Consider the following 72,089-nt stretch of genomic DNA (forward strand, 5'->3'; position numbering starts at 1 on the left):
ATCAACAAAGTGAACAAAAACGACTTGATACTTGTAAAACCACTATCCCTGACCACATGTTACTACTTAGCAAAAGCCAAACAATAACATCTATCATGCTCATATAACATTCAACTTATCAATCATGTACTACCCGCATGTTTTAACATTATAACTTTTCGTAAAACAAAGCATACTCATACATTACAAATCCTATTTCCATGTTCCTAATATAACAATATTACAAATCCACTTCGTCACCTAAACATATTCATAATCACGACATTCATATTCTCATGCAATTGCCACCCATCCTTTTCAATCAATTCATCCGTGTCAACCACGTTCTTCATCTAACAAGTGCATATGATACAACAATAGACAAGTATATGAACTTATTATATAACTTTACGCAAACAAAATATACGTATACGACATAACATTCCTATTCACATGTTCCTTATTTGCCAGATTATAAATCATCCATCATGCCATTCATATATCCATCTAACAACATATATAATCATATCGTCATCTTCCTTCACTACACATCTCCTATCCTTCACATACATGCATCCACCGATTGATACAACTCATTACTATATTAATACATAGCACACAAGGTAAACACATAGCGATCCCGACTCACATCCCATGGTGACCGGTTAAAAATTGTAGGGCGAATTCGCGACTTTAGGACGTCTCCCAAGTCTTTGCAGTAGCTCCTACAATTCCTACCCGGGTTCATTTTAGTTTGAGTCCCTATGTTCATTAGGTTCATTGGTTATAGGTTTCAAGATTGTCGCTCTAATACCACTTTGTGACACCCCCATACTCCAAGTGCCTTACCAGGACCACTTAAGGTATGAGAACGTCACCATCTCGGTTACCCGAGGCAATGATAATCAAATGATAAAAACGAAACGTACTTAATAAGAATAAATTTTAAGTGATACAAGTCAAAGTCCAAAATTGATAAAAGGAAATACAAGGTTCTCAAAACTGTCAACTACTAAACAACTACAAAATGTTCGAGACAACGGAAGACTTCTAAAACTGCAAAGTGATGACTCATCCCAGCTATCCCATGCGCATCGTCTCATACCTGTTCAATAACTGCTCACCACCCCGGAATGGATCACAACAGTTTTTAAAACATTTAAACGGGGTCAGTACTGATTACACTAAACAAAAACCATAAAGGAACAATAACACAAACACCTCAAACAGCTCAAACAAATCTCCAGTCTCCATCTCCAATCTCCACACAATTGACTACACACTAAAGTGTTTAGCCCTGCCAGAGTACCCATCGCAACAAGTACTCCACACCGCCAGTGGGGGACCGTAGCCGTACCCACCAAATCCCCGCTCATCACCACAGAGCGATAAACCAAAGTTTCCTTAATGTGCACATCCCCTCCTGTGGCGGGTTCCACAGAGGGCGAACCAAGGGCGTGAAGCCATTCCCGCAAGTGACTAAACTCAGCCAGGGACACGCCCCGAAGATCACAGACAGATACAAACCAATCAACAACATGAAAATAACAACCGTCTAATAACTCAACAATACAATCAATCTTTAATCATAACAACCATCACCACATATTATGTAACTAATACTGAGTAGGGAAACCCTACCTAGAAAGCAAACACCACAGACGGTCTTAGCAGCTAATCAGAATCTTTCCTCAACGAAACCTCCTTCTATGACATACATGCATACAATTACTAACATAATCACATTTACCACCAAAACCCCAAATTACCCAATTAGGGTTTTAAAGGAACTCAACGAATCCCAACATAAAAGGTATAAGGAACTTACCTTCGATACAATGATCACAACAGCGTAAAGAACACGATGATCCGACTCTCCTAGCCTTGGGAATTTGCTAATGATGCGATGAATCAACTTACGTAACTTGCTTCTCTCAATTTAGGTTTTTAGAATGATAAAAAGGTTTAAGAAAAGTAACAGAGGTCTTTTTATACCAATATCGCATCATTAAAAAAACCCGTCAAAACTCAGCCCGTAAACTCACTTACTCGATCGAGTAAGTGACATACTCGATCGAGTGCCACACGTACTCGATCGAGTACCCATCAGGCAGACTATTGTTTTGCGTAAAAACATACTTACTCGATAGAGTAAGTCCCACTCGATAGAGTACCCATAGACATAGAAAACCGTAGTATTACATAGTAAAAGAGAAAAAATATTACACATGATAACTTTTAGTGACCTATTTGAGACATATTGTAAATACATTTTAGTTCCCTAATATGTGAGTTCAATAGCTTAACATAACTTTATAATTGATCTTACATAAGTTGTTACTTTTAGTAACAATGACATAAGGAGAATCGAACTCATAGCTTATGGACATATAATGATTCAATCATTATAATTATCTATTTGATCAATTTAAGTCGGCAATCTTAGAACAAACGATATGATAAAGTGAGTGACTTGGGTCGTAAACCAAGTCACCAATATCTAAAATACAACCATTGTTTTAAGGAAACAACCAAATTTCCAAGTCGAACGAGGAAATCAAAATAGTTCTAAAATTTCAAAATACAACATGACAATAAAGACAAAGCAAAATAAAGCCAAGCTTCCATCGATCTAGTACCATGGGCGGCTACATCTAGCTTCCCTCAAGATCTTCTAGGCTTGTTTTTCATTGCCCTTGTCCTTGCTTGGATGCCCTAAGTACAATAAAAAGGGTAAAATCACAACTTGTATCAAAATACCAAAGTTGAGATTGAAACATAAAAGATAGGGATAGTTATTTACCTACTGGAATAACTTTTCCAGCTTTGATATCGCCAAGGTACTTTGGACAATTCCTCTTCCAATGCCCAACACCATTACAATAGTGGCATTTGTCCCCAGACGGGGTACCCTTCTTGGGCTTAGAGGAGCTAGCTTCGCAAGCCTTTCCTTTGTTCTTGTAGGGAGTTTGCTTTTTTCCCTCATTGCCACCTTTCTTAAAATTCCCTTTGCTCTTATGATTAATGTTGAGCACATCCTTGGTAGTGCTAACACTTAGTCCCATGTCCCTCTCGGCTTGCACAAGCATTTTGTGCAATTCATCGAGAGAAACTTTCAAGTTTTGCATATTAAAATTCACCCTGAATTGAACATATGCCTTAACCTTGTTTAAGGAATGAAGAATTCGGTCAATGACGAGTTCCACGGGAATCTCTACCTTTTGCAATTTTAGAGTCTCAACATGCTCCATCAACTTGAGCACATGAGGGCTAACCTTTTGGCCCTCCTTGATGTTGAGATCGAAGAATGCGGATGCCGCTTCATATTGAATGATCCTCGGAGCTTGTGAAAACATGGTCACAAGTTTCGTATAGATCTCATATGCGGTGCTAATCTTTATAGCACTCCTTTGGAGTTCGGCCTCCATAGAGAAGATCAACACATTTTTGATCGCGGCCGACTCTTTTTGATAAGTCTCGTAGGCTTGCCTAGCGGCGGGGGTAGACCTTGCGTTAGGTGCGGCGGGAGAGGCCTCGGTAAGGTAACGAAGCTTGTCGCCACCCTCTGCGGCCAAGCGAAGTTGTGCGTCCCAATCGGTGAAATTGGACACATTCTTTTCTAATTTACAACGATCCATGAAGGATTGGAGCCAAGAGACATTGGTGAGAGTGTTTGAGCTAGTGGTTGCGGATGAATTCAGAGTTGTCATTGCGATTGAGAAACAATATATTTGACTACAAAAAATAGGAAGTGAATGAATTAATAAACATCTATCGTATTAATAATACTTGTAAACATTTTAAACAAGTTTTAAGCATTTATATAGTGACCTCTACCCAACTATTATAAATGATCCCGAGATACAAATTAATAATAACTCAGGCACGGTGAGCCGATTCATCCCTAATCAATATAATTCGGTGGATTAACTCTTTAATCGATTCTACTTCTAGAACTCTCGGCCGATAAAATTACGTTAATATTTATCTTTAGCCCGGAACACATGCGACTACGGTCACGAATACTTCCGTTGAGCTCAATCCAAATTTTGATGTAATAACAATTTACTACCCACTTACCCAACGTATCAAGTTTAGCACCCCGGTGAGCCGAGCCTACTTTCTTATGAAATTGGGTTTCATGGTTCTACTATTTGGTAAGGCTAATTTTCAATTATTATTTAGTGAGAGGTCTTGTCAATTTATTATCTATCTCGTTTTAAGTGAACTAAAGCGGTGAACTAGCGATAATTATAATTGACACGGTCGATGACTCGATAAAAAAATATGCATGTGTAGTTATGGCGATTTGGCCACTACAACGAAAACGCGGGATACCGACGGAAATAATCAAGCCATACTGACGGCTTTTCCGTCGGTATTTGCATTTCCTGACGAAAATTCCGTCACTAACCTGGGTCAGCTTATTTCGTCACTAAAAAACCTATCCTGACGGAATTTCCGTCAGTAAATTCAAAAACTGACGGATCACTGGCGGGAAAACCGTCCTTATTTGTAGCTGGAAAGTGACGGAAATTCCGTCAGGAAATGGTAATACTGACGGAATTTCCGTCACAGAAAGACACGTGGCAGTTTTTTGGCACGCAGTTGAAACACACAAAAAAGTTGGAAGTGACGGAAATTCCGTCAGTTTTTTGGAACTACTGACGGAATTTCCGTCAGTTTTGTGGACACGTGGCATGTTCTGGTTATTTCTGCAAAATATAGGGAGGGAAAGTCGTGACGGAAATTCCGTCGGTATTTTAGAATTACTGACGGCATTTTCGTCAGTTCTATTAAAAATCAGGCCTGGAAACAGCAGCCTGCTGCCCAGCCACAACGCGTTTTTTGCATCGTTTCAAATACAGCCACGATGCCTATTTGCATCATTTCAAATACAACCAAAACCTGCAAAACACATAAAATCGTCGACCGCCAAGCGGGAATCCATTTTCACGTCGACCGCTATTGCGGGAATCAAGAGACAACAAAAGAGAATTGAACGCAAATTTTTTACATAAAAAGTCGGTCAAATTCATACATTGTCTTACTAATTAAACACAAATCACCAATGTTTTTTCATAGTCCATACTAGACGACAACACTAACGTAACCTAAAGGCTCTAACCTAAAGGCTATAACCTAAAGGCTCTAACGTAGAGGCTCAATAAAACTACCATCTCCAAACCCGTGTCCACCATCCGCAAAGTCATCCCGCCTATGTGGAGTAAATTGTGAACACGTGTTTGCGGGTTGAGATGCTTTCATACAGCCCAAGCCTTTTGCATTGCCGCCATTTTTTCAGCCTGTTCAAGAACGGTTTTTTCAAGAGCAATTCGAGCGGCTCGCTCATCATTCATTTGGGTGGAAAGCTGTGAAATCATGCTAGGAGCATAAGAGAAAGACCGTCGACCAGCTTTGTTAGTAGGAGGATCATACCATATTTCGGCCCCTTTATCTCCGGTCCCAAATATCCGGTTCTTCTCGTCAAAGCCTCCTACAGCCTTGTAGTACGCCCAGATCTCGTCCGGAGACTGTCCAGGTGGCAATGGTTGACTCATCTACTCATGGTAGTCATGCTGAAAAAAGAGACAAAATCGTCAGAAATGATATATATATATATATATATATATATATATATATATATATATATATATATATATATATATATATATATATATATATATATATATATATATATATATATATATATATATATATATATATATATATATATATACCTATCTTTATAAGAAAGATATTATCGTTCTTTGTAATAAAAATAAATATTAAATTAAGTACAAAAACTTACGTCAATCTCAGCCGCTCGAGGATTAACCCACTCGCCCTTCTTATTTTTCTTCGTCTTCGTGAACAACTTGTAGGGAGTGGCCTCTTGACCCTGAAATTAGTATGAAACAAGTAAAATCAAGTATATATTTGTCAATCATATATATTAACCACTTTTTAAAAGCAATATAAATAATACTTACCAATTCCTTGAAAGCATCAGAGCAACTCTTCCGACCAAGAGTGTGGGTGCCCAATGCTTTCCCATCTTTACCACCCGACTTCCTATTTGCCGTGTTGATTTTCGAATGTTTGGCAAAAGTAGGATCTTGTGGCCTAGTCTTAAGGTTCTCCCACCAAGTTTCAGGCACCTACTTTGGCTTTTTCTTATTATATTTTAGTCCATTAATAAGAGTGGTAATCCGCCTCGTTAACCTCGACTGCCACTCAGGCGTAGCATCAATGCCACGATCGATGGATCTTACATGAGTCTATTTCAAAAACAAGTGTGATATTAGTTATATAAAACTTAAGAAAATTATTATAAACTTAAGAAAGATATTATAAACTTAAGAAAATTATTATTGAAAAACATAATTACCGCAAAGTTATTCCACATCTTCTGGCGCTGTGCGTGACTCGCTTCACCTCACCTAGTGAAGTACTCATCTCCTGTGTTACGGGTGAACGACCAAGTAACATATTTCTTGATCGGTTCGTCATCCCACCTGACAAATACATAAATATTTGAAATTAAAACTGTAAATGTTATATAAATATATATACACACACACACACACACACACACACACACATATATATATATATATATATATATATATATATATATATATATATATATATATATATATATATATATATAGAGAGAGAGAGAGAGAGAGAGAGAGAGAGAGAGAGAGTCGGGATCCGGTGAGAACTCCTAAATATTTGAGGATTGAGGATTAGTGAATACAATATCACAGGTTCTTCAATACAATATCACGAGAAATTTGACCTTTGTCAAAATTTTTTTTTTTAAAAAAAAAAAAATTATAATTTTTTTTTTTTCTCGTACAAGTGTTTTTTTTTTGTGATATTTTATCGAATAACCTGTGATATTGTATTGAACAACCTATGATATTGTAACGAAATCCTCAATCCTCAAAAAGATAGTGTATCCTCACATGATCCCATATATATATATATATATATATGTATGTATATATATATATATATATATATATATATATATATATATATATATATATATATATATATATATATATATATAAGTTTTAAAAATAAAAAAATTAACATAAACTTACCAAAAATGATTTGGCCGAGCACGAGCTGATGAGAGAGTCACCGGCATGCCCTCTTGTCTTCGTGATGGAGGTTCAGGATCGACCTCATCCTCAACCTCCTCGTCCTCCCGATCATGTTGAGATGCATTACTATTGCTCCCAAAAACACGGCGAAAAATGTTCGGCATAATCACTGATTGAAAACAATTCAAATTGTTAGTTCAAAGAAAAAATCGTTAGTTCAAATCAACCATTTCTGCAGGGTATATATAAACAATTGAAACAAACACTAACTATGGAAAATAGGGTATATGTCGTTTTAACTTGATTCACACAAATTAAGATTTGCAACTATACTACTTTTTATCATTATTGTTTTATTTGGTGTTCATGTGTCCTATGGAAAACTGTGAACTATTTACCACTTGCCTCTTCTTTAATGCATTTTATTGGCTGAATTGAGAGGTTTCTTATAACCAAACGTTGGAAATTGAAACACACTATTGATGTTAAGCTAAAACGACATGTATAAAACAAAAAACCAAATAGGCTAGAACGCCAAGTAATAAAAACCAGAGGGAGTATAATTTTAAACAATGCAAATTTTATTGAATGTTTAAAATTTAAACTTTTTTACAAATGTATTAATAATTGTACAATTACAACTAGTCCTCCTCACTATCACGGTCACTACAAATCAAAAGAGGTTCATCATCTGAAAAAAGCACTCCTACTTCTTCCTCTGATTCCTCATTTTCGTATCGAATAAGTTCTTCAACTTCATCTTCATCCCCTTCTTCTCCGACGTCTCTCCCATATTCCCCTTGACCTCTTTCCACTGCCACTTCGTATACATCTTCATCCTCTATATCTTCCAAAAAAATCGGTGAAATTGAGTGATCATTCACAACCACAACTTCTTGAAAGACACTTTCTTCAATAGGAGCATCAACTTATGATCTTGCCTTGGTTTTAAAAACCGCGGACTACTGAATACCTTGATTACCTTTCTTAATGGTTGGATAAGGAGCATAACAAACTTGATCGACTTGAAAAGCTGCCACAAATGGGTTATGTCCACGAAGTTTCTTTTTCTCGTTTACATCTACAAGTCCATAAACCTTATGGATACTAAGTCCTTGTGGGGAATTATCAAACCAATCACATTTAAACAATATAACCCTATAAACCCTTTGCTCGGCATAATAAGAAAGCTCAATTACTTCATTTAAGGTTCCATAGTAGTCCAACCCTTCAGTTGAATTTACAGAAACCCCATTGCTTAACGTAGACTTTGAAACATCAACTCCCTCCTTAAAAGCTCGAAACTTATAGCCATTGATGGAATACCATCTCTAAGACTTCACCATGTTACTAGGACCCAATGCTAAAGCTATTATTAGATGATCCTTCAATCTATGAACCTATGAATAAAAAAAATGCTAATTAAGTTGTTATATTTTTTTCAATATCTAATAAGAAATCTAAATGTGTAGTTCAATTTCAAAGAAAATGTATCATCACTTACTTGATTTCGGAACCATTTCGGAAAACTTTTGTCATGTTTTGCCCAAACATCATCAGAAGATGTGACATCAGGAAAATTGATTTTAATATGTGTATCAATTTCCCTATAAGTAGGGAAAGCATGTTTAGTTATGTATTACCTATCAATTCGATCTAATTTGATAATTAAAAAACAATTGAGTAATGATGGAGTATTAACTTACTTTTTATAAGTCTCTAAAAAATCTCCACAGTTCCTTAGCACATAAAAATGAGCTTCTTCATACTCTTTCTTAGTTAAGTACCCCTGTATACATTTCTCGGTTGTAGTTCCCATGTCATCATTGAATAACTCAGGCAACTTAGATTTCAACTGGTCATCGGAATTTACACCAACATCTAAGTCTTTTGCTTTTGTGTCAATGTGATCTTCGAAATAAAAAGAACAGAAATTTGAAATTTCCTCTAACAAAAAAGCGTTGCATATTGAACCCTCCACCCGAGCTTTGTTGCCAATATTTCTTTTTTTAAATGATTAAGAAATCTCTCAAATGGATATATCCATCGATATTGAACAGGTCCTCCAACTTTCGCTTCATAAGGTAGGTGAAGAGGCAAATGCTCCATGGAACTGAAAAAAGACGGGGGAAATATCTTCTCTAACTTGCATATTATCTCCGCAATGTTTGACTCCAGACGTTCCATAGAATCAACTCTAATCGTAGAAGTACACATGTCTCTAAAAAATTGGCTTATCTCAGTTATTGCATTCCAAGGACGTGTCGGGAGCAACTCTTTCAAGGCAACAGGGAGTAGTCGTTCCATAAAGACATGACAATCATGACTTTTCATGGAATGTAACACCATCTTTTTATGGTCAACACACTGACTCAAATCTGAAGCATAACCATCCGGGAATTTTAAATTAGCAACCCAGTCACATAGAGCCTTTTTCTCCGCGGTTGATAAAACAAACCTAGATGATATAAGCCGTTTATAGCAAAGTTCATTAAAGTCTTCTTTACCCTTAGGGCCAAATTTAGTTTTACCTGTTACATCCATCATGGTGTTGATAAGTTGTTCAAAATTTTTTTTCTCAATGTGCATAACGTCCAAGTTGTGTCGAATCAGCAACGTTTTCCAGTAGGGAAGTTCCCAGAATATGCTTTGTTTCCACCAACCTTCATTCTGATCTTTCAATCTTTTAAATTCTTTATCAGAAGCATCAACTATTTTTGGCAAATCTTTTACGGAATCCCACACTTCATACCCCGTTAGTTTCGATGCGGCTATGCGATTCTCAGTTCTTCTGTTTCTAAGAAAATGCATACAATTGTCGCGGAAAGGATGGTCAGATCTTAAGAACTCACGGTGACAATCAAACCAACAAACCTTTTTGCTATTTCTAAGCCAAAAAGATCTATGATCATTTTCTGGACAATAAGGGCAGGCACGATATCCACTTGTGGACCAACCAGAAAGCATGCCATATGCCGGGAAATCGTTGATTGTCCACATTAATGCAGCCTTTAATTGAAAATTTTGTTTCTTAGAGACATCGTAGGTGTGCACGCCGGTTTCCCAAAGTTGTTTCAACTCTTTGATCAATGGTTGGAGGAAAACATCTAAATTTGACTTAGGGTTCTTAGGACCGGGAACTAGCACAGATAAGAAAAGAAATTGTCTCCTCATGCATAACTAAGGAGGTAAGTTGTACGGAGTCACAATCACGGGCCAACAAGAGTATTTCGTCCCGAACTGCCCAAAAGGTTGAAATCCATCCGTACACAAACCTAGCCTAACATTCCGGGGTTCACTTCCAAAATCTGGATGCTCTCTATCGAAATGCTTCCACGCTTCTCCATCACTTGGATGTGCCATCACTACTACAATTATACTCAAAGAGGACGCCCCTTAGAGTACGGTTGGACACGAAACCGTCTTATATCAGTCAAAAAATTTGGCGCCATTAGTGAATACATACTTAGGACGGTTAATAGAGACAACCGTCCTCGTTGTAAAAGTAACAAGGACGGTTGGTCAATAAAACCGTCTTCTTATTAAAATACAAGACGGTTATAATACACGACCGTCTTCTTGTATTTTAATACATATCCAAAATCCCAATCCTATACCTCTGCATATTCAAACACTACGCATATACACGAAACCCTTCCTTATACCCTAAAGCACATAAACCACCCTTCCTTATCAACCAATTCTACACAACCAAGGTCTAAGCCTTTAGACCCAACATCAGCCTATTTTCTTGGCGTAAAAGTTAGTCCCGAGTTCAGGCAAAAATGGAGAACCATGTCGTTAAAGAAGTTAATGATTGAGGCTCGTGTGTTAAAGACAAGTGCAACGATGATCAACGTGGATATAGAAGAGCATATACTACACCAAGAACAGAAATGCATGCTTACCTATGAAGACCTTATTCATTGGTGTGACGAAGAAGAGATAAGTGCCTCTCACATTGTTGTATTCATCAGGTTTGATTTTTAATCTTCGAAAATGTTTTATACAATTTTCTTATTTTTTTTTTAAAAAATTAGTTAGTACGCTTTAATAGTTACATAGAGTACACAACTAAGCTCTATATATTACGAGAGGCCCATAGCCAAAGCATCCCAGCCAGCCGGTCATCCCACAAGCGCAACAATCATTCTGTCCTAGTCCTTCCGTAAATATGCTTGTATCCACTAGTATATAAAACTGTGTGCATAAGTGTGTAAAGCAGATAGTTTTCTAGCAAATATCGCTTCTATGCTGCATTTTTAAACCATATAACCATTAATATACGCTGAATCGACCAATTACCTTTTTTTGGTGGTAGGTATTTAACTGAACTGGTACAGAGTATGCAATGTACAAATTCATATGGATTCTTGTGCCCCACATTATTGTCCAAGTTCGCTAGTTTTGAAAATGAAGATAATCGGTCAGACTATATTGTTAAGGCCATGACATGTACGGGTTGTGAAAGTGGTCGAAAGCTTGTTTTTGCTCCGTATTTTGAAGGGTATGTACTTTTTCTTCATACTACTGTTAATTATATTATTCAATGCTATTTATTAAGGATTAATTGACGGGAATAATTGACCAATTACTTTTTCTTGGGTTAATTTCATTAAAGTTTGCTCTGTATATGGGAATTTACTTTCTTTGGTGAATTTGTTTATGTAGCAAACAAACTACATCCTCCATCCATACTATAACTTCCTACCCCATTGGCTGCAAATACTAACAAGTTCAATAGTATGTGGTATTGTGGTGGAAAATGTAAGCCCAGGAGAAATCATAATGGTCACAAATAATAGGAAGCTTGAAGACACACGGCCGAAAGTTTTAATCTGGTACATGGGGGTGAATGGAAAAGATATAATGGAATGATTGATTTGCTTGGGAAGAGGAGAGTCAAGTCTCGGACATAGGAACTTGGTCTAACAGGAGAGAATGAGAGAGTGGGAGTGTGACTTGTAAGTTGTAACAGACTAATAGAAAGACAAATAAAGAGAAAAATGAATGATTAGTGACTTGGGCAACCAGTTCAACCGGTGACCTGTCTTTGGGTGCATTTAAAGAAGACAGTGCTAAAAGGTCGGATTATTATGAGATTAATGAAAGCTTGGATTATTCCCGTCAATTAATCCATTTATTAATACGCGATGCTGATTGTTTTATTTTATAAATGGTAGTAATCATTGGATGTTGGCTGCCATTAATCCGAAGGATAGTGTAGTATATTGGTGTGATCCAAATTTGAACTCTAGAGCCTCGTAAATTTTTGAAGGATACAATTAATATGTAAGCTCAAAGATGTATACGATTTAAGAAATTGCAATTATTTCATAAATCTACATTTGTTTTAGTAGAATAAATATAATTAAGCTAAGTCTATTACGTATATTTAACACAGGGCAATTACGAAGCTAAACTCTATGGATCCACTTTCCGGGTGTCACCAAGAAAAACAACTTGAATGGAAAATAATAAAGGTACCTTCAACTAATAGTGCTTTTATCTCTTTTTTGACTGTTTTATTTTTTTGTATGTAAGACGAGGTCAATATTCTCATTAATAAGAGAAAAAGAAAGTTCTTTTGTTCATTTGTTGGTCCAATCAAGAATCTACCATGTGTTCATTTGTTGGTCCAACTGAATTGTCTTGTTCTTGTACCATTGTTAGTTTTCTTTGGTAACTTGTGATCATCTAGATTTCTGCCAAAAAAATTTAAGTCAGGTATGATAGTAGTGTATAAGTCCTTTTGCCGTATTATTTACTACAATTTTCAGCCCACACAAGCCGGTCTATGTGATAGTAGTGTGTGACTCATTGGTTTTTACTATAATTAAGCCTAAATAAGCTAAAACCAATGTATGAAGTATGATTTCATTACGTTGTAGTTGACATGATTATATAGTTTATGTTTTAATGCTTTGGGGATTATTCTATATACGTTGTGGAGTTGACGTGATTTTGATTTTAGTGTCCTACACAGCCTTTTGGGACCGTCTTATGTGGATATTATGTCTGCCGATATATGTTGGAGATTATCAGAGGACGATATATTAATATTATTCCAAATGTACGTCTTTTCATTTGTTTATTTTGTTTTAATATTTACTTCATTTTACATAAACTAAACATGTTGGTATGTAAATAATTGTAATTGTGTTATTTTGGTTACTTTGTATGCAGTTCATGATTAGAGCTCCGAAGACATACTCGGTTGAGCAAACTGATGAGGTGCGGGAAATTTGGGCTAAATATGCATTGAATTTTAAGGCGGAAGTATTTGATGGCAACGTCTAAAGTAATTAGGCTGATCGGATAGTTTATGTGATGGTTTGTGGATGGAGAAACTTGTGTTAGTGCTTGTGTTCAAAATTGTCAATAACTTGTTATTTGGAGCTTCAAACTTTTTGGGTTTTGATTGGTTGGGTTTTAGAGTATAATTGTAAGAATATTTGCTGGATTTTTGGAAATGTAGCCAGATATAATATTTAAGCTATACGACTATTGTCGTATACGGTATGAATAATAAAATAATTTTCTTTTCAAAAATTTGGTTGTGTGAAAGCGAATGGATGTGTGCCAATATTGTGCAGGGTATATTCGTAAATTGGCGTAAAATTGATTTGAAAAATTTGCGTGAATTTGATTTGAAAAATTGGCGCGAATATGATTTCAAAAATTGGCGCAAAAATAAATTGGCGCAAAAATGTGTAGAAGACGGTTCCTTGATAAAGCGTCATAAAGTTGGCACAAAAATTGTGCGAGCCATATATCAAAAACAAGACGGTTCAGATTAGCAACCGTCCTCTTAGAAAATACAAAGAAGACGGTTCAGATAAACAACCGTCCTGCTTTTAACCACCAAACAAGACGGTTTGACTTAGAGTTAACCGTCCTCTTAGGCAACGAGGACGGGTGAATTTAGGACGGTTGGATTAACAGTTAAGGACGGTTTTGAACCGTCCTCGTTGAGAATAATTGTAGTAGTGCATTGTCCCCCTTTCTCTTAATCGAGAGTTTTTGTAGTGCCAACTCATCTCACCTGTTATGTGCTTGGTTGCATATAGTCGTTGTAACCTTGGCGCAAGCGGGAAATAAGATACTGGTTTACATGGAATTCGCCTCCCACTTGAATTCTTTTTACCTTTATACCGAGATGCACGACAATTTGTACATTCTTCAAGATTAGAATTTTTCTCCCAGAAAAGCATGCATCCATTGAGACATGCATCAATCTTTTCATGGGGTAGTTGGAGTCCCTTCAGAACTTTTTTAATCTCATTAAAATTGCGCGCCATTTGATTTTCCTTTGGAATTATGTCACCAACGAACGACACAAAACCATTAGCGCATCTAAGAGATATGTTGTTCTCACATTTGAGTGATAACAACCTAGCAAATTGCAAACAAACTCATATCACTTCCCTCAAACACCGGCTGTTCGGCTTGCTCTAACATTTTAAAGAACGAAGAAACATGGGGGTTCGGGGTTTCATAACGCACTTCTTCATCGTTAAGGTCATCATGATTAAGTCGATCCTCCAAAATTTGGTCAACAGTATCACGCAATGCATTTTTCACGAACTCACGGTAAGGATTCTCACTAGCATTTGTACTAGGTAGTTTCTCACCGTGATATGTCCATACATAATAATTATTGGCGAAACCATTCGACCAAAGATGAATTTGAACATCTGCTTTCCTTTTAAAACCTAGGTTTTTGCATTTCTTACACGGACACCTCATTTCACCTAAATTCTTGTACTCACTACTTTCTTCCGCGAATTTAATAAACTCTTTCACCCCCTCTGCAAATGCTTTCTTGTGTTTCTTTTTTTCGTCTAATCTTTCATACATCCACTGCCGTTCTAATCTTTTCATGTTATTATGTATCTACACATTTATATATGTCATTAAAAAAGATAATAACCTAACAACAATCAAAATCAAGAAAATTACACAATAATTTAATATTTTAACCAATATTAATATTGTATTTCTTTGAATTGGGTCCTTATCACTCCAACCTAAACCCATCAATGTACGTTTCAACACACTAGCAAACATGTACTTGTGATTAATTAATGAGGAAAAAAATTCGGCAGCAATTCCCATCCGTTCTCCAAATACACAATGTAGAATAAATAATTACTCTACATATGCATTTAGAGAACATTAAAGGAATTGTCACCAAACTCTTTCCTCATTAACAAATCACAAGCACATGTTTACTACCTAAGTGCCTTAAAACGTACAAAGACAGTCCCAAAACGGGGACTATTCAAAAATTACTCCCAGTGAGTAATTTTTGAACGGGTACTAGGTCAATATGAACAATAATTTTAACAATATTAAAAAAAACATACAACAATGACCACTTTTATTTTCAATTAACAAAAACTAACATGAATAATTTTTCATTTTACATATCTAGTCTAATTATCATTTTAAAAACATTAACATTTCACAAAATTTAACAATAATCTAATTAACAAAAATTCCAATTTAAAAAAATATTATTAACAATAATTCTAATTTTTAACAATAAAATTAGATGCATACATTAAAATATAACAACATACATTTAAACAAAATTGGCTTCTATCCTAAGTCAATATGCATCAACATCACCAATAATTCAACAATAATTAAAACAATAACTAATATTCTAAATCAATTAAGATAATTAAACAAAAAAAATTAAAAGGAGAAATACCTAATTAGCTCCACAAAGAAAAAAAATGAAAAGGAAGGATGAGAAATAAGAAAGGTGACGGCACGAGGAGGCGGGGTGGCTATGAAAAAAAATAAATTAAAAACAAGAAAAGGAAAAAGGAAAAAGAGAAAGGAGAAAAGAAGAAAAACAAGTAAAATTACCTTATAGTGATGGCGACGGCGTGGTGATGTTGGTGGTGATGGTGGTGGCGCCGGAAGTAGAGGAGGGTGGTGGTGGTGTCGGGTTTTAAGGTGGTGGTGTTAGGGTTTGACGATTTTTAATTTGGGGGAAAATTGGTTAAGTGTTGAAGGGATTGATCCCGTGTTTGAGATAAAAGGAACGTCTGACGGAAATCCCGTCAGTTAAATAGGATTCCTGACGGAAATTCCGTCAGTATTTCCAAAAAACTGACGGAAATTCCGTCATAGGCCTACTTTATCAGACCAATAATGCATAAATTTTACACGTCACATAATTTGGACTACTGATGGAATTTCCGTCAGTTTTTTCAAAATCCTGACGGAATTTCCAACACTGGGTCAATTATTGTGACAGGTTTTCACACACCTGTTTTCAAAAAAATAACACATGTGACGGAAATTCCGTCAGTTTTTATGATTTACTGACGGAATATCCGTCAGATATGCCAAATGCCTCACAGCTGTCATGCACTGTTGGGTGTGAAAGCCAATGACGGAAATTCCGTCAGTTTTTTGGAAATACTGACGGATATCCGTCACATGTTTTTTAGCGCCATTGACTTTGTCAACGCGCCAATTACTCCTGACGGGAAATCCGTCAGGAATTTGTACCGACGGAAATTCCGTCAAATATTCGTCAGTATCCGAGTTTTCTGACGGCTTGTTTTTTCCGTCGGTATGCCCGTCACTATGCCGCGTTTTCGTTGTAGTGGGCTATGCATGCAAACATATAAAACAAATGCAAAGCAAAAGAATAAAATCCTAGTATGGCCTTCCTAAAATAGTAAATCCAATAAACTATTTACAAATTCGGAAACCAACTCCATTGGTCCCTTGAACTTCATATGGCACGCACTCCAAGGCAACACCGTCTTTGTCGGAACGCCTTTCCGAATGGCACCGTCTTCAAGGATCTCCGAGATAAAAAAAATAACATAGCTTTTCTACTTTATACATTATAAATAGAAAAACAAAATAAAATAAAAGTGAGACGAGATCACATAAATTACAAACGAATCGATATCCTCATTCATTTCGGGAAATATCAATTAAAAAATTAAGGCCATACTAAGTACAAATTACATAATTCAAAATTATATATAAATTAAAATATGACAATCATAATAAAAATGCAGCATTAATATATGTATGAAACATGCCATGTGACGTGCCAAATCGCCCTTTTTAAGCTAATATCGTATATTCGGTCCGGTTTTATGGATAATTGTGACTATTAACTTATTAAAATCACACAATATTACATAAATCAAATCTATGTCCAAGTTAATTACCCCAACCTTCTTAGGACTCAAAAATTTAGTCTTCACTAAATATTTGACAATAATTCAACTTGATATTATTCTATTGCTCTTTAAACACCTTTTATTCATAATAATAAAGAAATAATTCTTAATAAGTCATTAAAATTCGAAAAATTCAAAATCATAATTTTTTATATTCTGGAAAATTCCCAACATTCCAAAATTTTAATAAAACTTGCTTATAGAATATTTTAATTTATTTCACAAATAAATCGCGTAATACATAATTTTAACTCTTTAATTCTAAATTAAACATAAAATTATGCAATAAATCAAAATTAAAATTTTGAATATTCTAAATAGGATTCTATAACCTGAAAAAGACAAATTTTTAGGTCTAAAAATCGAATTTACAATTATGACTATTTAAAGTTGCTATTTATCAATTTTACAATATAAAAATCAATAAACATCCAAATCAAACGAAATTTGACATGCAACTTTAGATCTGATGTTCATATCATATATAAAACTTTGGAAAAAAATTTCGTGCCATAAAATTCATTTTAGCTATTTTTGCTAAAATAGTCACTATTTATGTGATTTTTACATCTAAAAATCATAAATTATGCAAATGAAACCACATTATCTCAAAATTTACATACAGTGTTTAAATATTGCATGTGACAACATACTAAAATTTCATGGGCATAAACGAAGTCTAACCATTTTTAACCAAAATACCTCTATTTAATCAATTTTTATCATGTAAAAATCATAAATAATGCAATATAAAACTATTTTATACGAAATTTTACATACAATGTGTAAAATATACATGCGAGGTCGTGTAAAAATTTCAAGGTCAGAATCATAGTCTAACTAATTTTAGTATTTTAGGTGTCATTTTATTCAATAAAATGTAATGAAAATATTAAAAACATATTAAAGAGCAATAAAATACCATAAATCTTCAAAAATGACCTAAAATCAATTTAGGACCATAATGTTTATCATGCAAAAATTTCATGGCCTTTATCATCATAAATCACAAATTTCTAGTTTTATATGTTAACTTATTAACTCGGAAAAACAATGACCGATTATGCATGCAACAACCATTTGCTCTAATACCAATTGAAAGATTCATTAACCTCTTATTAGATACTTCTAATAACTATATATATATATTAGTTTATGTTGGGAAATGTGTCCTCAACAATAGTGCGATTACATGATTTAAATATCATTATTAAATCTCATTTTAAAGAATGCAATTGGGAAGTATTTATACTGTCAACTGGTCAACATATATCGGTAATGATTGGCTGACTAGAGTTTGACATTACTTGTCGTGTGACGGTGGTGATCGATTGACCCCTAGGTCATACCTATAGGGCAACACTCTTAATTGATCATTTAATTAATCGTATAATGTTACGAGATAATTAAATTACTTGAAAAATTGACGGACGATTTTGGAAGTAAAATTTACGTATCAAATTGAAATGTGATTAAATGAGATACGGTCTGAGTAATCAAATTGTATCATTACTCGGATGAAATTATTGTTTAAAGAAACAATTGGATTTGAATGAATTATTATAAATATGATTTATAAATTGGTAAAATATTTTGGCACAAGTAATTGTGAATTACTAAGTCGATTTTGTTTATGACGTATTTTTATTAATACGTTAATTTTTAATATGTTAAAAATACATAACAAATTTATGTTACATATGACATGTGACATATTTACATTTGACAAAAATAAAATGGATTCCATTTTATCTTCAAATGGACCGAAATATGGGTGTGAGTAACAAATTGTATTGTGTTAATTAAGATTAGTGGAATTCATTATTATTACTCTAATTTTAGGCATGCATACCTAGTGTCTTTTGTGTAAGAGCACAAAGACCATGCATTGGCCATTCCCCTCCACCCTACCCGGTTTTCCCTTGGAAAGAACAAGGGTTCTTTTGCTTATTTTATTTTATCATTCACCATATGAATGGGTAAAAAAAAAGATTATTATTCATTCACTTCATATAATTATTTTTAGAGAGACAAAAATAATTCTTCTTCCTCTCCTCTTCTCCTACCCGGTTTTAGGAGCCAAAACCAAACATTTTTGGTTCAATTTTTCACAAGATTAATATTGTACTAGCTCATATAATATTAATTAGATTAAGAGTTAGCTTTGAGTATTATTCCTAAGGAGAGATCCTATACTTGGATCTTGTTTCTTCCATTAAAGGAAAGCTCAAGAACAAAAGAAAAGGAGATTTCTTTTGTGCCCATAAAACCGAAATACCCATTGTAAGAATAATGTTCCTTTCTCATTTCTTTTATTAGTTTGCATGCATAAGTTCCACCTTTAATTTTATGACAAATTAATTTAAACATATATGAGTATGTTAGTATGTATAAAGATCTACATATCCTTCAGTTTAGTCATAAACTAATCTAGATCTTATGCATGCATAACAAAATGATACGAAGTAAGAAGAAATCGATTAATCTTACATTGAGGGTTGAAATGGTTTATCTAATTGGTCTCCTACCAAATTAGTCTTCTTTAAGAAAAATCCAAGTGCCCAAGAAAACCCTAGATCCAATGATGGGATCTACTCCTTAAGGATTGTACCAAGGAAATCACTCTTAAATCCTATACTAATTTTTGTACTAGAATTAGTATAAGAATCCTATAAAAATAACTTAATATTATTTGGTTACTACTTCTAGTAATGATATAATAATATTTGAGATTTTGTGAGTTTTCTTCTTAAGTTTTTCAACAACCATGAGAGAGTAGTGATTATCAATGTGATAATTTTATATAAGAATGAATGATGGAATAAGAAGAGAAAAACTCCCTTATTCTCTATGGGTGGCCGGGTAGCATAAGGGAAGAGTGCCCAATACTTTTTCAAGTTTGTTCTTCTCAAGATGTAGGCATGCAAGCCTATGATTAGTAGGGCATGATTGTGTCTTCCACTAATTAAATGAATAAAGCACAACCAACCCTTACACCCTCCATTTACACGGCACAATGGATTTAATATGGTCCATTTTAAGTTTTTCAATTTTCAATTTTGTATAGTGTGACATATTGGACATGTTACTAGACATGTTGTTTTAATAATGCATTTTTAACTTATTAAAAATTATTATATATAAAAAATAAATCACATACAAAAATTACTTAGTAATTCACAATTACAATTACTTAAAATGGCTCATAGAATTATAAATCACAACTACTTGTATTTATAATAAACCATTCATTCTTATTTTAATTGTTTCATAAACAATAATAAATCAAAAGTAATAAAACAATTTAATTACTTAGTACGAACCTTATTTAATCGAATTACAATAAGATACGAATTCTCTCTCACAAAATCATTTTGTCAATTTTTAAGGAATTAATTAACTTGTATCAGCATACAATTAATTCATTAATCAATTAAGAATGTTTCCCTAGAGGTATGACCTTAAGGGATCAACTGATCACCACCGTTATACGACAGTAATGTCAAACTCTAGTCAGCCAATCATTACCGATTAATATGGATCAGTTGACAATAAAATATTATTTTCCCTCATGTATTCTTACTATGAGATTTAAACATGTGATCGCATTATTGTCGAGGACACATACTCCAACACAATCTACTCCCGTATTTCGATCCACCTCCGTAACGCGATCCTGCAGAATAAGATCTAGTTTGAGTGTAGTTAGCCTTCTTAACACCCGTGTGACCACCACCCTCACTCTCGGCCTTTCTCTCTTCAACCACTTTCTCTTTCATTTCCTTGGCCATGCTCACCAATATCTCAGCAGGTCTAGCTCTAGTATATACTTTCTTCAGATCTGTTAACACTCCAGCCATCAGCTTCTCTAGGATTGCCAATGTCAACCCTTTCTCGAATAGCACAGCCAAGATAGGTTGACTCAGTTGTAACTCCCCTACGTAGGTCGACAACTAATTAAACCTAGCAAAGTACTCCTCCACCGTCATCTCATCAATCATCTTAAAAGTGTCAAACTCCGCCCTTAATTTACTTCTCATATGCTCCGTAATAAACTCATCTCTCAACTCCTCTTTGAAACCGATCTATGGAATCAAAGGTTCGCATACCTTCTTATAGTATTCCCTCGTCTGAGCCCGCTCCTTATACCACCAGAATCTTGCCTTACCCTCGAGGTAGAAGAACGCTTGTGCAATACTCCGTACTTTGCAGGGCAGCACTCAGTCGAGTATGAGGGTGTACTCCACCAAGTTGATGGTAATCGGGCGAGTAGGTTTAACCGAATATGTTGAAGCGGAGACCTGGTTCTGACCTGTGCTGACTTGACCGAGTACGATGGATACTCGGCAGAGTAGTGGCCATCCGGTCGAGTGAGTCTCTTGTACTTGATGAGACGGTTTTAGTATGAATTAAGAGGGTCGAATTGGTGAAGTTCAAGTATCAAAAGTGGTACTTTGTAACTTATATCATGTAACTACCGTTTACACTTGTTCTTTAGTTATTTGATAGAGTTTGTAATGGGATTTGAGAAACCTATGCCTAGTTGAATTAATAATGGCGGAACGTGGATCCCAAAATTGAAGATGACGCTTGGAAACGATGAAGAAGAGCTTGTGGGTCGGTTTTGTGTGTCAAAGACGGAGTCCAAGTCCGAGGATAGGTAGGACGGGAAACCTATGAAGTTACATTGATTTGCGCGCTTAACTCAAGTATATGTCGCACTATTTATGAGCGCATACGAAAGAGAAGAGGAGCTTGGAAGCAGCGAAATTCGCGACTGACATTCGACTGAGGCGCGACCGAGACGCGACCGAAGCGCGACACTAGGGCGACCTGCATTTGACACCTATTTGTGCTTTGGTCGCGTAATTCAACATCATTAGACTCGTGCTTGTTTCTTTATTTTACTCGGTTTGTGCCGAAGGTTATTGTTATTAGTAGTACTTTATTTCCTAATCTAGTTATTTTACCTAATGACTATATAACTTATTATTTCAGGTTTAGAAAATACTTACGCAGCTTTGAGAGAAGAACCCTATTATTGTTATTTTTAGACGATGTGCAACTAATCTTTCTTCTTGAATTCAAGCAATTGAAGCACTCTAATTTCGATTGTGAGTTTGAATGTTTTGATTCCTCTTCTTGATTATTGTGTGCAACGTTCTTAATTGTATGAATGTTGATTGATTATTGCTAGGTGTACAACTAGTAAACGATTTCTTCATTCTATAGTTAGTATGGTTAATTGAATAGGTTTTATTAATTAACTTTAGATCTGTAACATCATGTAAGAATTCGTATTGAAAGGGATACGTTGATATTAGTAGTTAGAAGTGATATATTCACATACTATCTAAAGTGCAACTGAATTGTATGCATTATTTATTCTCTATCGAGTTCTCTATTTTATATTGCTGCTGTTGAATTAAATCCTAAACTGGATTGTTATGGTTGTTTAACAGTTAGGGTTTATTAAGAACGAGATTCGTCTTAATTAACTATTCGTAAGGAGAATAGGAATTCGTCATTCACGATAGAGTAATCAAGATTAATAATTGAAACCGTCTTACAGTGATCAATTATTACTGAGTATGGATATATGCTTGGCTCTAAGACCCTTTCAATTTATTTGACACACCGAAAGTCATTATCTTTATTACTTAATTTGCATTAGCTTTTCATTTTAGTTCGTTAGATAATCAAATCAAAACCTCCCGTTGTTACTACGAACTCTAATTACATTAGAGACGGGCTTTTCGTACATTATTTTTTACATAAATTGTTAATCTGATTCCTTTGGGTTCGATCCTTATTTCCGCTTTACTACTGTTTAGTATTTGGATTTAAGTGATATAAATTTTTAATTTGAGGCATATGACTTTAGTCTGTCAGTACTCGAGCGAGTAGACCGTCTTGAGTATATCCGACGGTTCATTTATTCGTGTTTAAAAAGAGGGTTATTATATATGATGTGACTCATATTTGAGCACATTTAGTCCCCGAATTAACCTCGTTCCTATGCTTTATAGCACATAATTGGGTCATTTACTATCTTTAGTTTCCCATTTTGCATATTCTTTGAGGTTTTGTCCCCTTTGGTAGGAAAGGAGTGCTAACCTTGCATCTATGAGGCGGAATGGAGCTAAATTGATCGCATCTAATGACCAAGCATCAAAGAGAAGACAATACTAGAAGGCCTAAGTAAATAATAAAGTGAAATGGGTAATGATGAAAGTATCCTTGCATCCCCGAAATGATCCTTGCGGATTGTGAAGGAGGAAAAGAAGAGTAGCTGACTGCCCAGGGATCCGAGCGGATCAGACACGATCCGAGCGTCTCCCATCATCAGCATTCGGGCGTCTTGTGCCCAAGACGAGCGTCCCGCAGCGCAAAGATCCGAGCGTCTTCCAGGCAATCCGCTCGGATCGCAAGTCAGAGAGCCCTCGCCTTACTTCAAGACGCACGGATCGTGGCAGGACTAGCACGAGGATATGCTCATTTCCTTCGAGAGGAGCATTTCCTCAACTTTTCTTAGGGACTTAATAGTCATTTAAGCCCTTAGTAACCCTAATCCTTGTACCTAATCTCTAGTATAAATACCCCTTTGTACTACCTAGATTAGCATCAAGTTGTAATCAGCCTTTAACGTTCTCTTAATCCATCCTTAATTAAGTAGTAATCTTATAATCAACTCTTAATCAAGTTATAATACAATTCTCAATCTTAATATTTCCTTAATTTCTCTATTGTTCGTCATTTATTTTGGGTAATTAGAAGATTATTTGGGTTTATTTGGAGGATTGACAACCTTCCATCAATCATCAAGTACTTTTATTATTCTTTGCTCTATTATTTGGAATCATCTTCATAGGTATAATTCTCTCTTAACCTTGTTTAATTATTGTTAATCACTTTCATTTATTCATCATGTTTTGCCTTGTTAGTATGGTTGACAACCTTATTAACATGTTAAACTTGATAATGAGTGAGTAGTTTCCTTAACTAGGGTTAATGGGGAATTAGGGGAAACCAACATGGGGATTGATTCATGCTTAATCTAATATGTTTTCATAATTAATTTGCTTGCTTGTTGTGATTTCAACTTATGCATATGTTATGTTTGATGAAATGCGAGCCTATGAATCCTTGCATTTTTTACCCATCACCTATATTTTCAATGAGACTTGTAAGCTTATACACCAACTCGAGTCTCATTAGACCATGCATATAGTTGAATAGCAAGGACTAAGTCGACTTGTAGGTGTTGTACAATCTAATCGATTCGGCTCTGGGACCCAAACCTTCTTAGGGATTATAAGCTTATACACCAACTCGATCCCATCACAACAATAAGTGCTTGCATCTAGTAGAGAGCATGTTTGTATGATCAAATCCCATGAATCCCCTATGAACCCCATGACACCCTAGTGCTTTTAATCAATTTTTTACATCTCCTTTTAATTCATCTTTTGCTTGTTTTTATCACTTTACTTTTATATTGTTGATTAGTTTAGTTGATCTCCAATCTCAACCCAAATTATGACACCCTAAGACACAACCATTTGCAATTAAAAATCCTACATCAATACCTGTCCCGTGGTTCCGAGCTTTACTTTCCCACAAGTTATAAATATTGTTTTGGTTGGTAGGTTTTGACGACAAGTTAAATCCGAGCCAAAAATGGTGCCGTTGCCGGGGACGGTGTTAACTTGATTTGATTTTCATTAATTATTTTTAGTTGTGTCTTTCTTTACCTTGGGGAAGTCAATCTCCTTAAGGTTGTTCTAATTGTTTTCGAGTTGTTTGATATTTTGCATTTCTAGGAGATCACAAGGTAACTTGTTACCCATTGATCTTGAAATTGAAAGAACCTTAACCAACAATAGAAGACTCGCTAGAGGTACTTTAAGAGGTATTGGAGAGATTGTGGACATTCAACCAAATAACATTGAGTTTACCAACCCTTTTGCAAGAGAAGGAGAGGACAACCCAATACAAAACCCACCACAAAATCAACCCACAATGCTTAAATTCTCATCACATTCCGTACCAACCAAGGAGAACCTACCAAATGGTACTCCTACACCACCACATTTAACCGGTAATTTCATTGCGAAATCCGCATTCATACAACTAGTTGAGAGAAGTCAATTTGGAGGGATGCCTAGTGAAGACCCTCACTTACATATGAAGACTTTTTGTGATTATTGTGATGCGATTTCTCAAACCGGAGTTACTCAAGACAAAATCCGATGGGTCTTATTTCCTTTTTCTTTGATTGGTACCGCAAAGCAATAGTTGAAAAGTCTAGACAAGACTACTCTTGGTATTGACTCATGGAAGAACTTGGCACTTGCTTTCTATAAGAAATTCTATCCTCCGGAGAAGACTAACATGTTGAGAGCCCAAATCACCGGGTTCAAACAAAGGGATGAGGAATCATTGTATGAAGCATGAGAGATATTTAAGGACACTTGTCATTCTTGTCCACACCATGGACTTAGCGAGTGGTTCATTGTGCAACAATTTAGGAATGGTCTATATGAAGACTCCCGCAACATTCTCAATATGGGATCCAATGGTATGTTTACCGAAGTTGATGACAATCAAACATGGGCCAAAATTGAAGGGATGGCGGTTCATAATTCACAATATAGTTGGCCTCAGAAGGCTACTAGAGGAGGAAAGCATGAGGTAGATTCCATCACTCAATTGGGTGCTCAACTAAGTGCTCATATTGACACCATCAATTTGAAGTTTGAGAAGGCCATGGATAAGCTAGATGAAGCTTCCAAATCACCCAAACAATATGTTAATGCTATGGTGGCATCATCCTCAATTCCATGTGGAGTATGTGAGAGTTGTGGAACTTTGGGACATGACCAAAGTGAATGTAGGGGAACAAGTGAACAAGTGAATGCTTTCCAAGCATACAAGAGTGGCACCCCTTATTCCAACTATTACAATGAGAATACCAAATTCCATCCCAATCTTTCATACAAAAGCCAAAATGTTCAAAACCCTCAACCAACATATACCCCACCTCGAATGAGAAATCAAGCTCAAAGACCCTTTTACACCCAAAGCCAAAGTTATCAAAATCAACCTTCATACATGAAGGAAAAGATGATTCATATACATTTTAACATACTCATATATGTCTAAAATAATTTGTCATAAAATTAAAACGGATCTTATGCATGCAAACAATAATATAAAAGAAGAAGAATAATGTCCTTACATTCAATATTTCGGCTATATTGGGCACAAGAGAGATCACCTTTCTCTCTTGTTCTTGAGCTTATCCTTATGGAAGAACAAAGATCTAAGTATAAGATCTCTCCCCAAGCTTTATACCCAAGGCTCCTCTTAATAAAATTAATATTACAAATACTAGTATAATATTAATTCTTAGTAGAAAATTGAACCAAAATAAATTGGTATTTTGGCTCCTAAAACCGGGTAGAGGAGAAGAGATTTTGGAGTGAATAATCTCTCTAATTTATCATAAAAGTAGAGAGGTAATTATCTTTCTAACACTAGAAATTTACAAATGTGATTGAATGAATAATATTAGAGAAGAAAACTCTCTAAATGCACCTAGGAAAACCGGTTGGGAGAGCCTTTTAGGGGAGCCAATGCATGCCCAAATTTGTCTTCACAAGGAGAGTAGGCATGCATGGCTACTTTGGCTTTTCATCATTATGTTTTCTATATTAAAATATAAACACAATTTTCCCTAATACTCTTCTAAAATTTCGGCCCTTTTAATTAATATGGAGTCCATATTATTTTTGTCAATTGTCAATATGTCACATGTCACATGTCACATAAATTTGTTATGTATTTTTAACATATTAAAAATCAACGTATTAATAAAAATACGTCACATACAAAAATCGACTTAGTAATTTCATAATTACTTGTGCCAAAAAGTTTTACCATTTATAAATCACAACAGATTGTATTTATAACAATTCATTCAAATTTAATTGTTACATTAAACAATTTATTTCATCCGAGTAATTATACAGTTTGATTACTCAGACCGTATCTCATTTAATCACATTTCAATTCGATACGTAAATTTTACTTCCAAAATCGTCCGTCAATTTTCAAGTAATTTAATTAACTCGCAACGTTATACGATTAATTAAATAATCAATTAAGAGTATTGCCCTTTAGGTATGACCTAGGGGTCAACGATCACCACCGTCACACGGCGATAATGTCAAACTCTAGTCGACCAATCATTACCGATATATGTTGACCATTGATAACAAAATTACTTCCCAATTGTATTCTTAAAATGAGATTTAATAATGATATTTAAATCATGTGATCGCACTATTGTTGAGGACACATTTCCCAACAATCTCCCACTTGTCCTCGACAAGTGTGCGTCACCAATTCTCTTGTCCTATTACTATCTCCCACTCAATGCAAGGTGTCTTTCAGGTCGTACTTGCAAGTGATCATATCAAGAATGGTTTCCTCGATCTGGAGAATAACTGATTGACCGGATTTATCCACTCTGGATACCTTCCGAGCGTGGCCACGCATTTCCAGTTCATTACTCCTCGAGTGGCCCTGAGATATTGTTATAACCCTGACAAGGGGGTGGACAATTCCTATCGCACTTATTCCCTTCGACTAGCCACAGCCATCATAACCCAAAATATGCCCATTTGACCCCATTTACGAAGGTCGTAGTAACACAAATCAAAGTTAATCTGAAACTGTGCCATCTTCGGTGAATAGTCTTTAGTCAAAAGAATCGACTCATTAGAATACTATAGTAGCTCTCGCCACGACCAGGCTATATAAATTTGCCAGAACTCTATAAGCGGTCATAAGGCCCGACAAAGTGTTCCTAACAGTCTGCCTATGTGATCGACTAGTCATCTCACATGACTGTATGGCACTTGAACTTGCCATCAATCGCATCACACTCTAGTCACTTCGAGACGTCACCTCATACAAGTGACTATGGGCGAATACTATGCTAATCCGTGTTCACTTTAACGGGGTTCAATTGTCTCTACAACCCGTTTGGATGTAACAAAGTATAATAAAAGAGTTTTAAAATAAAACTCGAACGACAAATGTGATTATCACATATGAATAGTCAATGCCTGATTACTATTCATGTTCTATAATCTAATTTGATCTTGTACGTAGTTGTTCATTTCAATTCAATTGAAATGACATGACTCATCATGTTTAGCGTTTGAGAGGGCTTTGGTTAGTAGGTTTTACCAACTTCTTGTACCTTACTCAACCTTACTACATATTCGTTTTCCTTTGTAATGTATACATTTGCATCACAAAACTTTCTGAGTACGTGTCGAGATCTAATCAAGACATAGGCTCTCTTAGCCTAAGAATTGCTCCCACTGGTTTCACAGTGTGCCGGACTCATCCTCTTGCACATCTCATGATTTCAAGTGTACTCAATTTCCGTTATAAATATCTCTCATTGTTCTTTATTGCCTAGAACGATTCTAGAAAATCTACTTCTTAATTATTATAGCCACAATGGTATCTTAACCATTCCTAATGTGTTTTGATTATGGTTTTGTCGGAAACCATGTGCAACCTCAATTGTCAATTGTCACTTGTGTAACACCCTTACACAAAATTGCATCATAAACACTTTGCTTTACTTCCCTAATGCTTCTACATGCACTTAAGGGTACTCTTTATGGCTTACTTGACAAAGATTACTTAAATTCGATTTTGAAAACAATTCATCACACTCAAAGCATATGAAGTGTTATACATCATTACTCATTTAATTGATCCGGCAGCGGAAGCAAATGGAATCAATCAAATACGTTCAATTTAATTGAACTAGTCATGAATCTTATCAACATAAGACTTCTTACTGATGCTAATATCATGTGGATTTATCTTCATAAATCCGGATATTCCAGATGTATTATAATACTGCAAAAGTCTTAAATCATTCTCAATGATCAATATGTCATCCACATATCGGACTAATTAAAATTTCCGTAACTCCCACTAAACTCCATGTATAAACACAACTTCTTGACTTATCGAGAAATGTTTTATCACATGATCCAAAATGTTGATTCCAACTCATTGATGTCCAACTTAAGACCCTCTCTTAAGTTTCACATTATCTTAGGATTGCAAGAATCTACTAAACTCAAGACATGTATTGAATACATTCCTTCTATTGAAGAAGTGAGTTTTAGATTCACTCGCTATGTATTTCATAACCTCATAATGAAACACAATCCCTAAGAAAATCCAAATAGACTTAAGCATTTCAATTAGTGCAAGACCCTTTGTCACTAATCAACCAATCTTGCTTTGAAATATCTCTTTATTAGTGCAAAATCCTTTGTCACTAATCAAGCCTTTCATTTCGGATTTTCATGGCTCTAAGCCTTGTATTGAGTTGTGACTTTAAACACTCTTATGTAAGTCATATGTTCATTACTTTCTAGAAGTAATCAACTTGAATCAAACAATTTCTTTTGTAAGTTATAAGCTCTTTACTTTCTTAAAAGTAGCATGAATTCATCATTTTTAACAAGTGACGAATTTAACCTCCTAGGTTTTGAAGAAACAACGTCTTACACAAAACGTCTCATGTAGCCAAGAAAGACCAGTTTCTTGCGACATAATATTCTTTGTGGCATTCTTTGTGGCTCTTGAAAAATTTCTCCCACTCTGTCTTCTAGAAATAAACTTGTATTTTAGAAAGACAGCTTCATGAGCCGCAAACCCGTCGTGCTCGTGATAATTGAAAAGGGGAAAAATGAGCATTTGTTTCTTGTGAAAACTTACAACCATGGTACCCTTACCATTTCATATCTCATATGATTCGATTTAGTGGAAAAATAATTTAGACAAAAATGATAAAATCCCCAAAAGGATCAAGTAACTCAAAGTAACTTGATTGAAGTTCAAACCATATCGAATATCGTTTGATTTCTTATCCAATCACACATTATTCAATGATGCGTGCTAAGAGAGATTAACTTGTGATACTATATCACATTTCCTTTGGCTTATATCAAAGTCTTCACTTTGATAATCCCATCACGACTAAATCGTGATTCCTTGAACTCTTTGAAATTCTTCAAAGATTTCTCTATTTACCTTATTAAGTGAACATATTAGTGTCAACTTAAATCGTTGGTAAAAGAAAATGATCAACCTATTTTGGATCAATGATTTACAATCTCGATCTCCTTTTCAACCAAAAGGCACGAGACATCTTGCTTTGAATACAAGATACGCATATACCATTAACAATCTAATGGTTTCAAGAGTACTCGATAACTCCTTGCGTTCATCATTCCAAAATTTAAGGTTTAATCTTGGGTTACCAATTTGAGTCTTACATCATCTTCATGATATATCATTCTAGTTTGGTTTAGAATATAATCACCTTGATGATGGGCTAGCCATACATCAAATCATGGTGTAAAGGGTCACAAAGGTGAAAACCTCTTTTGTATCTTAACAAGTTCATATTCTTATTTAGAGTTTATGCACTTAATAGTCATAATTAAGTACAACTTTAAATCCAAAAACTAGATTGAGTACACAATTACTCTATCTCTCGACATTATTGTTGCTAGTCGTCATATTCTAATCATCCTATGTATCAAGTACAATGATGAAAACCTCCACTTGTTTCTAATATTGACGAAGTGGTACTAGCAAAATTTTATGTTTAATCAAATAAACATTTAAAGAAGAGGGTCCCATTAGATGTCCCACAACTAACTTGTTGATTCTTCAATAATTTGGGGCGGTTTCCTTTCTTGTGTCCAACATTTAAGACAATGGAAACTTTATTGGTCGGGATTGATAGGTTTAGTATCGTCATTCCTCAATGACTTTACTTTCAACATTACCTTGTATCAATTCCATTATTATCTTTACTTCTTGAACCTCGTCCTCATCTTAACGGTTTAAGAGAATGCTCCCACTCATTTTAATGAGTCTTTACTTTGAGAAGCAAAATTGAATTCATGAAGATTACTCTTCATTTGTTTGTTTTAGTCTTAAAAACTTTCATTGAAGTGGTTGCGTTATTTTGGTCAATTACGAATTCTTGACAAAACTAATTACCAAAATAATTTATCATTTCAAGGTACTTAATTCAATTAAGTATATGAAACATAACAATCCATTGTAAGTAGATGTGTTAGTCAAGAATCAAAAACCTGTTTGATAATGAATAACCTTTATCTATACTCTTTACAAGAGATCCTTAGCAATGGTTCATTTGAGGTTTTAGAAGCAAACTCATATTTGTCTTTAGTTACGATATTTTAATGGAGATTTGAATCAAAAACGAAATGATATCGTATATGAATTGTGGTTAAGAAATAGAACAATATAATAACGGAATAGTGAAAACAAAACATTTATCGTTATATTAATACTTGTAAATAACAAGTAAAACATTTACATAGTGACCTCTACCCAACTATGATAAATGATTCCAAGACCCAAATTCATATCGACTTAGGCACGGGGTAGCCGATTCAACCTTTATCAATATAACTCGGTGGATTAACCTTTTAATCGATTCTACTTTTAGAACTCTTGGTCGATAAAATTACTCTAATGTTTATCTATAGCCCAAAACACATCAACAAGGGCACGGGGTAGCCGATACATCCCTTATCAATAACTTTTGTTGAGTTCAATCCAAATTTCGAATAAATGTGTCCATTATCCAAACCCACATCAACTTGGGCACGGGGTAGCCGATACATCCCTTATCAACATGAATTCGGTGGATTAACATTCATCACCCACTTCCCCTACGTAACAAGGTTTGTACCCCGGGGTAGCCGAGCGCACTCCCTCGCGAAATAGGTTTTCATGGTTTCTACTATTTGGTAAGGCTATGTCTCAATTAATTGTTTAGCGAGAGGTCATGCCAATTTATTATCTATCACGTTTTAAGTGAACTAAAGCGGTGAACTACGATAATTATAATTGACACGGTCGATAAACTCGATAAAATAACAATGCATGTTTAGTTATGGCGATTTAGCGATGCATGTGACATAAAATAAAATGCAAGCATAAAGATAAATAAATCCTAGTATGGCCTTTCCTAAAAAAATAGAAAAACTATTAATCTATTACATATTCGGAAACCAACTCCATTGGTCCCTTGAACTTCGGTTGTGGCACGCATCTCGAGGTAACACCGTCTTTATGTATCGCCATTCTTGAAGAAATCCGTCTTTAGGAACTCCTAATGAATAAAATTACATAATAAATTACATAATTTCCTATTATACATTTGTAACTAAAATAAGATAAATCTATTAAATATTACAAAACGGTGATACGAGATCACAATAAATATTACAACCGAATCGATATTCCCATACATTTCGGGAAATACCAATTAAAATCTAAGGCCATACTAAGTAAAATTACATAATTCAAAATTACATAAATTAAAATTATGACAATCATAAAGAAAATGCAGCATTATAATATGTATGAACATGCTCAATTTTTATGCTAAATCGCCTTTAATTAGCCAATATCGTATATTACTCGGTTTTTACGGATTTGCGTGATTTCAACATTTTATAATCACAAAAATACATAAACTCATATTTATGCATAAGTTAATTACCCTAACCTCTTAGGACTCAAAATATAGTCTTTACTAATAATTTGACCATAATTAACTTTTATTTACAAAATTGTTCATAAATGGGCCAAAAAATACAAAATTAAGCTATTAAACTTCAAATAAATCCAAAAATTCCAAATAAATTCAAAATTCAAAATTTAAATTCATGAACATTCTGGAAAAATTCCATGACACTCATAATGTTCAAAATCTTAGGTTAAAAATTTCGAAAATTTTCCGGAAAAACAATGTTGCGGTTTATCGATATTTAATAAAATAATCATAAAAACATGGAAAAATTATTTTCATTAACTTTTCAATTTTAGATCTGAAAAATATAATAAAATGCAACATTAGACGTTTTTCCTAAGTCATAGATTATGTTTTTATTAATTTTCACTAATAATGTCACTATTTATGCCATTTTTCTTCAAAAATTCATAAATCATGCTAAAAGACTTCTTTATAGCCAATTATTTTACACACATCTTGTAAAATTGCATGTGACAACATATAAATTTTCTATGACCAGATTCGAAATTTAACTCATATTAACCTATTTTTCTCTTAAATCCGAATTTAATAATGAAAAATTCATTTTTCGAGCATAACAAGTTCAAAAATTATGAAAATTTACAGGTTATCTCAAAATAATATATGTAACAACATATCCAAAAACCAAGTGAAAATTCGAAGTATAGCTAATTTTCGACCAAAAATGACATTTTTACTCATAAAATCACATTTAAATGCCATTATTGTTAAATATGAACAATAAAAATCCGAAAAATTAACCCAAATATCCTAAAACACTTTAGGACCAGAAATATTAACATGCATGTAATAATTTCGTGATATATCATAATAACACAAATTTTACAAGTTTTATTTTGTTATTCATATAACTCGGAAAAACTTTTAACCGATTTGCATGCAAACAACCGTGGCTCTTGATACCGATTGAAGGAAAAGATGATTCATATACATTTTAACATACTCATATATGTCTAAAATAATTTGTCATAAAATTAAAACGGATCTTATGCATGCAAACAATAATATAAAAGAAGAAGAATAATGTCCTTACATTCAATATTTCGGCTATATTGGGCACAAGAGAGATCACCTTTCTCTCTTGTTCTTGAGCTTATCCTTATGGAAGAACAAAGATCTAAGTATAAGATCTCTCCCCAAGCTTTATACCCAAGGCTCCTCTTAATAAAATTAATATTACAAATACTAGTATAATATTAATTCTTAGTAGAAAATTGAACCAAAATAAATTGGTATTTTGGCTCCTAAAACCGGGTAGAGGAGAAGAGATTTTGGAGTGAATAATCTCTCTAATTTATCATAAAAGTAGAGAGGTAATTATCTTTCTAACACTAGAAATTTACAAATGTGATTGAATGAATAATATTAGAGAAGAAAACTCTCTAAATGCACCTAGGAAAACCGGTTGGGAGAGCCTTTTAGGGGAGCCAATGCATGCCCAAATTTGTCTTCACAAGGAGAGTAGGCATGCATGGCTACTTTGGCTTTTCATCATTATGTTTTCTATATTAAAATATAAACACAATTTTCCCTAATACTCTTCTAAAATTTCGGCCCTTTTAATTAATATGGAGTCCATATTATTTTTGTCAATTGTCAATATGTCACATGTCACATGTCACATAAATTTGTTATGTATTTTTAACATATTAAAAATCAACGTATTAATAAAAATACGTCACATACAAAAATCGACTTAGTAATTTCATAATTACTTGTGCCAAAAAGTTTTACCATTTATAAATCACAACAGATTGTATTTATAACAATTCATTCAAATTTAATTGTTACATTAAACAATTTATTTCATCCGAGTAATTATACGGTTTGATTACTCGGACCGTATCTCATTTAATCACATTTCAATTTGATACGTAAATTTTACTTCAAAATCGTCCGTCAATTTTCAAGTAATTTAATTAACTCGCAACGTTATACGATTAATTAAATAATCAATTAAGAGTATTGCCCTTTAGGTATGACCTAGGGGTCAACTGATCACCACCGTCACACGACGAGAATGTCAAACTCTAGTCAGCCAATCATTACCGATATATGTTGACCAGTTGACAGTAACAAAATTACTTCCCAATTGTATTCTTAAAATGAGATTTAATAATGATATTTAAATCATGTGATCGCACTATTGTTGAGGACACATTTCCCAACAATACAATCAACCAAATGACCAAGGCTTTGATGTTTAAAAAGCGGTCCTCCAAATGCAAAATAACCAACAAGAATTTTTCACCCAAATGCAAAAATATAGCAAAGCCAAAGACAACACCATCAACAACATACTAGCCCACACCAAAATGTTAGAAACCCAAATGTCTCAATTAGCATCTTCTAGCTCTCAAAGACAAAAGGGGCAATTACCACCTCAAAGTAATCCCCCAAGACATAAGTCGGATAGTGCCATCCATTTGAGGAGTGGTACAAGGTATGAAGGGCCAAAGAAGCCAATTGATGAAGACATTGTGGATGCTAGTGATAAGAAACGAGTTGTGGAGAACTCTAAAGAAGAAGAACCCATTACCCAAGAGGTTTCAAACACGAAGAATGAAGAAAATGCTAAAGAAAAAGAGCCTATTGTGATTAGACTTCCATTCCCAAGCCATCAAGCTAACCCTAAGTTTGATGAACAACTTGGAAAGTTCATGGAGATTATGAAGAACTTAGAAGTCTCAATCCCATTCACGGAATTGATCAATCATGTTCCGGCCTATGCAAAGTACATGAAATATATTCTTACCAAGAAGAAATCCATCCGTAAATTAGAGACTATTGCATTCACTAAAGTGAGTAGTGCTATTCTTCAAGGAAGTTCGCCTCCAAAACTCAAAGATCCGGGAAGCTTCTCTATTCCATGCACCATTGGCGACACCACAATCAACAAATCTTTATGTGACCTTGGCAAGTGTAAGTGTCATGCCATACTCGGTATGCAAGAGGCTAGGAATGGGAAAGCTCAAGTGCACTAACATTACTCTTCAAATGGCGGATCGATTAACAAAGATACCTTTAGGGGTATGGGAGGATGTGCCCGTAAGAATTGGCAAGTTCTTCACCCCGGTGGACTTTGTTATCATTGACATGGAGGAGGATTCCAACATTCCTATCATTTTAGGAAGATCATTCTTGCATACCGCAGGAGCGGTGATTGATGTGAAGCATGGAGAACTCATACTTGAAGTGGGGGATGAAACAATCACTTTTAATATTGACAAGACAATGAGAGCTCCCCGACTACATGAGCCATGTTTCAAGATCGATCATTATAGCCGAGAAAGTGATAAGAATAAGTTGGCATCTCAATGCAAAAATCAAGCTATGGGTAAAGAATCACCACCCATATGGAAGAAGAAAGTGGATAATCCTCAAGATGTTCTATCCGGAGAGCAAGGAAATTTCAACAAGAATGAGAGCTTGAATAGCTCACCACCAATCATGACAAGTAATGAAGAAGGCCTCATTGACCATGACAACAAGAAAGAGGAGTTGTTTTCATCAACTCATGATACAATTGGGAAGAAAGCTAGTGAAGTATGTGGTCCATGGGATGACGAATTTGACGGATTAGTCAATCCTTACTGATGTGACCATTATTTGAGCACATTTGGTCCCCTAATTGAGCCTATTTTGCATACTATTATAACATTCTATGGCCATTTTATCCGTCAAAACCTTCCTATTTGCTTTTCTATCACATTTCATATGATTTGTAGGAAAGAAGATAATAAGGCGGAAATTCCCGTCTTTCGCGCGTATTCGGAAGCTATTTGACGATATTTGATGGACTAGTATGAAGAGGAGGCTAGAACTAAAGATCAATCCTACAAGAATAAAAAGGAAGTGAAGAAATAGGATTCTGTCACAGAAGAGGAGCGACTTACCCACAAGACGCCCGTCCTGCAGTGACAACCCGTGCGTCCCAGCAACAAAAACGCCCGGATTCCTCCAAAGAATCCGAGCGGATTCCCACGAAGACGCCCGTGCACCACCACAACAATCCGCCCGTCTTCCTCCTTGGACGCCCGGATTCTCTTACACCAACTTTCGTCTTCTTCTTTCTCCGTGAAAGATGCCCATCCTCCCAGAAAGACTAGCGTTTCCCTGCTCTAAACTCAAAAGTGTAATTACTAATTTAGCCTTAGTTAACCTAATGAATCCCTACTATAAATACCCCATTTGTAAATAATCAAAAGGGGATCTCTCTTGGCTAGAAAAATCCTTCCTTAGATTAGATTAGGAGTAGATTAGAATAGATTACTCTTTAATCTTTCCACAATTCTCACATTAATCTCTCCTTAATTATTGTTCAAGTTTATTATTGGGTAATTGAAGATTATTGTGTTATTATTGGAGGATTGACAACCCTTCATCAATCAATCAAGTTTCCTCTATTATTCGTTGCTTTATTATTTGGATCATCTCAAGTTTGGTACAATTCCTTTACTCTTTAATCTTTATTGTTCATTTCTTCATTCTATTATCATGTTTATACTTGTTGTGATGTTTGACAGCATTAATGACATGTTTCCCATGATAATGAGTGAGTAGTCTTTTAGCTAGGATTAGTGGGTAACTAGGGGAAACCAACATGGGATTGATTCATGCTTAATCTAATATGTTCACATGATTAAATTGCTTGCTTGTTGTGATGTCAACTTTATGCAAATGTTATGTTTGGTGAAATGCTAAGCCTATGAATCCTTGCATTTACAACCATCTCTTATCTACTCAACTTGACTTGTAAGATATAAACCAACTCGAGTCTTGTTAGACCATGCATAGAAGTTGATTAGGAGGAAAGTAAGTCGACTTGTAGGTGTTGTACAATCTAATCGATTCGGCACCGGGACCCAACTCTTCCTAAGAACCGTAAGATATAAACCAACTCGGTTCCTTCACAACATTACTTACTTGCTTATAATTGTAAACATGTTTGTATGATCAAAACCATGAACCCCCTATGTCCCCATGATATCCTAGCATCTTTAATTAATTGTTTAAATCCTTCTTTTATTGCTTGGTTTATTATATTGCTTGCATTAGTCTAGACACAACTACAAACCTAAACAAATTGTGACACTAGCATAAATTGAGATAGATAGACTTAGAACCCAAAGCACACCGTCCCATGGATCGACCTCGACTTACCGCTAACTAGTTGTATGTTGAGTATTATAAATGTGTTTTGATTGGATGTGACCCGACGACACGATCATACCAAAATGGCGCCATTGCCGGGGATGGTGCTATGTGATTAAGTTCTTACTTGTTTGTCTATTTTGATTTTGCTTTCACCTTGAGGAACTTGTTCCTCAAGGATTGTTCTTACCGTTTTTGTGTAGTTTCCTTGGTTGTAGTTGTTTCCTTGTCTTAGCTATGATGGCTCAAGACTTGACTTATGGAGTATGTGGTGGATTCTTTGAGTATGACTATGGGTATGGGGAGTTTGAGGAGCAAGTCAACACAAACCTACCTTACTACTCATACAATGAAAATCCTAACTACTACCTTAAATTTTCCAACCAAAATCTCCACATCCAATATCCACAACAACCACCCACTCAATACCCACTTCATAATGAGTTTCAATTGCCACAATACAACCACTTTCACATTTACCCACAACAAGAAAATGAACCCATTCAAAATGCGATTCTCCAAATGATGAGAGATCAACAAAACTTCTTCAAACAAATGCTAGAGGATAGCCAAAAGGGGGATAATGTTGTTCAAGGCATTGTTGCCCAAGGTGAGGAATTGGAGATTCAAATTTCCCAATTGAAAGAATCCCAAGCAATCACTCCCCACCGCTCTTTGGACATTGAGCATGAATGCGAATTTGAAGTGGTAAATTTTGACATAAAAAGTGAAGAATGGGAAGAGCCAATCTCCTTGAGCTCTTGTGACTATGAAAGTGTTGTGTTCAATGAGGAAGACATGAGGTTGAGTAAGCCAAGTACTCTTAACCTTTGTGAGTATGAGGGTGTGTGCTTTGAAGTGAATGTTGAGACATTGGAGAAAGAGTTAAATGAAGCCCCCATTTATGATTCGTATGAAGATAGCAACAATGATGATGAGCCTAACGGATGGACTCGTAATATCACCTTGCTTGAGGAGCCTATCCTTGAGATATTTGAGATACCCTATCATGAAGAAGAACTTCCTTCCCCTATTCCTCATGAAAACCACTTGACACCTATCATGGAGCCAATGATCATTGAAGAGGATATGGTGGATCTTCTCCAAAAGGCAAAGGTATCGTACAAAAGCTACTTGGTGAAAAAGCTCAAAGAGAAGCTTGCTCGTGAAGCTACTTGTGGAAATTTGGCACCCACAATGACAACTTCTAAGGAACTCGATCATCAATGCCATGAGAATTCTCCTCCCACCTCGGAAGGATTGAGAAATCAAAATGCTATCATCATCACCGGAATTGAAGAAGAAGTTGGTGAGTGGAAGTCTACGGACGAAAATGAACCATACTTCATGGGAAAGAGTCATGGGCTTGTTTATTGGAAGCATTGGGAAAGCTCTAATGCCGAGGACAAAGCAAAAGAAAGAACATTTTACAAGCTTCCTTGGCCAAATTTCATGTTCAAATGGAGCAACCCATACTTGTGTCTATTTGGAGCTTGTTCACAAGCTTTTGATCTCTTATTAAGAGCCTTGAGCCTTATAGATAAGAATTTCTACAATCTGAACTAGTTTGGTGGAGTCCTATCTTAAACCACCATTTGTATGATATTTATTGGACCCTTTACTTTGTATAATATTGTACATTCTTGCATTTGCAATTGATTTCTTGCATGAGAGTAGTGAGAGAGAGGGTCATCTTACATTTTTATTGAGCAAATTTCAGAAAAAGATAAGGAAGAATAACAAATCGATGAAAGGGCATGATTGTGAAAGGAAAAAGAAAGAAAAAGGAGAAAAGGAGCTGAAGACGCCCGTCCCGAGGCCTGGACGCCCGTCCAGGACCCTCGTCACTTAAATGGTTGGCACTGTCTCAGAATCCGGACGGATTCAGCACAAGACGCCCATCCTGAAAGAAGACGCTTGTATTCTCCACGGGACGCCTGTCCTGAATGTCATCTGAAGCAAGATTTTGAAACTGCCAGGAAATCCGAGCGTATTTCTGAGAAGCCGCCCATCCCGAGCAAGACGCCTGTCTCAACACAGAAGACGCCCGTCTTCTTCCTGCTCCCAAAATTGCTGAACCCCTGTCTAAGAATCCGCGCGGATTTGAATGAAAACGCCCGTCTTCTACAGGCACGAGACGCCCGTCCCGCATGAAAGACGCCCGTATTGCTGCCTTTTTCTCGAATAATCCGGCCGGGTCCCACCCTTATCCGTTCGGATTCCCCCTTCTTCTATAAAATCACCCCCTTTCTCCCTCATTTCTTCACCTTATCAAACCCTAAAACACTCATCTCCTTCCTCAAAAACACTCCCCTCACATCAAAAGGCAACAAAACCCCCATTTCATCAACTTCAAGATGATGAACCTTAAGGGCAAGGCTAAGAAGTTGGTTGAATCCACCAGAAGGAAGTGCAAGGGATCATCCTCATCAACTCCGCGAGAGGTAGCGCTACCAAGGGACTTCCGTCCCATAATTAGAGGAGGAATTGAACAACTTGAGTACTTCCAAGAGGTGCTTTTTGAATCCGATGACCACCGCAAGAACTTTGTCAAATTGCTAGGTAGGAACTATGAACCCACTCAATTCATAGAATCTAGGGTGTTGGAAACCCTTAGGATAAGGTACCCTACCGAGATGTTCTTTGATGGCCTTGGCATTGGGAAACTTTTCCATGCCCATGAGGAGACGTACCTTAGTCTCACCCTTGAGTTTTTGAGTAGCCTTCGCATTGTAATGAATACTCGAACAACTGTGGGCATGGAGTTTAGGTTGTGCAACCTAGACCATAGTATTTCACTTGATCAATTTGCCTACATTTTCGGTCTTGAAGTGCCCACCAACTATACCGATAAACCCGATAATTTCGATGTGGACCATCTTTGGAGGGCTATTTCCGGGAGGAATTTTACCGGTTTAAAGCAATGTTATACCTTCGCCATTCATCATCCGGTGATTCGAATCACCGAGCGCTTTGTGGCCGGTACCATCAATGGGAGGTATGAACAAGATAGGTGTACTCTTATCGATTTAACTTTTCTTTAGTCATATTTGAATGTTCGGGGGACGAGGCGCTATAACTTCAACACACCCCTTGAGATACTTACTAGGTTTCCTGATTTTTCTCAAGGGACCTCCAAACTCAAGACCTTCGTAATGGGAGGTCTAATTACTATTTTGGCCAACAATCTTTGCCCCGGGTTCAACGCCTGTGGGATCTATACTCCTCTTGAGGGAAGGACTTTGATTGATGAGCACACCGTCTTCACCCATCACCGGTGGTGTAACTACACTCAAGACGGGAGTGTAGAGTGGTACACCAAAGGTGCACCTCAATCATCCTTGAGGGTTGGAAGATACCGGGCATTGACCCAAGATTGAGCCCATATTCGCCTCCACCAAGCTACCTCCTTGACATCCAAATTCTCGACAATCCCCCTCAAAGGGAAGAGCCACCCCGCCAACAACAAGTACCTCGTGGGGTACCGGGAAGGCCTATTCGCCCACCTTCCTATGTGCCTATCCCACCATACCCTATCCCTCATACAAAATTTGAATCGGAAATCCCCAATACCCCGGGTATTAATGATTTGATGGCACTCATGAATAGAGTGGACCTCGGGGTACATGAAGGGAGGGTCGACAACTACTTGGCCCTTTATCCCCAATACTATAACATGGCTCAACAAGGGTATGTTGACCCTAATGGCCCTTTGCCCACTTGGGCCCAACCACAACACTTGTTCCCGAATCAAGGGAACCAAGCTTGGGATCGCGACGTCGGAGGGCATTCTAGCCAAGGTGGAGGGTACTCGGGTCAAGGAGGAGAGTTTGACCAAGGAGGGTATTGGGGCCAACCAAGAGGGTATGACCAAGCCGGGAGCTCTCACCTATATGGCTACCAAGATGAGGAGGATGACGAGTGAAAAAGGCCTACCTCACCACCTCCATTTGTATGATACCCATCTCTCCCTCTCTCTTTTGTATATACGTTGCATTTAGTGTAGTTTTCGCATGCATTTGTATCATATTTCATTTGCATTAGCTAGTTCATATAGTATAGTTGCATTGTATTTATCCCACATGATTCATTTAGATAGTTGCATATAGATTAGAATTCATTCATAATTACTAATGGCCAAACCTATTCATTTCTACACTAGAAATAGTGTTTAAATCGGTTTGGGGAGGTTTGATCATAGGTGACCATAGTTTACTAGAAATCATGCATCACATAGTATAGTTTAGATTGCATTCATTTGTTATATATCTCATATAGAATTGCATTTAGTTAAAGCATGCATTCATTCATATCATATCATTGCATTTGTACTTCATTTTCCATAAAATCCAAAAATCCAAAAAACATGTATTTCTTTTTTATTCCTACTCCTACATGTACATTGAGGACAATGTCCAAAATAAAGTGGGGGATGGGAATTTATATTCCAAAAATGCATAAAAATTGAAAAATTTCGAAATATCACAAAAATATGTCTTTTAATTTCATAAAAACAAAAACCATAAAAATTTGAAAAATTGAAAAACCCAAAAACATGTTCATTCCTTTACAGTGTAGAATTGTATGTATTGTTTGTATATATTGTCTTTGTCCATCCTTTTTCACATTGATCGACTACGCCACATCCGAGACATGAGGATATTGAAGACCGCAGGTATGATCTTTCCAATCTCCTTTTTCCTCTTTATGTTAATGACTATGTGGCTTTACTTTGAATTGATGCGGTATAAACAATGTGAACTTAGGACTTGCATTTAGTTTATACGTCATATTAGTTGGTAGAATCATTTGCATTAGGATGTATATATGTTAGTTGCATCATGGCATGTAGTTTGCATGTTAGAAAATTTTGCGAAACCGTCTACTTGGGAAGCTTGACAAGTGTATATAGGCCCTAGTAGATGCTTTTTCTTCTTAAGACTTTTCTTGTTAGAATACTTGTAAAACACCCTAGGATGTGTCATGCTAGTATCCTTTGACCCATGGATTAAGGCCTAGTCAAGAGTACCTTGTGGTATGATAACTCCTTGGCTACCGTTTATTCCAAGGTGACCCTTGAAACCATGCAACCATCATTCATCCATGTTCTACCATACATTTTGTCAACAAAGGGAATGGGCACAAAAAGAAATTATTCAAATTTGAGTTCAAGAAAATAAAAGAAAAGAAAAAGTTTGCAAATTGCATCAAAAGAAAAGAGGAGTAACAAAATGAAAACTCCTATGCTTCAAATTTAAGGTACCCTCGTTACTAATTGGGGTGACTTTGAAAATGTTCAAAAAGAAATGCAAAGAAAAGTTGAAAGTTGTCAAGTATTGAAATGGCAAAAACCAAAAGAAATGGCAAGAAAGTGTTCTCAAATGTTATATGCCACAAGAAATTGGGGGAAAAAACAACAACAAAAGCAAACTCCCAAAGTGAAACTCAAATATCTACTGATCCCTTTATCCATCGTATCCATTTTTGTGCATGGTAGAGAGGGGACGACCCTTCTTCTTCTTGTCTAGGCAAGAGGGGGAATTCCGCGATCCTCCAGTGTTTCTAACACCATAGGGAGTCTATTCTTGACAAAAGCATTTAACGATTGAGGACAAAGGTACCCTAGCTTGACACAATTTGGAGGTGATTTAGTGGTATCCTTCTAGGCTTAGTAGTTTGAAGAAATTGCATCTATGAAGGAGTGTGTACCCTTGAATTGCTTCCCTTGTAGATAATTTCCGCCACTTAGATGAGGAAAGTGGCTATTCTTTTGTAGATGCATCCATTATTTGATTTTGTGTGCTTAATGTTTGGATGTGTCGCCATTTTGGCAAGACCCACATTGCCTTGCAAGAAGGCATCCTACCTCATGGTTGTCTTGTTGTGAGTTGAAGGGGCAGAGTGAGACCCGCTAATTGTCTCATATCGGTTATATTATTAGGATAGTTTAAATAAAGGTCTAGTTTTAGTCACCTCTTTACTCGGGACGAGTAAAGGTTCGGTTTGGGGATATTTGATGTGACCATTATTTGAGCACATTTGGTCCCCTAATTGAGCCTATTTTGCATACTATTATAACATTCTATGGCCATTTTATCCGTCAAAACCTTCCTATTTGCTTTTCTATCGCATTTCATATGATTTGTAGGAAAGAAGATAATAAGGCGGAAATTCCCGTCTTTCGTGCGTATTCGGAAGCTATTTGACGATATTTGATGGACTAGTATGAAGAGGAGGCGAGAACTAAAGACCAATCCCACAAGAATAAAAAGGAAGTGAAGAAATAGGATTCTGTCACAGAAGAGGAGCGACTTACCCACAAGACGCCCGTCCTGCAGTGACAACCCGTACGTCCCAGCAACAAAGACGCCCGGATTCCTCCAAAGAATCCGAGCGGATTCCCACGAAGACGCCCGTGCACCACCAGAACAATCCGCCCGTCTTCCTCCTTGGACGCCCGGATTCTCTTACCACAACTTTCGTCTTTTTCTTTCTCCGTGAAAGATGCCCATCCTCCCAGAAAGACTAGCTTTTCCCTGCTCTAAACTCAAAAGTGTAATTACTAATTTAGCCTTATTTAACCTAATGAATCCCTACTATAAATACCCCATTTGTAAATAATCAAAAGCGGATCTCTCTTGGCTAGAAAAATCCTTCCTTAGATTAGATTAGGAGTAGATTAGAATAGATTACTCTTTAATCATTCCACAATTCTCACATTAATCTCTCCTTAATTATTGTTTAAGTTTATTATTCAAGTTTATTATTGGGTAATTGAAGATTATTGGGTTATTATTGGAGGATTGACAACCCTTCATCAATCAATCAAGTTTCCTCTATTATTCTTTGCTTTATTATTTGGATCAACTCAAGTTTGGTACAATTCCTTTACTCTTTAATCTTTATTATTCATTTCTTCATTCTATTATCATGTTTATACTTATTGTGATGTTTGACACCATTAATGACATGTTTCCTATGATAATGAGTGAGTAGTCTTTTAGCTTGGATTAGTGGGTAACTAGGGGAAACCAATATGGGATTGATTCATGCTTAATCTAATATGTTCACATGATTAAATTGCTTGCTTGTTGTGATGTCAACTTTATGCACATGTTATGTTTGATGAAATGCTAAGCCTATGAATCCTTGCATTTACAACCATCTCTTATCTACTCAACTTGACTTGTAAGATATAAACCAACTCGCTTGTTAGACCATGCATAGAAGTTGATTAGGAGGAAAGTAAGTCGACTTGTAGGTGTTGTACAATCTAATCGATTCGGCTCCGGGACCCAACTCTTCCTAAGAACCGTAAGATATAAACCAACTCGGTTCCTTCACAACATTAATTGCTTGCTTATAATTGTAAACATGTTTGTATGATCAAAACCATGAACCCCCCTATGTCCCCATGATATCCTAGCATCTTTAATTAATTGTTTACATCCTTCTTTTATTGCTTGGTTTATTATATTGCTGGCATTAGTCTAGACACAACTACAAACCCAAACAAATTGTGACACTAGCATAAATTGAGATAGATAGACTTAGAACCCAAAGCACACCGTCCCATGGATCGACCTCGACTTACCGCTAACTAGTTGTATGTTGAGTATTATAAATGTGTTTTGATTGGATGTGACCCGACGACACGATCATACCACTTACATTGGCATGCTATGATCTTAGACCAAGGCTTTGGTGATCAACTTGAGTCAAGTCACCACCATGAAGAACACAATGTGCAAAGCTCTATTTAAGAGCTTTATAATGAAAATGAACAAGCCTTCGACTACTTCTACAAGGTGTTGAGCAACATCAACAACACCTTGGCTATGCCCCCTTGACATCTCATCCAAGAATGAGAGTTTGGTGGAGTCCCCCCTAAACCACCATTTGTAAATATTCTAACCCCTTAACTTGCATTTTACTTCTTGTATTGCATTTTTGTCAATTTTGGATTTACATTTTCATGCTTTGATCAAGATTATCATTATGAGAGAAAGTGAGGGATGTATTTTAATGTTTCTTGATGTGTAGTGTTTGATTTAGTGTGGGGATAGAAAATACCTAGGCTATCCGAGCCTTCATAGTGCACCCACAATGAAGACCAAATGAATGAAGAAGAAATGACATGGGAAAAAAGAATCCCCGCGGGTGGAACTGAACCCGTGGGTACAGGAAGAAATCCGAGCGTTCCCAGAGGGAATCCGCTCCTCTTGGGCATGATCCGAGCGTCCTGGGTCTAAGACGCTCATCTTATAAGTGCTGAATTTGAAAAAATTGGGACTGTTTTACAATCCGAGCAAATTATACACAAGACGACCGTCTCTGGTGGAATCCGCTCGTCTCAGAGGAAATCTGTGCATCTTGGCCTCTGCAAAAACTTAGATTTTCCACTGCCTATAAATCTGAGCGTCCCCAAGAGAAGACGCTCGTCTCCTGCAGAAATCCGCCCGTCTCAAGATAAATCCATGCGTCTCAGCACGGGCTAGGAATTCCTCAGCTTACTGACTACGGATCCGAGCGTCTTTAGAAGAATCCGCTCGTCTCCTGCTGCTGAATGCTATAACACGGGATTAAATCCCTCCTTCCCCAATTCATTTCGTTTCTATTAAAACACAAACACATATTCAAAACCCTCAATCCCCTCATCAATAAAACACAAATTCCTCAACCAAATTCACCCAAATCAAATCCAAACTTCCATAAACACAATCAAATTACTCCTTCATCAACAAAACAACAACCAAACATCAAAATCCTCAAAAATTGAATCGATTTTCTAGGGTTTCAAGACAAAATTCGAAAACCCCAAATCGATTAGGGATTCATTGGAGCTTGAGGATACTAGGAGCATTCAAGCAAAACTTTGGTTTGTTGATACAATCTTGACAAGGAGAAGCACTATGGCAAGGACTAAATGTGGAAACAAGGCACCCACAAAATCAAATCTTTCAAAAAGGCAACAAGCTCTTCAAGCTTCGAAGGCTATGGTAGTGCATCAAGCAAGGGTGGAAATTCAAGAGGTTACTACTCCTATGGTGGAAGCTACTCCTATTCCGGTCATTGAGCAATTACAAGAATATACGGAGGTAACTTTCACAACCGATTCTCATAGGAAAGCTTTTATATCCTTTACTAAGAAAACAATTTTGCCTACCAAATTCATTTGTCAAGATGCTTTAGCCAAATTGGGTGTTCTTGAGAGGACCAAGAATTTTTTCGAGTCTATGGGGTTGAAAACACTCTTTGAGATGGAGGAATTGAATTACCCCTCCCTTACCATGGAGTTTATAAGTTCTTTGAAGATCACTAAGATAGAGACTCGGAAAAATATTGAATTCCGCCTTGAAAATATGGATAGAAAAATGTCCTTTGATGAGTTTGGTAAAGTGTTTGGTCTTAAGGACCATTCTAATTATGTGAAGAAGCCTTCGAAATATGATCCCGCACCTCTATGGAAAGCAATCACCGGGAGAAAATTTGAGTCCTTCCATGAGTGTCGTGTTCTTTATGTCCACCACCCGGGCATAAGAGTGTGGCATAAGGTTGTGGGCAACACTTTAATTGCAAGGAAAGGCACAAATCATTTTACCGAACTCGACTTTATCTACCTTGAATCCACCATGAATGTCAAAAAAAAGTTCACCGAGGAATACAACATACTTCAACTCCTAATTGATCGGTGGCTTACAATTGACCATTGGAAAGAAGGAGCGGCTTTTATTGTGAATGGAGGATTAATGACATGGTTAGCCAAACACTTTAACCCGGACTTCAAAAAAGACAATACATACACATCGGTTAAAGAAGGCAACCTTCTTGATTTAGCCACTATGATCCACAAATTTCATTGGGTCAAGAATGATAATCTTGACAACAAGTATGAGTGGCTCACTAAGGAAGCTAAGTCGTTCATCCTACCCAATAAGATTTGCTGACTCAATGTCCGAAGCCCAAACTATCTTCTTCCACTCTCCGATGAAGCCAGGTTGATTATGCAACAACATAGGGAAACTATTGTCGAGCCCTCCTCCTCCTCTATTGTGACTCCACCCTATCCGTTTACCTACCAAGAATTCCGACCCAAATATGTTGAGGTAGGTAACGATTACTTAACCCAATTGATGCAACACATGCATAAGGAAGCTTTGGAGGACCAGGTCAATGCTTACCGGGCTCAATATACGCCCCTCCTACACTTAGCTAGGCAAGGACTCCTTGATCCATCATGTCCTTTGCCTAGTTGGACGGATATGGAAGTGTTGAGAGATGCCACCGTGGAAGTTGCTAAGGGGAAGGAAATTGTTGTTGAGAGTGAAGAAGAAGAGGAAGATGAGGAAGAAGATGTTCAAAGTTCAAGTGATGATGGTGAAGCCTTCGGGTCCATGGAGTTAGATGATGATGATAATGATGAGGATATTGATGATGATGATGGAAGTGATGAGGAAGTCGCCATGAGCGATAATTGAGGATTAGCAAGCTTTTTGGAGTATGCCACATACCTATTGTGAGTCTCCTATACCTCCTTTAGCTTTGTTCATTTCTCTTGTTTTCAATTACTTTTCTCTTGATCAATTGTTTGAGTCCTAGCAACACTCAAAATACTCCCACCTCGGTCCCATTGAGGTGTCTTATATTGTTCCCACTTTTGAAAATCCAAAATGACAAACTAGTTTCATGCATTGCATACTTGTGCATGATCTCCCCCATTTTTACACTAGAAATAGTGTCTCATTTGGTTTGGGGAAGTTCAAGCACAAGCATTGGGAGTTAATCTAAATTAGCTCTCCAACAAATAAATTCAAGCATCATATAGTGTAGTGTAGTTTTCATCACTTGTATATATGACATGTAGTTTGCATTTAGTGTAGAAATCATGCATTCTCATTTAGCTTGCATAATTTCCTATCGTTTTGGCCATTGAGGACAATGCCCATACTAGTGTGGGGATGGGAAATTCTAACTTGACTTTTAAATATAAAAAAATGATAAAAATTGAAATTTTTTGAAAAATACAAAAACATGTCTTTTTATTTCATAAACATAAAAACCATAAAAAATTGAAAAATTGAAAAACCAAAAACATGTTCATTCCTTTATAGCATAGAATTGTATATATTTTGTATATATTTGGTTGTTTTTGTTTGTCCTTTTATCACATTGATCGACTATGCCACATTCGAGACATGAGGATTATGAAGACCGCATGGTATGATCTTTCCAATCTCCTTTTTCCTCTCTATGTTAATGACTATGTGGCTTTATTTTGATTGATGCGGTATACACCAATGTGATCTTAGGAATTGCATTTAGATTATATGGCATACTAGTTGGTAGAAGAATATGCATTTGGTTGTATAAATGTTAGTTGCATCATGGCATGTAGTTGCATTTTAGAAAAATTTTGTGAAAACATCTATTTGGGAAGCTTGACAAGTGTATATAAGGCCCTTGTAGATACTTTTTCTTCTTAAGACTTTGCTCATTAGAATGCTTGTAAAACACCCTAGGATGTGTCATGCTAGTATCCTTTGAACCATGGATTAAGGCCTAGACAAGAGTACCTTGTGGTGTGATAACTCCTTGGCTACCATTTATTCTAAGGTGACCCTTGAAACCATGCAACCATCTTCCATATTCTACCACATTTTGTCAACAAAAGGGAATAGGCACAAAAATTGTTCAAATTTGAGTTCAAGCATTGAAATGAAAGTAAAAAAGTTTGCAATATGCATTAATGAAAAGAGGAGTACCAAAATAAGAACTCTTATGCTTCAAATATAAGCACCCTCACTACAAATGGGGTGTCTTTGAAAATGTTCAAAAGAAAATGCAAAAAGTTGAAAGTTGTCAAGTATTGAAATGCCAAACATCAAAAGAAATGGCAAAAAGAAAGTGTTCTCAAATGTCAAATGCCACAAGAATTTGTGGGGAATAACAATAACAAAAGCAAACTCCCACATGAAACTCAAAACATATTGATCCCTTTTCCATCGAATCCACTTTTGTGTATGGTAGCGAGGGGACGACCCTTCTTCTTGTCTAGGCAAGAAGGGGAATTCCGCAATCCTCCATTGTTTCTAACACCATAGGGAGTCTACTCTTGACGAAAGCATTCAAAAATTGAGGACAAAGGTACCCTAGCTTGACACAACTTGGAGGTGATTTATTGGTATCCTTCTAGGCTTAGTTGTTTGAAGAAACCATATCTATGATGAAGTGTGTACCCTTAGATTTCTTTCAATTCCTTGTAGATAAATTCCGCCACTTAGATGAGGAAAGTAGCTATTCATTTTTGTAGATGCATCCATTACTTGTTTTATGTGCTTAATGCTTGGATGTGTCGCCATTTTGGCAAGCCCCACCTTGCCTTGCAAAAAGGCATCCTACCTCATGGTTGTCTTGTTGTGAGTTGAAGGGGCGGAGTGAGACCCGCTAATTGTCTCATATCGCCAATATTAGTAGGTTAGTTTAAATTAAGGTCCTAGTTGTAGTCACCTCTTTACTCGGGACGAGCAAAGGTTCAGTTTGGGGATGTTTGATGTGACTCATATTTGAGCACATTTAGTCCCCGAATTAACCTCGTTCCTATGCTTTATAGCACATAATTGGGTCATTTACTATCTTTAGTTTCCCATTTTGAATATTCTTTGAGGTTTTGTCCCCTTTGGTAGGAAAGGATTGCTAACCTTGCATCTATGAGGCGGAATGGAGCTAAATTGATCGCATATAATGACCAAGCATCAAAGAGATGATAATACTAGAAGACCTAAGTAGATAATAAAGTGAAATGCGCAATGATGACAGGATCCTTGCATCCCCGAAATGATCCTTGCGGATTGTGAAGGAGGAAAAGAAGAGTAGCTGACTGCCCAGGGATCCAAGCAGATTAGACACGATCCGGGCGTCTTGTGCCCAAGACGAGCGTCCCGCAACGCAAAGATCCGAGCGTCTTCCAGGCAATTCGCCTGGATCGCAAGTCAGAGAGACCGTGCCTTACTTCAAGACGCACGGGTCGTGGCAGAACTAGCACGAGGATATGCTCATTTCCTTCGAGAGGAGCATTTCCTCAACTTTTCTTAGGGACTTAATAGTCATTTAAGCCCTTAGTAACCCTAATCCTTGGACCTAATCTCTAGTATAAATACCCCTTTGTACTACCTAGATTAGCATCAAGTTTTAATCATCATTTAATGTTCTCTTAATCCATCCTTAATCAAGTAGTAATCTTGTAATCAACTCTTAATCAAGTTATAATACAATTCTCAATCTTAATCTTACCTTAATTTCTCTATTGTTCTTCATTTATTTTGGGTAATTAGAAGATTATTTGGGTTTATTTGGAAGATTGACAACCTTCCATCAATCATCAAGTACTTCTATTATTCTTTGCTCTATTATTTGGAATTATCTTCATAGGTATAATTCTCTCTTAACCTTGTTTAATTATTGTTAATCACTTTTATTTATTCATCATGTTTTGCCTTGTTAGTATGATTGACAACCTTATTAACATGTTAAACTTGATAATGAGTGAGTAATTTCCTTAACTAGGGTTAATGGGGAATTAGGGGAAACTAAATGGGATTGATTCATGCTTAATCTAATATGTTTTCACAATTAATTTGCTTGCTTGTTGTGATTTCAACTTATGCACATGTTATGTTTGATGAAATACGAGCCTATGAATCCTTGCATTTTTTACCCATCACCTATCTTTTCAATGAGACTTGCAAGCTTATACACCAACTCGAGTCTCATTAGACCATGCATATAGTTGAATAGCAAGGACTAAGTCGACTTGTAGATGTTGTACAATCTAATCGATTCGGCTTTGGGACCCAAAACTTCTTAGGGATTGTAAGCTTATACACCAACTCGATCCCATCACAACAATAAGTGCTTGCATCTAGTAGAGAACATGTTTGTATGATCAAATACCATGAAACCCCTATGAACCCATGACACCCTAGTGCTTTTAATCAATTGTTTACATCTCCTTTTAATTCATCTTGCTTGTTTTTATCACTTTACTTTTATATTGTTGATTAGTTTAGTTGATCTCCTATCTCAACCCAAATTGTGACACCCTAAGACAACCATTTGCAATTGAAAATCCTACATCAATACCCGTCACTTGGGATCCGACATTTCACTACGCCAAATCGGACCATCAATAAGAAGCGTATCGCAACGGTTTAATGCATTTAATAACGACTCTTAGATTACCGGTTTCAAAATATTGGCGGAAACCTAGACCGCGCTAATAAGAATAACGGTTTCCGTTGAAAACCGTTCTTGTTATAATGTGACAACGGTTGTATTACAAACCGTTATCAAATACGTATAACCGTTTCAATAAAATCGTTATATAATCACTCTTATCAACGGTTGTTAGACAACCATTACCAGTTTAAGAAAACGGCGTTTCGAAAACCGTTACGAAATTAGGACTAGCAACGGTTTTTGGCACCCGTTGTTATGTTATTGTAATACTCCGTATTTATAGTCTTGGGGGTACTCTATCGAGTAGCCCTTACTCTGTCGAGTAAGGGTAAGTGGCGACGCAAAATAGTTTCTGACCTGTTGGGCACTCGATCGAGTAGCTGGGGCACTCGATCGAGTAGGGGGGTACTCGATCGAGTACCTTGGGTACTCGATCGAGCGTCCGGTTTTACGGGAGAGTTTTCGCGGGTTTTGTTAATTATGCGATTAGGGTATTTAAACTTAATCGTAATTGTTTTAAATCACTTTTTACAAAACCTAAAACCTGTTTAAGAGAGAAAGCAACTTGTTCTTCTTCCTAATCGCGTTCTTGACAATTCCCGGAGTTCAGACGGTCGGATCGTATCGTAGTTCGTGTCGTTGGATTCCTTGCGTCGAGGGTAAGCTTTTAATATAATTTATATAATGTTTTGTTAAGATTGATGAAACCCTAATTTGGGATTTGGGGGTTTTTATGAGTAGTATTTGAATGGTAGTCTTTATGTGTTATATGTTAGGAGGAGAATTCGTAGAAGAGGCGTTTTGAGACAGCTGTAGATACCGTCTGCGTGTTGTGCTTTCCAGGTAGGATTTCCTACTCAGTATTAGTCCCATAATGGGATATTGGTGATGTGCTGTAGTTAGTTGTTTAATATGATGATTGTGATTGTGATTGCGATTGTGGTTGTGATTGTGATTGGTTTCTATGGCTCTCGAGATGCGTTCTCGGCTGAGTGGGGTCACTTGCGGGAGTGATCTCACGCCCTAGTTTCGCCCTTCGTGGAACCCGCCACGGAAGGGGATGTGCACATTAATGGGCAGGGTTATCGCTCGTACGATGAGCGGGGCTTAGGTGGGAACGACTGCGGTCCCCCACTGGCAGGGCTGGTCCAGTGGACAGTCAGTATTGAGATGATGGGAGTTGGTGTGTGTGTGTGACAGTTCAGCTGTCTATTTGTCTTATGGTTGTTGTCTATATTGATTGTGTGATTAGTACTGACCCCGGTGTTGTTTTGTAAACCTGCGGTGATCCATTCGGGGATGGTGAGCAGATATTGAACAGGTATAGAGATGATACTAGGATAGCTGGGATGGCCACGACATGACGATAGAGTCTTCCGCTGTAGTTTAGTATTTATTTCTATTTCAGTTGAGAACAGATAGTCTGGAATAATGTATTGTACTTTCAGCTTGGTTTCGAGGATTGTACTTATTCATTAAATTACTTATAATAAATGTTGTTTCTGTTTTGTCTATTTGATTATCATACCTCGGGCAACCGAGATGGTGATGTCTTCATACCTGAGTGGTCCTGGTAAGGCACTCGGAGTATGGGGGTGTTACAAATGGTATCAGAGCGACGATCCTGAAACCTGTAACCAATGAACTTAATGAACATAGGGAGTCAATTAAAATGAACCCGGGGTAAAAGTTGTAGGAGCTAGTGCAAAGGCTTGGGAGACGTCCTAAAGTCGCGGGAGTCGCCCTACAACTTCGAACCGGTCACATGGGGAAAGTGTTTGACGAGTCATCTGTATGTTTGATTAACGTGTGCAACAAAGTGATGAAGTGTGTTGATTGTTTGGTGTTGAAATAGGAAGTTGAGCAAGTGAAAGGATATGATATGTTGAACATGTTAGTGAGATGATAACACGTTGAATGATTTACAATGTGGCTTTAATGGCATGATGAATTGATCTTGTTGATAGTATAATAGATGCGTAGCATATTTACTCTGATAGCATGTGATTTTATAAAGTTAGCATGTTAGTATACGACGTAATATGCGGGTAGCTCTTACGTATTGGGGGTACTTGATCGAGTGAGGCTGACTCGATCGGGTAGGTTTTTGGCGATTTTGAGTCCAAAATCGAGTTTTGGGGCACTCGATCGAGTAACTAGGGGTACTCGATCGAGTAGAAAATCACTCGATCGAGTAGCCTAGATACTCGATCGAGTGGGTTAGAGATCAGAAGGTCTGTTTGGTTCTGGAGTTTGGGTACTCGATCGAGTACATGGGGGCACTCGATCGAGTAGCCCGTTACTCGATCGAGTGGGTTTGGCTACTCGATCGAGTGGGTTCTGGGCAACGCGTATTCGTGTTTTGGGGTTTAGTACGCGTGTTTATGTTTATCCCTTTCTTCTATAGCTTCAAGATGCCGCCCAAGATAAATGCCTTGTACGCGAGAGCTGAGCTTATGACTACGGATGACATCGTTAAGATGTTGGAACACCAAGACGCTCTTACAGACCCCAAGAGAGTGAATGAGGACAAGGATAAGAGTAAGGAGAAGGAGGTTGACCAGGCTAAAGTCAGCCTCTATATTGCGAGGTTTAACCCGAAGGAGTACAAGGGAGTTGAGGAGCCTAACCATCTTGATAGTTGGCTGAGGGAGATGGAGAACATACTAGATTTAGTACGTTGTCCTGATGAGATGAGAGTGGATCAGGCTGCATTCTATCTGAGGGAGGCAGCTGGCAAGTGGTGGGATTCAGTGAAAGTGAGTGCCAAGGAGATATATACCAACCAGGGGTTACCTGCTATACCTTGGGAGGAGTTTCGTAGGGTCAGTGAGGAAGGAGTTCGTACGAAACATGTGAGGAGTAAGTTGAGAGAGGAGTTCGACAAGTTTAAGATGACTGCTGAGATGTCTGTGGCTAAGTACTACAGGCAGTTCAATGAGAAGTCAAGATATGCTGAGGATATGGGTTTGAGTGAGGAGAATCTGGCTTTGAGGTTTGAGAGAGGGCTAACCACTAAAATTATGGATAAGTTACCCGTGGGAGTCCTTACTGATGTGAAGGAAGCGTATGAGAGGGCTGGGAGAGCTGAGAGACTAGTGGAGATGGCTCAGGAGAGGTCAGGTGGAGAGAAGAGGAAGTCTGAGAGCGAGGGTGGTGGCCAATCTAATTTCAAGAAAGGCAACCACAATCAATCTAAGGGATTTTCTTCCGGGTCCGGGTTTAGTCTTTGGAACTTCCTTTGGGCGAGGTCGTGGGAGTGTGAGCAATAGCCGGGAGTAACTCGCTTTGGTTGTGGTGGCGTAGGCCACAAGAGACATGAGTGCACGAGCGCACCGGATCTTTTCGAGACCCGCACGAGCTTTGCGAGCAACGGACCCGGTGGATCATGGCCAAACCGGGAGGTCGAGCTACCGAGTGGAGGCAACCGCAACGGCGATAATTCTTATCAGAAGACACCGATGAACAACAACAACAATCAAGGGTCGGTTGCTAAGCCGACCGCATCAGCTAATCTTGTCCGGGGAGGTGGGCGGAAGACCGATGTGCAAGTTGTTCATGATGGACAAGAAGGCAGGTGAGGAGGATGCGCACGTTATCACCGGTACATTCCTTGTTAATGGTATTCCTACGTTTGTTCTGTTTGATTCGGGGGCTTCTCAGTCGTTTGTGTCTTCGAGTCATGTAAAACAGTTGGGTTTGAGGGTATATGAGTCTGTTAGGGAGCAAGTTTTCATACCTTCTGGTGAGTCTGTATCGTGTGGGAGGTTGTTTAGAGATGTATCTTTGATAGTTGGGCAAGTCGATTTCTCTGTAGACTTGCTAGAGTTTCCTTTTAATGGTTTTGAGATGATAGTTGGGATGGATTGGTTAGGAAAGTATAAGGCTAAGATAGACTGTCATCAAAAGAAAGTGTCCCTAAGAGGTCCTAAGGGTGTAAGTGTGTCTTATCGTGGGTTTCTCGTCAAACCCAAAGTTAAGTTGATTGCAGCTGTCACCTTGAAGTCGTATCTGAGGAAGGGATGTCCGTTGATTTTGTGCCATGTGAGAGATGACCGGATAGAGAGCCCGGCAGTTGATGAGATACCATGGTGGGGAGTTTGCGAGATGTTTTTCCAGAGGAGATTCCGGGGTTGCCACCGAAGAGGGAGATAGATTTCACCGTTGAATTGAAGCCAGGGACGGGGCCAATCTCTAAGGCACCGTACCGTATAGGTCCTAAGGAGATGGAGGAACTTAGGAGACAGTTGGATGATTTGATAGAGAAGGGGTACATTAGACCAAGTGTATCGCCTTGGTGAGCACCAATTCTGTTCGTGAAGAAGAAAGATGGGAGTTTGAGGCTGTGCATAGATTACCGGGAGCTGAACCATGTGACGATAAAGAACAAGTATCCTTTGCCAAGGATAGATGACTTGTTTGATCAGTTGAGTGGTGCAACAGTCTTTTCTAAGATTGATTTGAGGTCGGGGTACCATCAGGTGAAGATTAGAGATGTGGACATACCGAAGACAGCTTTCACGTCGAGGTATGGCCATTATGAGTATGTGGTGATGCCATTTGGGTTGTCTAATGCGCCGGCAGTGTTTATGGATTTGATGAATAGGATCTTCAGACAGTTCTTGGATCAATTTGTAGTAGTGTTTATCGATGACATCTTGGTCTACTCTAAGACTAAGGAGGAGCATGAGGAGCATCTGAGGATCGTGTTGCAGACTTTGAGGGATCATGAGTTGTATGCTAAGCTATCCAAGTGTGAGTTCTGGTTGGAGAAAGTTGCCTTTAAGGGGCATGTAATCTCTAAAGATGGGGTAGTGTGGATCCGGCGAAGATTGAGGTCAGTGACAAAGTGGGAAGCACCAAAGAATGTTCTTGAGGTGAGGAGTTTCTTGCGATTAGCTGGATACTACAGAAGGTTCGTGAAGGATTTCTCCAAGATAGCTAGACCGATGACGGCGTTGATGAGGAAAGAGAACAGTTTCGTTGGGATGAGAGTTGTGAGACGGCGTTCCAAACCTTAAAGGAGCGTTTGACCACAGCTCTGTCTTGGCATTGCCTGAAAGGAGCGAGAATTTCGAGGTTTATACCGATGCTTCGAAGAATGGGTTGGGATGTGTGTTGATGCAGAATGGTAAAGTGATTGCCTATGCTTCTAGGCAGTTGAAGCCTTATGAGGAGAACTACCCTACTCATGACCTGGAGTTGGGTGCAGTGGTGTTTGCTCTCAAGATTTGGAGGCATTACCTTTACGAAGCAATCTTTAAGGTATTTTCTGATCACAAGAGTCTCAAGTACATCTTCACGCAGAAGGAGCTGAACATGAGACAGAGGAGGTGGATGGAATTGATTGGCGATTACGACATGGAAATCATCTACCATGAAGGGAAGGCCAATGTTGTTGCTGATGCTTTGAGTAGAAAGAGTGTACATTCCTTGGGTACAGCTCTATCTTTGATGAGGCTGAGAGATGAGGTAGCGAGCTTTGGGATTCATATGATGCAGAAAGGGGATGCTATGGGTGATATGACAAGACACATGGAGTTTTATGATGATATTCGGGATAAGCAGGCTTTGGATCCTAAGATAGTGGAGTGGAGAGCTGGAGTAGAGAAAGGGACAGTGTCCCGGTTTTCCATTCATTCAGATGGTAGCTTGAGGTTTGATGGTAGGTGGTGTGTTCCTAACGATGAGGAGTTGAAAAAGACGATCATGACAGAAGCGCACTGCACACCATATTCAGTTCATCCGGGAGGAGACAAGCTTTACAAAGATTTGAAGAAAACGTTTTGGTGGCCTGGGATGAAGAAAGAGACAGCTGAGTTTGTGTCCCGTTGTTTGACATGCCAGAGAGTTAAAGGGGAACAGAGGAGACCACAAGGTAAGGTTCAGTCTTTAGAGGTGCCTGAGTGGAAGTGGGAATCCATTTCCATGGATTTCATTGTGGGTTTACCTAAGAGTCAACAAGGTAACAATATGATTTGGGTGATAGTGGATCGTCTGACCAAGTCAGCTCACTTTGTTCCAATGAAAGATACATGGACTAAGGCACAACTGGCTATGGCCTATCGAAAGAACGTGCTTAAGTTACATGGAGTCCCTAAGGACATAGTGTCCGGCTGAGATGCGAGGTTTATATCAAGGTTTTGGAAGGAGTTGCGGGAATCGTTGGGAACGACTTTGAAGATGAGTACAACATTTCATCCTGCGACGATGGGCAGATCGAGAGAACAATCAAGACTCTTGAGGATATGTTGCGAGCTTGTGTGATGGATTTTGGTGGTAGGCGGGAGCGAGAGGTTGGACTTGATAGAGTTTTCTTACAACAACAATGCTATCACACCAAAAGTATAGGTATGGCACCGTTTGAGGCTTTGTATGGGAGGAGGTGTAGGAGTCCAATCTGTTGGGACGATAGTGCTGAGGCAGTGGTTTTAGGACCAGAGATGGTACATGAGATGGTGGGACAGATTAAGATGATCAGAGAACGTATGAGAGCAGCCCAGGATCGACAGAAGAGTTATGCAGATCTACATCGTCGGGACATAGAGTTTCAAGTTGGAGACAAGGTCCTTCTGAAGGTGTCTCCTATGCGCGGAGTTATGAGATTTGGGAAGAAAGGCAAGCTAAGTCAGAAGTTTATAGGGCCTTATGAGATCTTAGAGCGAGTTGGGGAAGTGGCTTATCGTTTGGCGTTACCAGCTGCATTAGAGAGAGTACATAATGTGTTTCATGTATCGCAGCTGCGGAAGTATGTGAGTGACCCGTCACATGTGTTGGAGGCAGAGAGCTTGGAGCTTGATGAGTCTTTATCATACCTTGAGGTGCCTAAGCAGATCCTAGACCGAAAGGTTAGGAAGACTAGGGGTGGTGAGACAGTTTTGCTTAAGATCCTTTGGTCTAACCACGAGTCCGAGGAAGCTTCACATGGGAGGCGAGAGGATATCATGAAAGAGCGTTACCCCTTCCTTTTTGATCAGGTATGTATGGTTACGGGGACGTAACCTTGTTTCTTTTAGGGGGGTAGGAGATGATCGCGAGAAGTTTCTAAGAGTTTTATACACCTTTTTGTATGTTGTGTCGGTAGGTTGTCGGGATGAGTTGGGTAAGTAGCGTGTTTATAATGAGTTTTGTTTCAGAGTTTTGTTTTGGTTGTTGAGTCGGGAATGTGTTGGAGTACCTTTGTTTTAGTAGTGGTTTGAACTTCGGGGACGAAGTTCCTTTTAAGGAGGGAAGACTGTAATACTCCGTATTTATAGTCTTGGGGGTACTCTATCGAGTAGCCCTTACTCTGTCGAGTAAGGGTAAGTGGCGACGCAAAATAGTTTCTGACCTGTTGGGCACTCGATCGAGTAGCTGGGGCACTCGATCGAGTAGGGGGGTACTCGATCGAGTACCTTGGGTACTCGATCGAGCGTCCGGTTTTACGGGGGAGTTTTCGCGGGTTTTGTTAATTATGCGATTAGGGTATTTAAACTTAATCGTAATTGTTTTAAATCACTTTTTACAAAACCTAAAACCTGTTTAAGAGAGAAAGCAACTTGTTCTTCTTCCTAATCGCGTTCTTGACAATTCCCGGAGTTCAGACGGTCGGATCGTATCGTAGTTCGTGTCGTTGGATTCCTTGCGTCGAGGGTAAGCTTTTAATATAATTTATATAATGTTTTGTTAAGATTGATGAAACCCTAATTTGGGATTTGGGGGTTTTTATGAGTAGTATTTGAATGGTAGTCTTTATGTGTTATATGTTAGGAGGAGAATTCGTAGAAGAGGCGTTTTGAGACAATTTGAGATACCGTCTGCGTGTTGTGCTTTCCAGGTAGGATTTCCTACTCAGTATTAGTCCCATAATGGGATATTGGTGATGTGCTGTAGTTAGTTGTTTAATATGATGATTGTGATTGTGATTGCGATTGTGGTTGTGATTGTGATTGGTTTCTATGGCTCTCGAGATGCGTTCTCGGCTGAGTGGGGTCACTTGCGGGAGTGATCTCACGCCCTAGTTTCGCCCTTCGTGGAACCCGCCACGGAAGGGGATGTGCACATTAATGGACAGGGTTATCGCTCGTACGATGAGCGGGGCTTAGGTGGGAACGGCTGCGGTCCCCCATCGGCGGGCTGGTCCAAAGGTGGACGATCGATATTGAGATGATGGGAGTTGGTGTGTGTGTGTGTGACAATTCAAATTGTCTATTTGTCTTATTGTTGTTGTCTATATTGATTGTGTGATTAGTACCGACCCCGGTGTTGTTTTGTAAACCTGCGGTGATCCATTCGGGGATGGTGAGCGAGATATTGAACAGTATAGAGATGATAATCTTTGGGATAGGCGGGATGGCCACGACATGACGATAGAGTCTTCCGCTGTAGTTTAGTATTTATTTCTATTTCAGTTGAGAACAGATAGTCTGGAATAATGTATTGTACTTTCAGTTTGGTTTCGAGGATTGTACTTATTCATTAAATTACTTATAATAAATGTTGTTTCTGTTTTGTCTATTTGATTATCATACCTCGGGCAACCGAGATGGTGATGTCTTCATACCTGAGTGGTCCTGGTAAGGCACTCGGAGTATGGGGGTGTTACAGTTATAGCCACGGGTTTCTTGCAACCATTATCATTTGATATTATGATATAACGGTTCCTCTGTACCCATTGTCATTTATCATTTACGGGTGAAAAATAACCGTTATATACTTTTTTCAATGTAAAATATTCAACCGATGCATGTATGATAAATAATGAACCGTTGCATGCATTGTTTTGTTTGACCGTTATTTACTATCCGTCCATTATTATATCCACACATGCATACATATTTTCCTATAAATATATCACTTTTTATGTGATCAATTAACCATATTCACCAATTCAACGTTCAATTAATCATAGCCTATAATTTAATTAAAAATATTACACTTCGATCACCATGTCGTCGTCTTCTACACCCACCGAATCACAATCAAATACGCGCTATGTCCATCCTATTACGTGTATTATACACAACCTTCCAATCAAATATGATAACAATGGTAAGGCTTTTTCGAGAAGTTTTACTTGGATGAGAGATATGCTTCGTCAAGGTGGCTATACGAACGTTAAAAAGGTCCACCCAGCTTGGACTAAAGTTCATGGTTTTCTTGGTTACACAATGATCGAGTTTGAAGGTTTTGGGAAGAAGCTGGAATCTTTTCGTCAAGCGAGAAAACTCCAGGCAAGATATGAGGATCATGATGCTGAGAAGAAAAATTATTATACGGATGATGCGTTACAAGCGCAATATTTATGGATTGCAACCGATTGTGACATTAATCTATTAAGAACATATCGGCACTATATTGACACTGTGCCCCGTTCATGGGAGGCAGAAGAAGTGCCTCTTAATAATCCACATATTGAATTCCCAATATTTATCGCAATCGCAGGGGAATTACAAGATGATTATGTTAATTAATTATTATTATTATTCTAATTAATGGTGTTAAAACCGCGCGTCTTTTAATTTCTTGTTATGTATGTATTTTTCTTGAATAATATATGCATGGTAGTGTATTTTATTGTCTAATTATTTATTGCAAATTACGTAGGTTTAATTTAAACTATTTGTTAATAAGTCAACTTTTACATTAAATTAACACAAAATCTCATTATAGACGGCACATATCCGTCTATAACTAAAGACGGGCCAAATACAATACCATATTCCTAATAGGACAAGCAACAAGTGGGGTGGTGGGGGCAAAAAATGTCACCACTTTCAAGCTATTTAACCCGTTTTTAGTTATAGACGGATATATCCGTCTATAGCAAGACAAGCTGATTAAATTAATTACCAACGGTTTTGAGAAATCTTATAAATGTGACTATAAATGTTAAAGCATCCTCTACTAACATTCATTAATCAAATCACAATATTTTATCCCCATTACACAAATTTGAAACAACATGGCAATGAACCCTAATTTTATCAACAACGAAGAATGGCTTATACAAACGATTGAAGATGATGGGAAGGATCTCGCCGGGCTTCTCGCCGATCAACACCCATTAATCAAAGAATCCCTTGAACATCAATGGAATTATTGGATTAAGAGGCGTGAAGCAGTTTGGCTTGTCAACAAAGCCTCATCATCATCATCATCTTCATACCCTCGTCGGCTGTTACTTACTCGCAACTTGGCATGCACCAGAGATATGTTAAGTTGTACTCTTCCAACCTTATCTCCACATGCAAGTCGTGTCCTTGCATATATTCAATCTGTTATTGCAAAATATGAAGCCAATGACCCGGAATTTAGCGGTATACCAGAGTGGCGTGATTGGTGGCAGGTTGAGAAGCGCTTTTTACGCTTAACCGGGGTTGTTCCGGCTTATTATACATCTTTTGATTTATGATAATTGCTGTAATGTATTTGGTTTAAAATTAAATGAAATGATCATTTTGAAACTGTTGAGTTATGCTTGTTTGATCTGCTTCCATTTTTTGAACTCCATAGATCAGTCAGTAATCAAGATCCAGATTGCTGCTACGTAATACTCATCAATAATGGTTCACCTGCAACCGTTGTCAATTGGTTCATAAACAACGGTTCAGCTACAACCGTTGAAAATTGGTTTAATAACAACGGTTAGCTTACAACTACAACCGTTGTAAATTTTTTTCATTAACAACGGTTCACCTACAACCGCTGTCAATCGTGACGTTCTAACTTCAACGTGCACCGTTTATTAATTGTTTGACCATACGACTCAATATATTGAAAAAATAAATAAATAAATGTAAGATATGACGATACGACTCATTATATTAAAAAATAATTAATTGTTTGACTATACGGTATTTTTTAAGCCGTGTGCCAGTGGCTACTACTTCGTATTTCTCATTATTCTTGATTTTCCCCCACTTGCTATCCCAGTTGCCTAATTGAGGAAAGAAGTTTGTACTAACTTAATACGGATTACCAAATATGGAAGATGTTTTTTTTTTGGCGGGAAAAATTTGACATAATGAAAGATAAATGGCAACGGTTAGGCACCAACCGATATAATATAATGACAACAATTACGGGTTTATAATCAGCCGTGGTCATATTGCAAAATATAGAATACGGTTTCGCTTAACCCGTGTTTACTAGTTTCAATAAAATATTCAAACAACACACATGCAAACTTCTCCTCGCCCACTTAAAACCCTCGAACACTGAGTTTCCCTAGAACCAGTACTATTCTCCGTCGTCGTCGTCGTCGCCTCTGCCGTTGCCATCCCCATTGCCTATGCCGTTGCCATCCCCGTCGCCGTCCCCTCCGTCATCGCCATACCTAAAGTAATAATAAATCCTACTCCTTCGTCTCATTAACTTAATGTCTTTATTTTCTTATTTGTGATATTATCCCCTAATTATCTTAGGTTTATTGTGTGTTAAACAACACCTATTATTTTAAGTATATTGTGTGTTAAACAACGCCTGATATGTCGACTTAATGCTTAAAGTTAGTAGTTTCTTAATTTATGGTTTAGATATGGGTGGAAAGCGGAAAAGAAATGATGGGAAAAGGTCAAACGAAGAAGATTCAGGTGATGAGAATAATTTGGAATCGGATATTGGGCGAAGGACCCATAGGGTTTCCCTAGAAGCAATAGAAAGAGGGATACCTAATAAACTTATATGGGATCCATTAACGGGGCTGCCAGATGGTGATTTTGCTGCAAATTTCGCGACTTGGATTGGTTATTGTGTAAGAGAGTATGCTCTTCTCGGTTTGCCGCGTATCAATCAGTTGAGTCAAGACAAGGAGGAAAAGCTATGGGGGAGAATAAAGGTATGTATATACAATAATAAATGCAGTGAGATGAAATTATCTTAGTATTCAATATGTGCTATTAGCCGAAACTAACCAAATATGCTCACCATATATGCATGCAGCCTACACTGTCCCCCAAGAACATGATGGTTACCTTAGAAGAAAGATAGGGGATTCCTTCAGAGCATGGAAGTTCAAGGTTGCTCAGAACCACTTGTTCGACAAGAAGACCGGGCAGATAAACAAGAAACCACCAAAGAATAAGTATAAGTTTGTCAACCAACAAGATTGGATTAACTTTATTGCTTATAGGCAGTCTGAGAAGTTTAAGGTAATTTATCTGCTACTCATTGGGATCACTTTATTAGTAATCACTTAATAAGTAATGAAATATGCTTACGTTACTCGATACAATTCTTTTTATGAAGACTATGCGTAGGCAGAACCAAGAGAACATTACAAAGAAAGAGAGCGTCTTTCATGGCTCCAGAGGTGGTTATAGATTGATTAAGAAGAAGCTTGGAACTGTCAATCGTCACGACGCTTGGGTGGCCGGTCACACTCCTAAGAATGGAAAGATAGAAACTCCATATGATAAGGCCGTCAAAGAGAAAATTGTAAGTTTGAATAAATGTGTCACTCCTACCACTGGTGGTCGGTTATATAATTGTGAGTTTCAATAAAATTTAGTTGCATAATGGTTTTATGTGTATGTAGAAAATTTGTGAGAAGGAGGTACAGGAAGGAAAATGGAAGCCTGAAGGACGCGATTACATTCTTGCTAGGGCAATCGGCAAAGCAGAGCATCCAGGTCGTGTGAGAGGGGTATCGACACATGTTGGTATCACTAAGTATTTTGGGAAAAATACTCGAAGGACAATGAGTGGTGATGAAAGGGTAAATAAATATTATATTTTATTCAACATAATTTATATATATATATTCTGAAATTATACTAATTTTAATCATATTCATTTCTACTACACAGCTACAAACAATGGCCAGGTTGATACTCAGAATGGTGGAAACGGGGGATAAGCCATCTGAAGAACTGTTGGTTATGGTTCGGCAAGTCATAAAGGAAGCAGGGGATAAGAAGAAAAAAGCGGGCATGCGAAGTGAGAAAGACATGGCAAAGGATAAAGATGGGGAAGATGAAGAGGAAGCCATGAAGGGAGGGGAGAAGGACGTGGAGGTGGGAGCCGAAGACACGTTCTTATCATCTTCAATTCCTAGTTTTGTCGAGGTATTAGCTACTACGACTAGTTTATAATTGTTGTATATATACTAATTAATTAAATTTATTATTAAAAGTAGTGCATGTATATATCCTAATTAATTAAAAATGTGAAGGTCGTTTGCAAGAAGCCTTGTGTTCTTTACTACCAAACCTCTACAGTGGCATCGAGCAGAAATGTTGTTGCTAAGGGAGTTGAGGTTGAAGGCATTGCCCCCCGTGAGGGATGGAGGGAAGTGGAAGTGACCGAGTTATTTATGGAGAAGTATGGTATTCTAATAGTACCATGTAGTAAAAATTGGCTTTTGCAAGATGTCATGGGTTCTATTGTGCAATGGCCTGAAGAATTCATTACTGTTGACATCTCCGGGGTAGTTATGCTAAAGCGAACGCATTTTATATAATGAACGCCATTAAATTTATTAGGGTAACCTTATCTGACATATAGTAAGTATTTGTATTTTTACATTTTCAGGAGTTACTCACGTTCGAGGAAGAAAAAGCCACATGCCAACACACGAAGCCATTATGGCTGAAATTAGGACTACTACGTCAACACCTAAAGTCACTGATTTGAATGCATCTCCACCTAAAATTCAAGAGATATTGATAATTTGAAAAATAGATTGTGAGTTTTTCCTTTTTTTGGTTATTTATATTATATATGACGTCTCGTGTAATGTATATATTTTTTTGTCTAAATTGTAGACCGGGGTTGTACGAACACCCAACGTTGGTATGACTGAAAGGAAGCTAGATGCCGGGGAAGTACTCATGATTGACATCGCAGAGGATGTTATGGGTTTCGGTTTCATTATTTATATGGATGGGGAATCACTGTGTCAGTTTCTCCACCTTAACGAGTTAGATGCTATGCACATTGGAATTTGGATTAAGTAAGTTTTTTAATTAAAACTAGGCATTTGGTTATACGAATAGTGATGTTTATTTAAATCATCAATGAAAATAACATTCTTCGTTCCATTTGACGTAATAGGTACCTGTGTACACACATGGCTGAGAGGAACTATGTTTCTCATGACTACGAATTCGTGTCAGCTAGATTGTTCTCTCATAAGTCCTTTGGATACACATATGAAGAGTACAACGAGAAAATTGCTGAACGGTTGATGATTCCCAAAAGCCTATGGTTTGCCCCATACAATGAGAATCAGTATGTATAGTAGTTTATTATAATGAATCACGATTCTATTCATTTATTAACACACGCTTACATGCATGTATATGAACTAACAGTTCAATTTTCAATATTTCATAGCAGGCATTGGTCGCTAACGAATCGATGTGAAAAAGGCATAGTGTACTGGATTGACTCTTGCGGACATTTTTCCACTGATAAATTTGTAAAGATGATGTCTGAGTAAGTTTACAACCTTACATTATAATGTCAATTGTTATTGTATGACCTTTGAAGACTAGGATCCTTTTAATGTCTGTGGACATTGGCCACATGCCGGTCTGTGGATTTGGGCCACCTACCGATCTGCGGTCACGGGCCACCTGCACGCCAAGCCAATCTTTGGACATGCAGCGGTCAAGAAAGCCACGCTCGGCGGCGTAAAAATGCTTTCGACCGATCCCTTTAGATCGGTCGGTTTCGTCTCGGTAAAGGTCTCTAAACGATTAGAGATGTTCGGAGTCGCCACCAAGCATTTGTTGGATGCCTGGAACCCGTTCGAATCCACTTTATACCTAGGTCAATTGAGGCAAAACGCGGTGTTTGACATAGGTACTAAAGATAAGGACTCGTCCCCCTTTTAGCATTCTATGCCTAAAATGACTCTCGTACGCTCTGGGTAAGGCCATCCACTATCCAAAGGTTCTGAGTAAGGGGTGAGGGTACGTATTGGGAAGCCCTTTAATCGGACACCCAATCCCGCCCGCGTTAGCGGCCTCTACTGATCGATCGTGGTTGTTTAAGTGCAAAAGTTGATAAAACGGTTTATTTGCATGAATGCGCATCCAAAAAGTCTTAACCTAACATGTGAGAATATTTACTAAGTCGGTTTGTTTATCCACATAGCGTGAAATTGATGTCGAAGTTGGATTTAGATTGGTTTGTATGTGAAAACGGAAATTAAACATCCATTTACCAAATTCGGGTCATGATGCTTAACACGATCCATTTATTTGAAAAAGTGTGTTTAAAAGGTAAAGTATAAAATGCAAACTCGTCAATATGATCCGTCACGTATTCGGATTAACCGTAATCAGGATCGTCCTAGACAAGTGCTAAAACAAAACAGAACAGTGCCAGGCAGCCCCATTGGGGCGCGAGCCTATTGGCGAGGGAAGGGGCTCTGCCCTGGTTTTAAAATATGAAAACAGACAGCCTCTTGGGGCGCGAGTCAGACGACGACCCAAGGGTCGTCCCCTGGTTGTTAAAAAGGTTGTTTAAAACTGTTTTTGGTGATTAATGATTTGCAAGTATGATTTGCATGACTCGGAATAATTACTATTGTGTTAGTAATATTCGTTGTCGGATTTGCAAGTTTGAAAAGCATGGTTTACAAATAAAAATGTAAAATGTTTGATTTGAACTAATTATGTTAAGTTCATTTCTTTGTAATTAGTCAAGTTAATCATCGTACTCAGATTAAACCGACATGGTATAAAGAACCAAGGATGATTATGAATTATGACTAAATATTTACAAATGTAAACAAATGAGAAAAATGGTAAATAAAGAAAAGGGTGTTAAAATACCCATTAAAATGTAATTAACCAATAATATCATCGAGTCACGGAATAAACCGTCATGGTATAAAGAACCAAGGATGATTTTTGTAATGTTCAAAATATGTTTATCATAAAAATGAATTAAAATGGTAAATAAAAGAAAAGAATTTCCTTTAAAATGTAATTAACCAATTAATATCACCGAGTCACGAATTAAACCGTCATGGTATAAAGGAACCAAGGGTGATTATGATTTATGGCTAAAAAGTTTATCATAGAAATGATTTGAAACATTTGAAATGGTAAAAACCGATTGCAAATAAGAAATGAAATAAAGAGGAAAGATGAGAACAAACACGGTTGATTCTGACCTGGACTCCCCATTGAGGCGCGAGCCTCTGTGCATATTAAGGGGCTTCCGTCTCAGGCCAAAACTCAGTTTTGGCTCGTCTAACCTATATTTGAATCGTGTTATGCGTTGTTCATGCATATAAACTCATAAAAATAGTAAAGACATGAAATAAATGAGATTTTTACACCCTCAAACTAACGTATTTTGATGTTTGCGAAGTAGACGACTTTAGAAACGGTTTTCTCATTGTGACTAATCGCGATCAAAGAAGTTTAAAAGAGTGCCTTAAAAAGGATTTTGTTTTGAAAATGAGTTGAAAATATGTTAATTAAAACATGTTGATTGATGAATTTAATTGGTCGAATGGGTCGGTCGAATGCACGGCGACGGTACCAAACAAAATGTGTAAGGCTTGTGTTTACAATCGGTAGGTCGTAAACACGTGTCGATTTTGTGACTTAGGAAGTTGTGTCTAGAAATTTTAAGGGAGAAGGAGGGGGCGGACTCTCGCGTAAGGATTATGGGGTGTGATGGTGGGTATTTATAGAGAAATGAGGATGGTAGCAAGTCGGTTAGGTTTGCTTGCTGGCCAAGGGCATGCCTAAAGAGGCGCGAGCTACCTCGTGATGAAAAGGGGTGTATTGTCCCTTTCAATTTGGACGTGGCATATTCTCCATCCATTGTTGATATGTGGTATTCATATAAGATGTCGTTTAACAATATGGGCATCTAATAAGATGATTTTGGTATTACTTGAGGTAGGTGTTTTGTGTGCTTGACTCGGGTTTGACCCGTGTGCGTCCGGATTTGAATTTCGAGTCGGTTTTTTGGCCTGGTGTCGGTTTTGACTCTAATTAGGGTCATTTTAATGGAAATGACATGATAAAAACATTCATGGCATTATTTTCGACATTCGAGATTTGGTTTGACTCGGGTTTTCAGGTTGACTCGAGTTGCGGGTTTCTGAGTCGGTTTTGGGTCCGAAGACGATTTTAACTCTAAATAGTGTTATTTTAATTCAAATGAAGTTAGAAAACCATTTTTGAAATCATTTTTCATATTCGAGTAGTGCATTAAACCGTCTCATGTATAGCCAATCCACGCACGCATATCAAAAACACGTTACAGTACGATCATCATTGGGTGGTTTTTGGAAGATGCTGATACTGGGTATCTACAGAGCCCCCACTTTGACTGACGCTTGGACAGGGCGAAGGTCAAAGTATGATCTCCAGGTCAATCAAAGATTACAACCTGAAGACCATTGCGACGTCGAGGCGACTCAAAAGGGTTTGAGCCAAGGACCTGCCGTCGGGAAGGGCGACGCCGAGGCGACTCGGGGATTCGAGTCAAGGACCAGCCGTCGGGAACAGTTTAGAGTCTGTCGACTTCCAGTTCGGGTCGTTTAAAGTCCATTAGACTACGTATAAAGGCTCGCCAGCCATAAGAAGAAGTCATACCTGAGTCGTCTTCGGGATACGTCCTTGAATATTTTGCGCGTAAATGCTCGCCAGCCGGTGTTGAAGGTGGTGCGTTTTGAGGCTCGCCAGCCATAGGAAGGAGTCATACCTGAGGTATCTTTGGGATATGTCCTTGAATTGCTTGCGCGCAAAGGCTCGCCAACCATGTTGAAGGTGCGTTTTGAGGCTCGCTAGCCATATGAAGGAGTCATACCTGAGGCATCTTCGGGATATGTCCTTGAATTGCTTCTTGTGTGCGTTCAAAGGCTCGCCAGCTATGTTGATGGTCGAATGATCGACTGTGGGAAATAGCCTGAAATATCGGGCTTATTTCGAGATATTGTTCTGTAATGACTTCCAACCAGGTTGACATTGATAAGTTCAGCTAGGGAGCAATGAACTCCAACTTGATGGGGTCCTAAATGAACTCCGTGGGGATAAATCATTTGAGCAAGTGTAATACTCCGTATTTATAAGTCTTGGGGTACTCTATCGAGTAGGCCTTACTCTGTCGAGTAAGGGTAAGTTGCGTTTTAGAAAAGTTTCTGACCTGTTGGGTACTCGATCGAGTAGTCAGGCACTCGATCGAGTAAGGGGTACTCGATCGAGTACCTCGGGTACTCGATCGAGTAGCCGGTTTTACGGGGAGTATTCTCGGGTTTTGTTAATTATGAGATTAAGGTATATAAGCTTTGTCGTCATTATTCTAAATCACTTTTGCAAAACCTAAATTACTGTTTAAGAGAGAAAGCAAGCAAGTTCTTCATCCTAATTGCATTATTAGCAATACCCGGAGTTTGGAAGGTCAGTTCTTAGCGTTGATTATATCGTTGAGTTCCTTGCGTCGAGGGTAAGATCTATGTACCCTTTTTATTGTCTTTCCTTTTATTTGGTTAAACCCTAATTTAGAGATTTGGGGGTTTATGTGTAGTATGTGATTTGGTAGCCTTTATGTGTTGTATGATAGGAGGAGGGTTCATAGAGGAAGCTTTTTGATTCAGCAGTAGAGACCGTCTTATTGTGTGCTTACCAGGTAGGATTTTCTACTCAGTATTAGTCCCATAATGGGATATTGGTTGATGTGTTGTATTTGGTTGTTTGATGTAGTAATTGTATTGTGACGGTTGTGATTGTGATTGTGTTTGTGATTGTTGTCTGTGGTTCTCGAGGCGTGTCCTCGGCTGAGTGGGGTCACTTGCGGGAGTGGCTTTACGCGCTAGATTCGCCTTCTGTGGAACCCTCCACAGAGCGGATGTGCACATTAATGGACAGGGTTATCGCTCATTATGTGGAGCGGGGATTTGGTGGGTACGGCTGCGGTCCCCCACCGGCAGGGCTGGTCCAGTGGACAGTCAGTGATTGAGATGATTGGATTTGGCGTGATTGTGTATGTGTGATTAGGCATGTCTTTTATCTTATTGTTGGTATATATTGAATTGTGTGATTAGTACGACCCGGTGTTGTTTTGTAAACTGCGGTGATCCATTCGGGATGGTGAGCGGATATTGAGCAGTATTGAGATGAGTACTGGGATAGCTGGGATTGCCACGACATGGTGATAGGAGTCTTCCGCTGTAGCTTATTAGTTATTTACATTTCAGTTAGGACAGTCAGTTTGAGAACATGTATCGTACTTTTGGTTTGGTTTTGAGAATTGTAACTCTTCGCTAAGTATTTATAGTTAAACATTGTTTCTTCATTGTTATTTGATTATCATTGCCTCGGGTAACCGAGATGGTAATGTCCTCATACCTGAGTGGTCCTGGTAAGGCACTTGGAGTATGGGGGTGTTACAAATTGTATCAGAGCGACGATCCTGAAACCTGTAACCAATGAACCTAATGAACATAGGGAGTCAACTAAAATGAACCCGGGGTAAAAGTTTTAGGAGCTAATGCAAAGGCTTGGGAGACGTCCTAAAGTCGCGAAGTCGCCCTACAATTTTGAACCGGTCACATGGGGGGGAGTGTTTGTCGAGTCGTATGTGTGTTTGGTTAACTTGTGTAAGAATGTGATGAAATGTGTTAATTGTTGGATGTTTGAAGTAGAAGGTTGAGAATGTGAAAGAAAGGTTAATGAAATATGTAGACTTGTTGTAGGAGTGATAACATGTTGGATGTTT

At 37.6% G+C, this 72,089-nt stretch overlaps 1 long non-coding RNA gene and 1 other non-coding gene across 2 annotated transcripts; one reads left to right on the forward strand and one right to left on the reverse strand.

Annotated features, from left to right (window-relative positions):
- The first annotated feature begins 13,082 nt into the window (after positions 1 to 13,082).
- LOC141591022 (uncharacterized) lies at positions 13,083 to 13,596 on the forward strand. Its single transcript, XR_012520621.1, has 2 exons — positions 13,083 to 13,170; positions 13,284 to 13,596. It is a non-coding gene; the product is annotated as an uncharacterized LOC141591022 (long non-coding RNA).
- A 12,118-nt stretch (positions 13,597 to 25,714) lies between these two features.
- On the reverse strand, positions 25,715 to 25,821 carry LOC141621840 (small nucleolar RNA R71). Its single transcript, XR_012532728.1, has one exon. It is a non-coding gene; the product is annotated as a small nucleolar RNA R71 (small nucleolar RNA).
- Between the last annotated feature and the right edge of the window lie 46,268 nt (positions 25,822 to 72,089).

The sequence above is a fragment of the Silene latifolia genome, chromosome 1 (assembly GCF_048544455.1).
Source record: "Silene latifolia isolate original U9 population chromosome 1, ASM4854445v1, whole genome shotgun sequence".
NCBI lineage: Eukaryota > Viridiplantae > Streptophyta > Magnoliopsida > Caryophyllales > Caryophyllaceae > Silene > Silene latifolia.